Here is a 72,089-nt window from a genome sequence, read left to right on the forward strand (position 1 = left end):
GCTGGAACATTATCACCGCACAGCACGGAACTCAACTTCATGTGTCAGCAGAACAACTAGGAAGTGCTGTACGTACGAAAAGACTTCCAACAGAACACAGAGTTAGGACTTCGGTGTTTTAAGAGAAACATTTAATTTGGAAATGGAGTAAATTACAATGAAACATATGTGTGCGTGTGTGTATGCAGTATGTGTGAGGAGAAAAAGAGTGTATATCGGGGCCCCGAATGAACCAAGAATGAGTGAGAGAGAGATATTATGTTAACTTAATAGTAATTGATAACGTGAAATTTAACTGTAAAAGGGGAAAGTGTAGTACCCAAAATCTACTGTTGTACCAAGGGCTGAAAACTGTTACAGCGGACGCCATGCAACAAACCGAAACAAACCGAACCAACACGAAATTATAGATTGACTCAAAATTTAACACGGAAAATTCAAAACCAATTAGAATGCATAAACTAAGTTTTTTTTTTTTAGAGAGAGGACCGTATTAGTGATTCCGCTTTGCCTTGTAATTCAGTGATCACAAGATTCATAGTATAAATGGTGTGTCTTTGAAGGCCGATGGCGAGGGGTAAATATCCCGTAAGCCTGCCTGAGCAGAGAGAAAGACCCTGGCAAGAGATAACACCACAGTCTACTATATACAGTCGCGAAGCTCAATATGTAGTAAAAATGCAAACATGGGTAGTTGCCCACCACTAGGATCGCTACTATCGCCTCATCATCGCAGATCTCTCTCCTAGTAGATGACAAAATATGTTACACTTTCGTTGTGTTCTTTTGGAAAAATTAACACCTTCCTTCCATTATTGAAATATTAAATGCATAAAGTTAATTTATTATTTTAATGAGGTATATTAAATTCCACCATAAACTCGAAGATACCTGCAAGAAATAGGTTAATATTATTTTTGTTTGTGCAAAACGAACTGAAATTTACTATAATCGCTTCACTCATTCAAGATTATAGCAATAATTAACTATGAAACCAATAAATATTAATTTGCATTTCCCTTTACAACAATAATAATGGAAATATGAATTAATGGAGTAACTTACGTGTACCGGTACTTGTAGTGTAGGCTTACGTAGTTAACAGAATCACACCAGAATTGGAAATAAAACGTGATCAATAAATTGTATTGTAACAGACTTTTTCTACGTCTCTAGTAAAGCAACAAATAAAAATAACAACAAAATTAACAGCTATAATTAAAAACATATCCTTTGAAGAAAAAAGTAGGCCTAAGCAATAATAATCCCACCTGAATTGAAAATAAAACGTGATCAATAAATTTCATTAAAACAAACTTAATTTTTCTACGTCTTTAGTAAAATAACACATAAAAATAATAACAAAATTAATAGCTACAATTAAAAATATATCCTCTGAAAAAAAAGTAGTCCTAACCTTTATTTCTCTGGAAATTTAGCAGCCTAAGTGACAGAACTTTAACCGGTATCTAATGTCCTTTCGGTTAGACTGAAACATTTCATTGTGAAATTAAGGATATAATGTATTCTAACAGTCACAAAGAACTTCAAAATTAACAGTTTTGTTTCTGCACAGCATTATTGTGGAAACCCAGGAAACTTTCTGAATCTTTCGGAAATCGGACAAAGGATAACTCTGGCCTCTTTCTCTTACTGTTGCTACAATTTAGAGCACTACAAACGTCTCCTCCTTGTCCCATATTATTATTCCAATTATTATATTTTAGCCATTAACATTTTCGTTACAACCAATAACGAACATTTCACAAGCATCAATGTGAAATACGCAACGAGCTAGCACGCGATAGAAATACGACACAGTCCAAAGTCGACCATGGACAGTCTATTGTTTCTAGTTGCTAACCGCTTGGAGCGCTTTATCACGAGATTTGCAAAAAAAAAAAAAAACACCTCAAGCTTCGCGACTGTATATAGTAGACTGTGATAACATTCTGTAAACTTTCTCTGTTGCTTGTGTGTGTGAATGTGTTACAGAAACTAACCCACGATCACTAAGCCTTACGACAAGTTCCATGAAAAAGCACGTGCCATTGAGGCATCGTCTTTTTGAAAAGAAGGGTGCATTGTTATGCCCCAGGGCTAAAGAACGCCCTGTAGCATGATTTGCTGTGGAGTATTAAATTGGAACCAGGAACAGTGTCAGCGGAATACACGGTCTTGAGATGCTTAGCCAGCGGTATAGACAGTCTTGTCGGGCGTGTGATAGATAGATGGATGGATGGATGGATGGATGGATGGATGGATGGATGGATGGATGGATGGATGGATGGATGGGTGGGTGGATAAAACTTTATTGTCGATGGCATAATGTATGCATAGACATAGTCAAATATATACAATTTAATGTAAAATAAGTCAAATATAAAAAAAAAATTATTCATTTCAACGGTCCATGCGTGCATCCTCAAGACTGTAGGGACACGATTTTATTAATTTCGTTTTTATATAATTCTTAAATTTCAGAGAATTTTTTGTATATTTGATGTCATCAGGCAAACTGTTGTATATTTTAATACCAAAGACCATATATGTTCTACTAGTGTTTGTAAGGTGGTGAACTGGAATAGTTAAACTATTTTTGTTACGAGTGTCGTAGGTATGGAAATCACAATTTTGATGAAAATCAGACAGATTTTTATAAATTAGTAGTAAAACATTAAAAATGTATAAACCATAAACAGTAAGAATATTATATTGTAAAAAATGTTTCCTACAAGAGGTCCTACTGTCAACACCCGCTATGCATCTGACAATACGCTTTTGAGCAATAAATATATCATTCAGCATGGTTCCAGATCCCCAAAAACAAATACCATATGAAAGCCTAGACTCGACGTGTGCGAAATAATAAGACATTAATACATCGTGATTTATTATCGTCCTCAAAATTCTGATTTGATAACAAATGCTATTGAGCTTAGAAATTAAATTTGTGCAATGGGGTCTCTAAGACAAACAATCATCAAATGTAACGCCCAAGAATTTAGTAGTTTCCCATTTACATAAGTATTGATCTTGAATAGAAATATTGATGTCCTTCAAATTTCGCTTTTGAGAATTGTGAAAGTAAATATATCCGATCTTATTAACATTTAAGTGAAGCAGATTGCTATCAAACCATGTTTTGAGATCTTTTAACAGGTCACAACAGGTTGTCTCTAAATCCAGTTCCTCTCCATCTTTTACAATGACAGAAGTATCATCAGCATACATACACATAAAATGATTTCTTACATACATGGGTAAATCGTTTACATATAAAAGAAATAATACAGGGCCCAGAACAGAGCCCTGAGGAACACCCACATCAATATGTACATTCTTGGATCTATATTTATGTGTAAAATTATTTATTTTATGATCCTTGTGTAGTATTTCCACATATTGATATCTGTTTTGAAGATAAGAGGCAAACCATTTTAAAACTATCCCACGAATACCATATCTTTCAAGCTTAGCCAGAAGAAGGTTATGATTCACACAGTCGAAAGCTCTGCTAAGATCGCAAAAAATTCCAACAGGAGGCTTACCATTATCAAGAGCAGACGTAATTTCATTGAATACGCTATAGATTGCAGTATTGGTGGACTTTGAGGGTCTGAAACCATACTGATTGACTAAAATATTAAAACGATCCAGGTACTTGAGTAGTCTGTCTAGCATGCAATATTCAAAAACCTTAGAAATAGTATTACCAATTGCAATGGGTCTATAATTTTCCACTTTCAATTTATCAGATTTTTTAAAGACTGGAATAACTTTATTAAGTTTTAATTCATTTGGAAATATACCCGAACAGAAAGACATGTTAATAAGGTATGTAAGTGGTTTAATTATAAACTCACTACCTGTAATAATTAACATAGAAGGAAACTCATCAGGGCCGGATGAGAATTTACGTTTAAGTTTAGTTTTTATAATTTTATGAACTTCGGACTCTGAAAACTCACTCAAATACATGGATTTGTCAGTAGACTTAAAATTACTAGCATTGTGTTCAAAATTAGAACCATTTAAGTGAGAGATAACTTGTGCTGGTGCATCTTTAAAAAATTGGTTGAAATTATCAACTATATCTTGAGGATTTTTCGTGATAACATCATCAATTTTCAGAGAAATATTTTCATGTATATTTTGACGATTTGTTACCTTTCTGATTATTTTCCAAGCCATACTACCTTTATTCAGTGCATTATCCAACATATTACTGTAGTAATGTCGTTTGGTGTTATTAACCAATATTCTATGTTTACGCTTAGCATTTTTATAAACAATATCACATTCCGGATAAACTTTAGATAGAAAAAATAATTTCTTAAGATACATGCTTGAATATTTAACTTCGTTGTTAACCCAGTATCTAGAGGATTCAGAAGATTTACAGAATTTGACAGGAAAACATATGTTAAAGTAATGCATTAATACATTATAAAAATAACTAAATTTATCATAGAAATGTGATAGTTCAAAGACATCTATCCAATCCTCTCCAGCCACCATATTTAAAAATTTCTCACAATTGGTTAAATTAAAAATTCTTTTAGGATATACAGAATTATTTCTAAATACATCATTACAATTAAATTCATATAAAATAGTACGATGATCAGAAAACTTATTGTCGATGACACAGCAGGTGTCCCTAGCATCAACCTTGGTAAAAATGTTATCGATCGTAGTAGCGCTATTTTCGGAAACACGCGTAGGCCATTGAACTCTATGCGTAAGGCCAAAGACAGATAACAAGTTACTAAAATCAATAAAATCTTTTGAGGGCTGATAACAATTCAAGTTAAAATCTCCACATAAAATGATATTTACAGTTAGTGTATATAAACTATGTAAAACATTGTAAATACCATCAAAGAATATATTAAGTTTACCACTAGGTGATCTATAACAAACCAAAATAATATAAAAAACACCATTAATTAACCATTTTAGACCACAAATTTCAATATGTTTATCAATGCAAAAAGCATTTAAATCGATAACACATGTGTCCAGTCCCAACTTAGTCCAAATAGCAACACCACCATGTAAAAATTCATTCCGACAGTAAAAAGTAGACAAGGTAAAGTTATTAAAATTACATGATTGAATGGAATCTGAAGTGACCCAAACTTCAGTGAAACATAAGAATTTTAAATTGCTGGCATCAGATAAAAAATCAATCTCAATATCGTTAATCTTATTTGAAGAAATACCACGAATATTAAGTAACAATAAATCCGGGTCAAATATCACTCTTTTGGAGGCAACCTCTGACGAATGTGAAAAAACTTGCCGATACATGCGCCATACGGCCATATTGAAGGATTCATGGCATTTCTAAAATTACTCTCATAAATTGTGACCTTAAAGGAAGAATATTGTTTTGTATTTCTTCCGAACAATTGTTCACATATTACTTCTGGAAATTTTGAAATTAACATTCTCTTTATATCAGTTACGGTAATTTCAGGGTCTATTCTATATACATGTAGATCAACACATTTAGGTACTGTTTTTATGCCACTACACTTATTATTACCCACTATTTGAACACGAGAATTTGTACGTTTCTTCGGTTGAACAGTCTTCCACTCATTGCCCGAATTATTATAGTCATCTCTTACATGACTAAGAACAACTTTATCAGTATTATGTCGATCTAGAGCTCCTTTTACTATATCACTATACAAATTTGTATTGGTCCGAACAGATGTAGATTGTTCTGAACTATCTTGTATCTTACATTCGTCATTTCGTATAACCTTACATGTTTTTAACCTCGATTTATCAGTTAACTCATTTCCCGACTCGATAGATGTGCATACATTATTTAAGTTCACACTCGTAGAAGCAACACTTTCCAATTTATCAAGTTTAATACTATTAGTTTGTTCTTCATTTGCTGACGTGCACTGATCAAAGTCGTCGAATTCACTACTATTAGTAATTACGTCGACAATCTTTGATTTTGCAGGCATTTCCGCTTGTTTCACTAACAACTTGATTTTGTCTTGAAGCTCACTAATAATTATGTCCTTCTGCTTAATTATTTCGTCCTTTTGTTTAATCACGTAATTGAAAATGCGCACATCAATTTTATTATCAGAATCAGAAAGCTCTGATAGAGCATTCTGGAAATCTTCGTCAATATCCACTGAATTTTCTGAACTGTGTTCAAGTATACTTACAGTTTCACTAGATTCACTATTTTTGCAGCACTTAATGGTTTCTTCATCAATAAATTGAATAGAATTAATTGACTTTGCACAACTAGGATGGTAACTGTTTTCGCAATCAGAACATTTCAAACCATTCACCAGCTTAGCTTTACAGCGCTTGCAGCATACAGTGCTAGACGAGTTGTTCTGAGGACCCATGACTGCTTCAAAACCTGCTCGAAAGACGGTTTCCGGAAAATTACTGCCTACAACGAAAGTATTCTTACGCTTCGGATCGTTGCTGGCCCAATCCCATTGGTCCAGTAGGACAAAGCATGCATTTTAATTGGTCAAATTATATCACGCATTGTTCGGACTCTTTTCTTGCGCGTAATTTCATTATAATGACTTGTCACTATAATGCACTAAATCAAAATTAAATGTAAGAAATGGTTAAGACGATATTTGTAAGTACGTGAAATCAAAAGTATTTTAAGACCATCTCACTTGGTGGATGGCGTGGTCGGTACCCCGGGCGGGGAATGGATAACGAAACATAAAAAGTGTTGGAAAGGGACGCGTGAGGCAGTTGGGTAGTTGGTGAAGACTGGTAGAGAGTGTGAATTTGAGACTTAGAAGCGGCATGGCGTCATCTGATGAAATACCCAGTAAATAACCTTGTATATTTTTGTAAATATAGAATAAATCAAGTAGTGTTACAATAACGCAATCATTTCGGACTTAGTTTAGTAGTCATGTAGTTGCCTATAGTATCCTGAGAGCTCCAGTTATTCCTGAAACGTAGTTTTCCATTGTTGTGTACAATGGTGGTGTCAGAAATCCTGACGAGAAGGAGCAGAAGATGAACGCAGTAGCCATCCGGCTAGCGATCACTGCGACCTAAGTGACGGTCGCACAACATATGTAACAGATAACTCCTCGCTACGATCGAAGAGAACAAACCCCAACACTTTGAAGAGAACAACCGCCAGGATCACTCCGACAAATGAAGGGTACACGGGAAAAATGATCAAGGTCCACCAAAAATCGAAATTGAGTTAATAATACTATCTTATAGTGAAAAGGAAGTACTATCATGTGGTCTAGCTAGTAATAAGAAATAATCATTCTTGACATTCCACTACGTCAGTTTCTATTAAATGCACACATAACAAAGTATTAAGTGCTTAAACTTTAAAATTCGTTTTTCTCGAAACTTTCTAAAATGGAATTTGATCTTTATTCCCGTGTACCCTTCAAATCTCTTACATATGTGATCTAGGGTTGAACAGAGCTCGTCGAACTCTATTTTCAGTATAAATGACAACTTTCTATCCCCTCGCATATTTCATGGTACGAAATTTGCAAGGAAATGATCTGCTCTTATTAGTTCAGCCAGTGTTGAAAGCTGTAAAGACTGTGGATTTCATGTGCTTTGGCTTGTAACTGATAACCATAGAACTAATACTGCTATGTTTAAGGGTTTAGGTGGCGGAGATCTACAGCCTTGCGTAGTACACCCATGTAACTTGTAACGTATTTAAGTTTCGATTAGTGTCATATCATCAAAAACATCCGTTCACAGTTTCTAGACCATGATATGGCAGACAGAGAAGGAACGATCACTTCAAAATTCATCAAGGAAATATACAGGATACAAAAGGACTTAGCTGTGAAATCCATTCGATTTCTAACGAGGAAGCATGTCGAACCCAGTTCCTTTGAGAAAATGAACGCTCTTTATGCTGTACAGACATTTTCACCGGAAGTTACAAGCACTTTGGACTGTATGAAGGATAATCATTTACGTCTGACTTCTCGGATAAATTTTTCAGAAGCAGGACCAATATGTTTCATGAAAAATGTGTACAAGTTTTTCACTGTACACGACATAAGCGATAAAAACACAACATCTACGACGAAGCAATCCAGATAGTACGATGTTCTATTCTGCAGCTGACTACCGTCTCCGGTGGTTGAAAGATGATTTTTGTGACTATATTAATGAGCTACAAACTGAATCAAAAACCCGTAATTTGAAAGGGTTGACAAAAGAAACTCATGGCGCCCTAATTTTGACAGCTGAATCGACAGCTTCTTGCATCGTTCATCTTCTACAGAATGTTTTTTTTCTATGTATTGACACGGACTTTTTCTGGCGATCCAGTGGAAGAAATGTTCAGTGCTATAAGAATGGGTGGAGGATGTAATGGCATGACAGACTCAAGGACAGCTCAAAATGCAATAAAAAGAATTTTAAAATCTGGCCTTTTGATTTCGGCACCAGATGCTAATATCGCTCTTGAGGAGAGATCAGAGATGAATGGAAAGGGATTGTCTCGTGAAGAAAATAGCCATGATATATCTTCACAGACTACAGTTATTCTTCCCCAGCATATCTCTGTTTTACTCGAAAGCATTTCCGAGTCTTGTATGCCTATCTCCATCAATCTGGAAACAGCATCCCAAGCATTGGTCTGCGGATATCTTGTGCGTGTGATAGAAGAAAAAACATCGTGCAGTTCCTGCGTAAACAATGCATCGATCTCACAAACAGCAGCGCCTTTGATGGGACTTATTCATAAATTAGATAAAGGAGGTCTTCGATACCCAAAACCAGATTTTGTGAGCTTAATTATAACCTTGTAGAAGTTCGTTGAAGGTGAATTACCTTACTGCATGAAGTCTGCACACTTACTTCAGACAATAACAAATTACGTTCTTCCATCTCTGGAATAGTGTAGTAACTTTCGAGGAATATCACTTTTGTTGACATCGTATAAAATTTTGTCGAATATCCTTTTGAGAAGATTAACTCCGTATGTAGATGAAATTATTGGGGATCATCACTGTGGTTTTAGGCGTAATAGATCGACTATTGATCAGATTTTTTTTGTATTCGACAGATATTGGAGAAAAAATGGGAGTATAAGGGTACAGTGCATCAGTTATTCATAGATTTCAAAAAGACGTAGGACTCTGTTAAGAGAGAAGTTTTATATGATATTCTTATTGAATTTGGTATTCCCAAGAAACTAGTTCGATTAATTAAAATGTGTCTTAGTGAAACTTACAGCAGAGTCCGTATAGGTCAGTTTCTATCTGATGCGTTTCCAATTCACTGCGGGCTAAAGCAGGGAGATGCACTATCACCTTTACTTTTTAACTTTGCTCTAGAATATGCCATTAGGAAAGTTCAGGATAACAGGCTGGGTTTGGAATTGAACGGGTTACATCAGCTTCTTGTCTATGCGGATGACGTGAATATGTTAGGAGAAAATCCACAAACGATTAGGGAAAACACGAGAATTCTACTTGAAGCAAGTAAAGCAATAGGGTTGGAAGTAAATCCCGAAAAGACTAAGTATATGATTATGTCTCGTGACCCGAATATTGTACGAAATGGAAATATAAAAATTAGAGATTTTTCCTTCGAAGAGGTGGAAAAATTCAAATATCTTGGAGCAACAGTAAGAAATATAAATGACACTCAGGTGGAAATTAAACGCAGAATAAATATGGGAAATGCCTGTTATTATTCAGTTGAAAAGCTTTTGTCATCTAGTCTGCTGTCAAAAAATCTGAAAGTTAGAATTTATAAAACAGTTATATTACCGGTTGTTCTAATGGTTGTGAAGCTTGGACTCTCACTTTGAGAGAGGAACAGAGATTAAGGGTGTTTGAGAATAAGGTTCTTAGGAAAATATTTGGGGCTAAGAGGGATGAAGTTACAGGAGAATGGAGAAAGTTACACAACGCAGAGCTGCACGCATTGTATTCTTCACCTGACATAATTAGGAACATTAAACGCAGACGTTTGAGATGGGCAGGGCATGTAGCACGTATGGGCGAATCCAGAAATGCATATAGAGTGTTAGTTGGGAGGCCGGCGGGAAAAAGACCTTTGGGGAGGCCGAGACGTAGATGGGAAGATAATATTAAAATGGATTTGAGGGAGGTGGATATGATGGTAGAGACTGGATTAATCTTGCTCAGAATAGGGACCAGTGGCGGTCTTATGTGAGGCCGGCAATGAATTTCTGGGTTCCGTAAAAGCCAATAAGTACAGTAAGTAAGGCGTGCTGGCATTTCAGTTGTCTTGTGAACGACTTAGAGATCAGAGGAGTTACGATATTTAAAACGTCACGGAGAGCTAGTACACTTGCAAGTTGACGGCTTTCATGTGTCGTTCGAGGCATCAGTGGCGTATTAATAATCGAGGCGTTGTAGAGATCTCTGTAGGTAAACAACGTGAAAAAGTGAACTCTAAAGTTGTCAAGGTTACTCATTTAGTCAAATCAAGGCAAATTGTTGTGAATGTAACAGCCATTACTCAATGGTATTTTAACTGGCTTTTTAACAACGCTATATAATAATAATAATAATAATAATAATAATAATAATAATGACGATGATGATAATAATCATAATAATTTCATTTTAACTGGCAGAGTTAATGTCATTCGGCCTTCTCTTCCAATCAACCAGTATCAACTACCAAGTTATGTAGCATCGATGGAATTTAAGTGATGTGAAGCATAAGCCCCGTCATTAACCGATATTCACTTTGCGTAGAGGAAAACCTTGGAAAAAAAACCTGCTAATCAGTCCAAACGGAAATCAAAGCCATGACCGAATGCAGCCTACGATGAGCAGGCAAAAGTTCTAACGCCTGAGTTACGCCAGTGGCGGCGATTCAAATTAATGAGTGCTAAGAACAAGTGATTGAATTGTGTGCTATACTGGAAACCCAGTTCAGTGCTCATATTTTAGCGCCTTATGACAATCAGTGGTGACCTGAAGCAAAATTCTGTAAGCTACAGCTGTAAAAAGTTCCTTCGCTTAATGTAACGCTTACCAAGTTTCTCAAGTATCCAATCCAGAGTAAGTTTCCAGTATTGTACAGTTCTTTTCTGCAGCACCGGATAATTTCCCAATACAAATTCTAAATCTGCAAGACTGTCCCGTTTAGCCAAGGAAGGATGCAGACAGCTACCGTGCTAATTTCTGTGAACACATGAGCCTTGCATGAGCCTCGTTACACCCGCCCACCACGATGAGGCACGGGACAATGGGCGTGGGGCCGGAAACAAAAGAAAACAAAGTTACTAGCACGAAGAGAAAGCATAATATCACAGTCGACAGATCGGAAAAGAACTCACCTCATTTCTTGAATACACTTCGTGTTTCTTCTTTTTTTCACCAAGATAAACTTCAAAATTAAGAAAGAACACAAGTAAAAGTAAAAAAATACGTCAACATACAAATAAGCTAATTAAGAACTCTGCTTGGTTTGATGAATTCACGTGCGCACTGTAAGAATATCTTTGGCGCCCCTTTTTACAGTAAGAGACCTAGAAATAGAATGAATGGTATAGTATAGTAGTATAGTATAGTATAGTATTTATTAGCTGTCGTTATAGCAAAAGCTAATGACATTGTCAAATTACACGTGTGAAATTATAGTGCAAAAATGAAAATTATTATATTACAACACTAAACCTAAAACAAAATGATCACAAATACTCCTTAGAGTTTACAATTGAGAGTCAAGATTATCAAAAATAGGCTAATATCTAGATGAAAATTGTAACACACTGATCACATAGTATTTGATTTGATTAACAATTTATGAGAATTTCCTAATATATTACAAAATAATAATACAATTCAGAGAAAGAAACCTAAAAAATATCAACAGCTTGATTTTCTGATTCAAAATATTCTTGTACAGAATAGAATGGGTTTCTAAGAAGCCACGTTTTCACTTTGACTTTGAATATGTCAAGTGACACTTCCTGTGCTTAACTTTGGATAGTCTGCAAAAAGGTATGTCCAGTTTTTCTTTGTTCCGGGTATTATACTCATGTTTATCCATCCTACTGGTGAAGCCATGAAGATTTTTCTTGATGTAAAGAAGGAGTTCCAGAATATATTCATTAACAACTGTTAAGATTGACTCCTGTATGAGCAGTGGTTTACAATGTGCTTTGCTTGGTTCTTGTGTGATAATTCTTATTCCTTTCTTCTGAATCAGTAGGAATTCAATAAGTTTATTGCTGTTTCCCCACACCAGGATTCCATACTTCAATATGTTATGAAAAAAAGCAAAATAAACACTTCTTAGGTACTGCCCGGGTATTTTATCTCTAATTACTCTTAAGAGGTACAGGACTCTGGACAGTCTCCGAGAGATGTATTCAATGTGGCAATCCCAGGTTAGTTTTGTATCAAGATGGATACCAAGTAACTTTACTGCCTTTTCTTTAGACCCTTCTTCTTTTTTCAATGACAAAATTAATTTTTGAGTCTTCTCCTCGTTTAAAATTAACTTATTTGCTCTGGTTCAGTATATCAGTAATATTTCCACACTATAAACATGCACTCGTTAAAAAAACCGGAACAATTCAAATCGGAGAACAAGTAAACTCGCTTAAGCGACGTAATTTCCAAAGTTACACTCCAGCACTTCTCCAGCATTAATTCTACACTATAAAAATTCACCACATTAAAATATAAACATTTTAATGAAGAGAGGTACAATTCAAATCGAAGTTCAAGTAAACAAACTTGTTTGAATGACGTAACTCCATATTTTACACGGATTTACAAGATTGGAACGATTCAGCATTTCTGTAGTATAAGTTCTGCAATACTCTTATTATTTAATTGCATTTTTGGGGAAACCTCGGAAAAACCCAACCATTTAAGCTCCCGAAACTACAGAGTGATTTATATAGAACTGACACATTTCTTTCTTTAATTATTCCGTTGCAAATTCATTCAATGACCCAATTTTAGCACCAAATTAAGAAGAATGTTCTGGAGTTTCGATTCCTTGTCACTAGATGCGCAGATGTTTGTTTTATTCCTATTGTTGGCAGCACTAACCCAATTTTAGCACCAAATTAAGCAGAATGTTCTGGAGTTTCGATTCTTGTCACTAGATGCGCAGATGTTTATGTTTTATTCTTATTGTTGGCAGCACTAGATGCGCAGATGTTTATGTTTTATTCCTATTGTTGGCAGCACTAGATGCGCAGATGTTTATGTTTTATTCCTATTGTTGGCAGCTGTTTTCGACATTTTGTGTCAACGTGAAAATGCAGTACACATTAAATCAACGGCTCTTCTTGTGAAGCAATACATTTGCTATAGAGGTAAATAATCTCCCAAAATTCCTCTACATTTTAGGTATAATAAGTTGTCGCTAGCACAATTCGTTTTGAAACAATTAATGAAAGAAATGTGTCGGTTCTATATAAATCACTTTGTATAATCTAACAAGTCCAAACGAAGTTTCGAATCAGTAGGCTAGCGAGTCTGCTGCCTGAGCTACGTTGGTGGCTACACAGGGAATATACTGTACCCTTGTAACAAGCAGATGATTCCATTTATAACCTGAATAATAAATTATTCTTGAGTTGAGCTATAAAATATAATACATAGCAAGTAAATTAATTCAATATAAAAGCATAAACATTTCAATCGGTTGAGATATGCAAATATAGATAACATATCATGCAAATTACTTCACAATTTATAAACAAACAATTCATCAGTCGAGTTATGCTGATTACTATTCAATTTACAGCATATACAACTGATAGTCAAGACATAAAAAATAGGGCCTATACAATACATAGTAGATTAATTCAATTTAAAAGAATATTTCACTTGAGCCATACAAAATTGTACCATATATATCTGGTAGATTAATTCAATTTATAAAGATAAACATAGAATGTAACTAGATGAATGGATGAATTCAACAAAAAAATACACACAGATGAACTACACCATCAGAATTTGCTCTTAAATGCAATGAACGGGTCTTCTTGAACGTACGTGCTTATAAAACAAGTCTTACTTTGTAGATTTCGCCACCCTTGCCTATTATTAAATCCAACCACTCTCTGGCATTTCAGTATGCATAAATGCGACAGGCTCATGTCAGTAGATTTACTGGCATGTAAAAGAACTCCGTCGCGACAAAATTCCGGCACATCCGGCGACGCTGATATAACCTCTGCAGTTGCGAGCGTCGTTAAATAAAACATAACATTTCTCTGAAAATAAACTCAGATTAATATGAAAATGTTACGAGCAAAACACATTATGTATAAATATTTAGACGATTCGTTAAATATGTTTGAAAATATTTTCTTATGGTCCTTCAAACATTTAAGACAAGTAGTGCCCCGAAACACAAATAAATACATAGTGAACTCTTCAATAGCTTACACTAACAGAGGATATGGAGATCTGTTTGTATTATGTATAAATATGAAGATGTTTAGTTAAATTTGTTTGAAAATTACTTCATGGTTCTCAAAACATTTAAGACTAGTGCCCTGAAAAGACAAATACATACATAGTGACCTCTTTTCAACAGCTTACATTAACGAGGATATGGAGATCGATTTGTATTATGTATAAATTCATACAGTAGAAGTTTGGTTGAATTTTTTTGAAAATTTTCTCATGATTCTCAAAACACTCAAGGCAAGTAGTGCCATGAACACAAAAACACATACACAGTGAACTCTCTTCAACTGCATACACTAACAGAGGATATGGAGGTCCATTTGTATTATGTTGTTTGAAAATTGTTTCATGGTTCTTCAAACATTTAAGACTAGTGCCCTGAAAAGACAAATAAATACATAGTGAACTCTTTTCAACAGCTTACACTAACAGAGAATAAGGAGATCGATTTGCATTATGTATAAATATGTAGAAGTTTAGTTAAATTTGTTTGAAAATTTTATCATGGTCCTTCAAACATTTAAGACAAGTAGTAGGCCTACCCTGAAAACAAAAATACATACGCAGTGAACTCACTGCAACAGCTTACACTAACAGAGAATATGGAGATCGATTTGTATTATGTATAAATGTGTAGAAGTTTAGTTGAATTTTTTTTTTATTTTCTCATGGTTTTTCAAATATTTAAGACAAGTAGTGCCCTGAAAACACAAATATATACACAGTGTACTCTCTTCAACATGTAACACTAACTGTGGATATGGAGATCGATTTGTATTATGTATAAATATTTAGATGTTTAGTTGAATTTGTTTCAAAATTTTCTCATGGTTCTTCAAACATTTAAGACCAGTAGTGCCCTGAAAACACAAATACATACACAGTGAACTCTCTCCAACAGCTTCCACTAACAGAGGATATGGATATTCATTTGTATTATGTAGAAATATGTAAAAGATTAGTTGAATTTGTTTGAAAATTATCTGATTTTTCTTCAAACATTTAAGACAAATATTAGCCTGAAAACAAAAATACATAGACAATGAGCTCAACAGCTTACACTAACGGAATACGTGGAGATCGATTTTTATTATGTATAAATATGTAGAAGTTTAGTTGAATTTTTTTGAAAATTTTCTCATGGTTCTTCAAACATGGAAGACAAGTAGTGCCCTGAAAACACAAATACATAAAATGTGAACTCTCTTGAACAGCTTACACTAACAGAGGATATCGAGATCGACTTGTATTATGTATAAATATGAAGAAGTTAATTTAATTTTTTTGAAAATTAATTCAAATTTCTCCAAACATATAAGACTAGTGCCCTGAAAAGCCAAATACATACATAGTGACCACTTTTCAACAGCTTACACTAAAAGAGGAAATGGAGATCGATTTGTATTATGTATAAATTTGTAGAAGTTTCATTAATTTTTTTTTGAAAATTTTTCTTGGTTCTTCAAACATTTAAGACAAGTAGTGCTCTGAAGACAAAAATACATCCATAGTGATCTCTCTGTAACAGGTTACACTCACAAGGTATATGGAGATCGATTTGCATTATGTATAAATGTGTAGAAATTTAGTTAAAATTGTTTGAAAATTTTCTAATGGTTATTCAAACATTTAAGACAAGTAGTGTCCTGAAAAAAAAAAAGCACATACACAGTGAACTCTCTTCAACAGCTTAAATTAACAGAGGATATGGAGATCGATTAGCATTATGTATAAATGTATAGAAGTTTAGATCAATTTTTTTTTTATTTTCTCATGGTTCTTCAAACATTTAAGACAAGTATTGTCCTGAAAACACAAATACATACACAGTGAATACAGGAGAATAGAGAAAGTTACACAACACAGAGCTGCACGCATTGTATACTTCACCTGACATAATTAGGACCATAAAATCCAGATGTTTGAGATGGACAGGACATGTAGGACGTATGGGCGAATCCAGAAATGCATATAGAGTGTTAGTTGGGAGGCCGGAGGGCAAAAGACCTTTGGGGAGGCCGGACGTAGATGGGAAGATAATAGTAAAATGGATTTGAGGGAGGTAGGATATGATGGTAGAGACTGGATTAATCTTGCTCAGGATAGGGACCGATGGCTGGCTTATGTGAGGGCGGCAGTGAACCTCCGGGTTCCTTAAAAACCAGTAAGTAAGTAAGTGTAGGCAGAGTTAAGGCCATACGGCCTTCTCTACCACTCAACCAGACCAAACTAACATTTACTGGTTACAGAAAATACGTACAGAGTTCAAATATATATTCAGAAATAAACTGAATTTGCCATCGAAAAAATATATCTCAAACTACGATTCACTTGCAAGTAAGAAGCAGAAGGATTTAAGTTTATTCTCATTTTCTGGAACTTATAACTTTGTTTCTGATTAATTGGGTGAAAAAGTCTTTAGGGTTCTAAAATAGAATTAATAAGAACCATATACAGTTACTGTATGGGATAAAAGTATCAAGTATAATTTCTTTGCTCTGTTATGTATATTCTACAATATTTAACTTGCCTGCCATTGGAGCGCTACTGTCGCATCAGCAGTCACGAGTTGGCAAAAAAAAGTGTCCAAATTGCGCGACTACATGTGTTAGACTGGCATTGATGTGGATTAATGGCTGCACTGAATCGTGCCTTGCGCAGTCTCTCTCGGTTTATGGAGTGCAATTCCATTTCTCTCAGGAAACGTCATACAACGTCCCTACTGTAAATATGTAAGTTGTATTTACCTATTCAATTTCACATCACGTTCAAAACTAAAACTAAAATTTAATTTCGCTACAGATTTATTAAGGCTGCTTACTTCACCACATTATAGTGGAACACGTTTGAGGGCCTAAATTATGTAAAACAGTTTAGGCGGTCCGTCAAAATGAAATATTAAACTCAGGGTGTATGGGACACTCAAAAGGCTGCAGCCTCTGGTCTAGTAACAGAGATGAGATGGAGACAGGAATTCATAAGTTGAATGTGTGAGCTCATACCTTAATTTTGGTGGGGGGGGAGGAGGGGGCGAGGATGGCCGCTGCCCCTGTTGTTCGGGGTCTCCCCCCCCCCTAGCGCAGGGGTGTTGGGCACTTCGGCCGGCGGCAGCTCCTCGCACTCTGTGTAGTCAGTCACCTCCATTACCTCCTCTGATGGTGACCTGAGGTTCTCCTCCCTGGGGTGCATGAACTTTCTGCTTCTCTTGAGGAGCACTTCGGTGAGTGTCGCCGTCGGCTCTGCTCCCTCCAGGTCGCCGCTGTAGGTCTTGTAGCGGTAGGCGGCGTAGGCCAGGCCCGCCAAGCCCGCCACCCCAAACACCCGCATGCCGTTGGAGAGGAGCCTTCCTGGCCTCACAGACTCCCTCACCCTGGGGTGGTCGCTAATTCGATTCAATAACCCTCGCACTCTAGCAAACATTTTCTTGCTCCTACTTCAGAATTCACGTAACACAGCAACGCATTGCTATTGTTGGCATGTCTTTTCTCTCTCCATAGACATTTCGGTTGTCGTTTCCCTGGATACCATTCATGTAATGTAAACCCTTCCTCTTTTTATAACATCCATACTAGTGTTGATGCAGTCCTATGGTCGGCCTGGTATAGCGCTGGCCTTCTCTGCTCGAGGTTGCGGGTTCAATCCCGGCCCAGGTCGACGACATTAAAGTGTGTTTAAATGCGACAGGCTCCTGTCAGTAGATTTACTGGCATGTAAAAGAACTCCTCCGGCACAACGGCAACGCTGATATAACCTTTGCAGTTGCGAGTGTCGTTAAATAAACCATAATATTTTTATGGGCCTATGTTTTGCCTGTGCTGCAGGCATCACAGAACTTGAATGTTATGAATCCATCAATATATTGTAACGTGTGACGGCTTGGATTCCACAGCAGGCCGCACATTAATGAGCAGTTTGTTACTCCGCGAAGCTGACTTGTTCAATTTTGTGGATATCGATTTATTTTTTTTATTTACTCATCCACTACTTTATTTATTAATAAGTAATTCATTCAATCATTTCTTTTCTCATTTATATACACATTCATTTATATACGTATCCATATATATGTATGTATTCATTTGCTCATTTATGTATTTAGACATTTAAATATTTATTAAGAAATTTACATACTTACTTATAAATTTACATAATATTTCCTCATTCATTTATATATTTAATCATATTTTTATATTTACTCCTACATTTCGCCTATATACTCGAATTTATTCATCCATTTATGTATTTATTCATCCACTTATATATTTATCCATCTACTTATATATTTATTCATCCACTTTTATACATATTCATCCACTTATAGGCCTATTTTATTTCATCAAATTATAAATTTATTCTTCCATATATACATTTATATACTTATTTATTCATTCATTGTTATATTTTTCATTCATTTTCACATTCATACCTTCATTTTTAAATTATTCATTCATGTAGACATTGATTCATTTATGTATATAATGTATTTATTCACTCGGGGTTTTTCCGGGGTTTTCCCTGAACCAACTGAAACAGAATTGCTGGGTAACTTTTGGCGTTGGACTTCGGATTCATTTCGCCATCATTAATCCACATACAGTATAACAGCAACAACTATAATAATAATAATAATAATAATAATAATAATAATAATAATAATAATCATCATCATCATCATCATCGATACCACAGCCCGGGTTAAGTTCACGGTGCAGCGTGCTGTACTTGTACAAGAGCGCGGCCTATCTGCTACCCAACCAATCACAGAATAGGAGTGGTAAGCACAATAACACTCAGGCTGCAGTGTAAGCCTTCGGGTCCCTCCCCCGTACAAGAGGAAAAAAGAAGAATCGTTTAGAATTTCCAGTGAATTTAAATTAAATAGCTTACACATTCATCGTTGCTCCTATATGAAAACAAAGCAATTTTTTTACGTCTGTAAATTGAATTTCAACAAAACAAAAGTTGTGAAACTAGACCTCCTCAGTTTCACGTACTTTTTCAAGTAATAATGAATTGAAAGCAGGAGTCGTTACACACTGCCTGTTCACAAAGTTCTCTGCCCTTTATAGGGCTATACTACATCTGGATTTCACATGTTTCATTCGTGAGGAGAACTGTTCACAGATGCGGCACACGGCGCGATGCACGAGGACTTGCCGCCACTTGCAGTGCCTATTTCCGAAGACATTCTGAGCAAAAAATAGCATGTAAACATTTGCCCTAATCGCAATACTTTCAAAATTACACATATTTGAAGTTCTTTGTAAAATACCTTTTTTCTTTAGTTTTAAGGTTAACAGAATATTACAAATAGAGAATGAACTAGTCAGAAATATCATTATTTAATTGACTAGTGTTCTGAAGCAAAAATGTGTTCTCAGTTGCTTTGCACAAATTTTGTTTTTCAATTTTTAACTAAAAATGACATTATTCTTACGCACTTATCACAAAAACTGTTACAAATCATACGACTTTAGGAACTTAATTCTTTACAGTTTAATTATGGATCCTAATCTACAGTCTTGAAGAATTTACTAGAGTGGCGTGATATGTAACAATTCTTGTGAGAAATGCGTAAAAAAGTGTAATTTTATAGTTAAAAATCGAACAAAAAATTTGTACGATGCAACTATGGAATTCACAATACACTTTTAGCTTCAGAATATTAGCTACCGGTAATTAAAGAAATTATACTCCTGAATAGTTCATTGTTTATCTGTAATATTCCTTTACCCTTAAAACTCAAGAATAAGAATAATGGGATTTTGCAAACAACTTCAAACTTGTGTAACTCTGAAAATATTGAGATCAGGACAATTGTTTATATGACAATAAATCTTGTCATAAATTGTTATTTAGTAAAGTGTCCGAAGACAGGTTTGAACCTCATAAGTGACACCAATGAGGCATCACCATGAAGCAACTAAGCCAGGAGATAACTGGATACGGTTGCCATCTCATTTCCCCCTCCATTGCATTCATCGATGACTAGTAACATATTTCACTAATCAGATGTGTACAAACAATTGTTCTTCCTCTGACATATAAGGGATGTATTGCTGTTTATATATATATATATATATATATATATATATATATATATATATATATATATATATATATATATACGTATCAGCCAGAACCTCAATCAGAAATTCCTCACTATATTCTCATCACTTACCAGTTTATGAAATGAAAGTCGTAAGTCGTCTAACCTTTGATGGCTGTGTTAGTACAGACTCCAAAACAACGCCATTGTCAAGTACTTTTGCCGTGAGAGTACTGATTAAGAAATAAGCACTGGCAATATCATATTTTGAGAACTTTACTAATCTGATCTAAATTGCCACCTCACAACACTATTACCTCGACATAGGCTGATGAAAGCCTTTCATTTTAAAATAATTATTATTGTTGGCTGAGGAAAACATTATAACAATTATGTTATATGATTCGTAATTTCTCTTCTCCGTTATCTGTGAACTCCTCACTTTATTTATCATAACTCATTCACAGACACAGCCAAATCGGCACTCGTACTGAAACTGTGTTACTGAAACAAAAGCTGCTGCAGGTATTGTATAGCCCTGTCGCGTTCCCCTCCAAGGCGATTCACTCCCTCCAGGTAGGGGAATAGAGACTGCACATCGCACAGAGACAGTTGCACAATGTGCAGGGTTTTGACACGCCTGGCCTAGGGATTTAGTGGTATGGTTTCATTATTTCCTTATTTATTCTGACCCTATTTGGATTATTATTTGGTTAATTTAATTCTGTTTTATTATCTAAATTTATTACTCTTTCGTCTTCACTTTCATTCGTTAAATTGAGGTCAGAGTTTAGATTATATTGGCAGCCCCATTTGAACTTGTATGTATCTAAATGTGTGAGAGTTGGTTTGATAATTTATATTGGATATATTATTCGAATTGTAATTTCAAATTATTCTTATAACTTGAAAACTTTTAGGTCTAACGAGATCTTGAAATAGACTTCATCTTCCTATTCTCAAATTTCAATTATTAACCATATTTTCACATTCACTAAACTAGAATAAAAATTAATACTTAACGTTGCCTCTCTTTATGAACTCGCTAGCTTGGTTTGACAAGGTTCTAACTTCAAGAACCATTATGCTGAGAAAATTGAGTTTAAAGTTTCATTATACTATAACTTTTTTATTTATGAATATTTTTCTAAATAATTTTATATACCTTCTTAGATATCAATGGAAAGTAGTTTTAATGAGGAGTACTCTTTAAAAAAAATTCTTTTTAAATCGTAGAATATGAGGAGGCGAAAATGCAGTTAGAACCTTGCCACTTGAAATTTGACGCCTCAGGAAAGTTACAAAGGTGTAAGTGCACATAGAACCTTGTCAAACTAACTTTTTAATCACTATTCAAAAAATGTGTTAGTTACAACTCCAGATTATAGGGACAAAAAAAATTAAATACCGTAAATCTATGTTGAAAAAAGAACATTATGGTATCAACTATAAAATAATATTGGATTGTGACACTATTTCAAACAAAAATGTATTTAATCTATACTAAGTGGGTCGCTGAGTACTAACTTGTCTTGCAGAGCCATGAAAGCGATAGCGGCTTTGATGTCCTTTTTCAAATGTGAGAGTTCAATTTTATTATTATTATTTTGAACTTTTGGTTTGATATTCAAAATACGTATTGATGCTGTGGAACCGGGTTCGACACTCCTCTGTGTTCATTAAAATTGATATTAGCAACTTCTTTTGTTCATCTGTCTCATGGGTTAATTTGTATTTGATTTCATGGTAAGGCTTATGTGTTTTTGAACTTCACAGTATCTAGTTGGGAGAATAGAACAGTCTTGTAGGCCCTAATTTAATAGCTTTACAGTTGCTGAAAAATCCTTGATATCTTCTGCTATAATTTGTATTACCCGATAAGAGTTACGACAGTTCACCTGCTTTAACAGTCTTATTAGATCTATTGGAGAGTAGCAGACTGCAGAAAATAATAGGTTCTATGAAACTCTACTTATTCTTTGTGAGTATTTTTTGGCTACGTTTATGTTTGCATTTTTCCTGACATTTTTGGTATATTTACAGTTTCTTATGAAACAGATTTTCCTGTCCTCTACGATTCACACAGTCTACACCTTACCTTCCTGATGTGCTTTCTTCCGCATATTACATTTCCACGATACTGGTTTGGCCATAACATTCCGTACATTCTTCTTCTTTGGCGTATTTTGAAGTGGTTCACGATTTGTATTAGTTTCAATTCCAACCGTACTCCTTCTTTCTACTTCATTTTCATCAACATCCGTTTTAAAACTGTTTGTTGTAATGTTACTTTTATATTCTGCTGTTGCTGTCGCACAATAAATATTCACGTTCGACGGTTGAGGAATAGATCTTCACATAATGTAGGAAATTTTAGTTTTTCTACGTCATGATTTTATTTTTTTTATTGGGTTATTTTACGACGCTGTATCAACATCTTGGTTATTTAGCGTCTGAATGATATGAATGTGACAATGCCGGTGAAATGAGTCCGGGGTCCAGCACCGAAAGCCACCCAGCATTTGCTCGTAATGGGTTGAGGAAAAACCCCGGAAAACACCTCAACCAGGTAACTTGCCCCGACCGGGATTCGAACCTGGGCCATCTGGCTTCGCAGCCAGACGCGCTGACCATTACTCCACAGGTGTGGACTACGTCATGATGTCTTTTTTACTTTCTTCCTCTAATGTTTAAAACAACATTATAAGTTACTTACTTTATAGGCCCACAGTCTTTCTGAGTTTTATGTTCCTGTTAGTCAAGAAGTAACACATTCATAACAGTAACAGAAAATAGTAATAAAAATAATTTATTGAGCTCACTGTGTATACAAAATTTTAAATAACACAATTATAATATTATGTGATATGGCAAAAAGGGCTCATAATTAAGGTTACTCTAAAAGAAAACTAATTCCGGAATGTGGTATGTGACAACAATATCTAATGGATAGCTATGACACTCATACAAATTTAATTCTTGCGAATATTGTTAACTGGTTCGACTTTTTGGACACACTGTAGTTACAGAAAAAATTCAATTTATTACTTAGCAGTATTTTCATCACTACTGGTTAGTCTTGGTAGAAGTAGGTGGGACGAAATCATCTGAATCACTGTTCGAGAAAATATCTTGCTCGGATTTATTTTCACTCATGACTGTATTATAAGATTCAATCTAACAGATCATAAATAGAGTCACTTCAGGAAAAATTATTTATACGAGTATCCAACAATGAGTAGATAACAAAGAACGTTTAGTAACAGGAATGCGCTTTTAAACCGCCAACACAGCAGAACAAAAGCATGAGCTATGGTTTTGTAGTTACAACCTTGTCAAATTAAAAAAATAACCAATTTCATTGCAGATAGAACTATGGCACAGTATTAATTTCTTTGTTTGTCAACAGATAACGATAAAAGTCAGTTTCCTATAAAGATCTGATTGAATGAAAGGTTATGAGTACACAATCTCAATTTCACCGATTTTGTCAGTTAGAACCTTGTCAAACCAAGCTCGCGAACTCTGTTGTTGCTGTCTGAATTTTAATCTCAGTTTGTGTTATTTGACGATCCTGTCAGACCTCCAGTAAAAATTTCTTAATTCTTGTTCGCTGCCAGTTAGCCAAATGTTTCTCTTGCACCTGAAGCAACTTGTTACAAACTGCATCCCAGCAAACTTACTGCCAAAAATTAAGCTTATTGTTTGAGGATAATGTAAAATTATGCGGCGAAATTTTTTTTTTTTTTCAGATAAGTTAAGGTAAGTTAATTATAACTTCATTGTTTGATTGTTAATGTCCGCAGTAAGCCGCTGCAGTTACATGGGTGTGCTTGGCAGGCAGGTTAATTATTCCTGTGATAAGTAGGCACAAGTGATTGGCTAGACAACTCACTGTGATGCATTTTAAGTTTCCGGTAAGATAATTTTGCCAGTCAGTCAGAAGCCGGGTTGTTTATTTGTCAACCTGTTCCAGGCAGGTACCAGCTGGTAGTTACCACTCTACTACTTTATTCACTCTGATATCCGTACAGATGGAAAAACAACATTGACTTTATTGAGGTCAAATGATAGGCAATTCACATAAAATTTCCCTTGTTACTATTTTCAGTTTAATGTATTTTGAAACATCCTGTGAATTCGTATGTGTATTGGTAAACTGACATCAACGCCATCTGTACACCGAGACTTTCTAGCTTATAGTATTTCATCTGTCGCACAACTTCAGTGCTTTCCTGCGTTCGATTGAAGTATCTGCCGTAATATAAGCCTTATTTTCGTATATTATGCTAGGCCTACTGAGTTTATTTCAAGATTAGGAAGAGTTTTAAATTTCTTTAAGAAGTTACGCTGAAGCGCTGAAATCAAGACGATCTCTCTTCAAGATCGAGTTCCCCAGTATTATTGTGTAGTGCGTGGTTTTCCTTGACAGTGTTCGTTCGTTGGAATCTGTTTGTGTGCACGTAAATAGTTTCTGTGGACTGAGTTTAATTAAAGTTCGGTGTAAACCTGAAGATAAAGGAACAGATTGCGAAGGGAACGGTGCAACATAACGGTGAGTTACATGCTGATGATTTACAGCAGAAGCAGTTCAGATACTTAAAATAGTTATGCATATAAAAAAAGTTTTGTTTTTTATCACGTTTAACCTCCAAATTACAAAAAAATATATTTTTTTATTGTAGTATGTTTGTCATTATAATACTTCAAGCTACTAGCTGTGTATTATGTTCCTTTATGTTATTTTAAGAAGAGTGTCATACTCAGACCTCGGTCTATTTTTTATTTACGACAGGGGCAAAAATACTTACGCATTATGGAAGAAATATTTACTATATGTGTGCGATTCATGCGTTACAAATAACTGATTTAGTTCATATTTCTAACGTGAATTCGGACTATTCCAGAGAATTCTTCCTTAGAATTTGTGTCAAAGTAAATGTTGAGTGTTTGTTTTATATTTTTTAGTATAAGGTAGGGTTCTTGGTCCGGTATTACTCTTATTGTAGAACTGCATCGTTGTGATATTACAGCCATTCTTAAAGACTACTTTAACACTGCTTTAATCACGCGTTCCCTTCCCTACTGATGTGGATCTGTGTTTTCCATAACCGCTTCGGTTTGTTTTCTCAAGTTTTCCCGAACTGTAAGCAGAATGTCAGATAATCACATGGCGAATCTTCAAAATAAACGTGAAACGCACATTATACTTCACTTAGTATATACAAGGCATACAAAAGGCCTAACCTAACCCAACCTAACCTGTCACAGATTCATATACACAAGGCATAGGAAGAGCATAAACAAAGCTAATGTAACCTAACGTGTCACAGATTCCTGCACCGAAGAACTTACAAAATATTCGAGTAGGAAGTTTGAGTGTTGCGTGCTATAGAAAGCCTTCTTCGTGTCCACGGTGACGTCCGCTAGCTTTGTCGAAATTGCGGCCATGACTTATTAAGCAAAACGCACCAGCTTTGCGCAATACGTAATCGCATTGTGGAATATGCTTTTATACATTCACAGCTGTGGAAAGGCAGTCCAGTATGTGCGAATATTTATTTTATTACCGCGTAACAATCCCACTGCTGGTCTGTTCTTCATTTAATTATAAGGAAGGACAGAATTTGGTCGGAAAGGTGGACACAGGTCCCACAGCGCCTTTCACAGTTTGTTGGAGTGATCACGTGACATTTCCCGTGTGACGCGTTGGTGATTACAAGTATTCCTACTTATTGCAATTCCACTTTTATTATTTTTGAATAAATTCTCTCTTTTAAGAATTAAATTGCCGAGTCTTTCATTTATGTTTTCAGTAAACTGTTTAAATGATATAAACATAAAAATGAACACGAATGAAAGGTAATTTTAAAGATATGATGGAAACACCTTGCGTACACGAATCTGTAACAGGTTAGGTTTGTTTAGTTTAGGCTAATGTTATGCCTTGCACATATCAATTGCAATTCCACAAAAAAATACCTTATAAATTCAAGAATATTTATTTCCGAAACCACCGGAAGTACTTCAGTCTTAGTTTCACCACAATTTAGTATATACAGTTGCGAAGCTCAATACTTACTAAATATGCAAATATAGACAGTTGAAATATGCATCCATAGATAGTTGCTAGCCACCAGGATCGCTACTATCGCCTCGTCACAGACTCTTTCCCTAGCAGACGATAAAATGTATTGTACTTTTGATATCATGTTGTTTTGAAAAATTATCACCTTCCTTCCACTATTGAAATACGAAATACATAAGGTTTATATATTATTTTCATAAAGTATATATTATATTTTATAAACTCACCTTCCTGGATCTTTCGGAAGAAGGATAACTCTGACCTCTTTTTCTTACAATATTTATAGTACCACAAACGTCTCTTTGTCCCATATTATTATTCAAATTATTGTATTTTAGCCATTTACACATATTACAACCGATAACGAACATTTCACAGTTTACACAACTTTTCACAACAATGCGAAATACGGCACAGTCAATGCCTTTTCGATCTAGACCAGGCCGTAATATATGTTCGGCTTTCTATTTTACTGTATGGAGCTCAGTGAATTATTATATTATGACTTCATTGCGTATCATAGCTAAGTTTTATTTAGTGTAATGTGTCCATAAGTTCCCTTTACTTCTTGTTGCATAATATGTTGCAGAAATAATTACATAACTGTGTTATTTTAATGTGGAGAGAATTTTACATGTTAACATAATCTTTTCGCATCAACATTTTAAGTTTAGAATGCAAGCTATTTAGAAGTTTAATAAAAAAGAATTTATTTTGTGATTTTAATATAGCACATCTACCTTCCTTGATAAAGACAGAAAATTTATCATACCACACTTATGAAATTAATGTACGTACGATTGTTACTTCGTCTCTTAGGTAGTAGATAAATACAGTAATCCAATACTCAATTGTAGTATTAAAATACAGACAAATTGAATGTGCGGAGTATTATACATGACATTATGCTTAATTATAATGTATAATTGCGAATTTAGGAATATAAGCTATAGTAAACATAACCTATAATATTTCCATATGAATGGCAGAGCATTGGAGATCACTAAAATTAGACAGAAAGGGGCAACTGGGACAGTAAACATAACCTATAATTTCAATATATCTAAATATTCGTGTGGTGCAACTGAAAATTATTGCATCGTGCATAAATGTACAATAATTTCGCAATATTTAATCGAAATAAAGGCAGGTAGGTCTATTACACATACGAACAACGTAATTTTCACACCAAAAATAATATTACACCTTAACTCGCAAGGAATTATGTCTGAAGTGTCTCCTAATCATTGTTTTAAAGCCACCGGCGTGGTTCAGTCGGTTAAGGCGCTTGCCTGCCGGTCTGAAGTTACGTTCGGGCGCGGGTTCGATCCCCGCTTGGGCTGATTACCTGGTTGGGTTTTTTCCGAGGTTTTCCCCAACCGTAATGTGAATGCAAGGTAATCTATGGCGAATCCTCGGCCTCATCTCGCCAAATATCATTTCGCTATCACCAATCTCATCGACTCTAAATAACCTAGTAGTTGATACAGCGTCGTTAAATAACCAACTAAAATAAAAAAAAAATCATTGTTTTAAATTGTATTAATGCAATTACACTACATTTTAGAGAAATATATGTTACTTTTGATGCATTCCAATTAATTTATATGGTTGAAACGCCGCCCTTCGTGACCGGGTTAAGCGAGTCACATGGTCTGCCTTACGGCTTGTATTAGATCACGATGGCAGTGACACAGTCTATTGTTCCTAGTACACACAGCGCTCCAAGCGGCTAGCAACTATCGCAAGAAATGCAAAAAATCACCCCAAGCTTCTCGACTGTATATAGTAGACTGTGGTTTCACCAATCATACCATTCCATCATACATTTAAAATTGCCGAATACAATTTTAACATACTGTACTTCAGTGGATAATTATTACAAAACGAACACAGAGAAATTAATAAAATAGAGCGCGTCAACATTGATTCAACTTGTCATGAGAAACTTTCCATACCGCTTGCAGCAATGCATCAATGCCGATGGAGGTCATTTGCGTAATGTTATATGCAAGACATAAAATGGCAATTCATGTAGCTACATCTGACTGCCATAAATACAATTTCGTAGTTATGCATATGTTTAGATAATTGTATTTTTATTTTGTAGCCTACTATTTCCTAAGGCCGCCTTGTATTTAAAATAATAATAATAATAATAATAATAATAATAATAATCTATACTAACAATAAATCTGTAGCCGAAATTCTTCTGGTAATTTTCGATTTTTCAAAAATAATTGGTGTCAACATCATCCTGAAACCGGAAAATCGTTTTTTTTTTTTTGTTTGTATGTCTGGATGTTTGTTACCTTTTCACGCGATAATGGCTGAACCGATTTATATGAAAATTAGAATATAAATTAAGTTCGTTGTAACATATTATAGGCTATATAGCATTCAACATACTTTATTTAAAAGGGAGGTTATAAGGGGGCCTTAATTGAATAAATCGAAATATCTCGCTTATTATTGATTTTTATGAAAAATATTACATAACAAAAGTTTCTTAAAAAACGATTTGCCATAAGTTTTATTCTATGCAAAATATTGATAGGACTAATATTACTATGATGTACTGAAGTACATAATATTTCCGTGCAGGAATTCTGCATTACCATATGGCGAGATATATCCGTTTTGAAATAACAATGCTTTTTATATCATGGCCAGGTCAGATTAAAATACGGGTAATAAAGATGAAACAAATGAGTCTGCATTTATTTAAGGCGGCCTTGGAATTCTTGGACAACAATCGAATTATTATACGGATGATATGATATGTGTTTATAATATACTATAGTCCCGTCGCTCTAATTTCCGGCAGCCAATCACGTTGCAGGTCGGCTACATTTAAACGTGTGCGCCTTCTGATTCGCTGATGAAGTTGTTAAGCATTTCCTAAGGCTGGATAAATACTTAATATAATCGCCCGCCATTTTGGCTCTTTCGTTGGCGTCCGCAGAAAGCACACGAGAACGTTATTTGCCGCTCAATTATTTGCTGAATTACAGTGCGTTTGATTTATTATCATAGGAGCTACGACATGATGATGTTTAACTGTGTGGCAAATAGATCCCTCGTCTGGTAGCTCGGCAACGAAAGAACAAAAATGGCGAACATTACTACCTACCTAGACTTTATAGAGCCTTCACTTCCTAAGACGTAAGCAAAGAGGAGGAGTCACGCCGGGAATAACAGCGTCGCGACTATAAATGTTATTATATTATAAAGAGAGAGAAATTGTGTGTTTGTATGAGGCAATCTCAGGAAACCATTTAATAGATTTAAATAATTCTTTCATCATTGGAAAGTGTAGTTCCTTTAGATGGACGTAGGCTTTATGTCATTACAGAAGCTCATGTGTGAATCGATGACTGGGCACAAATGCATATAAGGTAGGACTAAACAGAACCTTAGGCACAGCAAATTTTGTATAGTGTCGAAATTAATAATTCATGAAGAGGTTCACTGCATTTCTGAAGACGACTCTCACAGAAGAGCGGATATAATAGCAATAAACAGGCAACAACAAAAGGCTATTATCATAGATCCAACTATACGCATGGAGAGAGATCTAAACCAAGCTCATCAGGTTGATCAGGAAAAGAGGGCCGTTTATGAGCCTTGTATTCCCTACCTTAGTGCCAAGTATAACATCCCTCTCTTCAATTGGTCAGTGACAGGTTTATTTTTTGGTGCTCGGAGTTCTTTACCAAAATTTACATATCAGTTTTTAAAACAATTATCAATATCATCTTTTGAAATTCAAAAAATCATCTCGCAAATTCTCAAAGATTCCCTGCAGATTATACAATTTCATTTATACCACTCAGAAGGCCTTAATTAAGGATATGCTCATTTTAAATAAAATCTTTTTTTATCAACAGTAATCTCGCTAGACGTTTTGATTTATCTAGAGACAATCAAAACTCGAGTGGGATTAATTGACTATTACACGATTAGAAGAAAGTATATAAAGATTAGAAGTAACGAAGTACTCCAATACAATAAAATATTAATTGACTTACGAAAATACAACGGTCTTCAAATGTATTATTGTACCATCTCAACATTACAAATATTACGCTAGATGCATGCTAGATGGCAGTAGTGTCTTTATACAGAGACTGTAATGATTACTATTCAATAAATCTTAATATTAAACAATCTCTGATACGTGACTATCCATAATATCATATAGCAGAAGTTCTTTTTATCCTCTCAGAGCAGAAGCTATAACATAACCTAACTAATATACACAAGTGTTAGAAAAGTTTTAATTAACGACGATGACATAAAAAATAAACATGAATAATTTTAAAAGGAATAATTGTTGAATGTACAATTTTCAAATTTGAATGTGGTTGGTGGTTCAATTGATGTTATATTGGACGTGTGCGTAATAGAAGTGGAACTCGTTGATTTAGGCCTACGTGGTGTATTCAACTTATTCAGGATTTCCGAATGGTGCTCTTCATTTATTTGTAAATCGGATTTCAGAAGATGCATAGGTATGATCAGTGATTTTTATTAATTCTTGTTCTTGAATGCCAATGCGAGTCATATTTGAAACTGCTGTGCATCGACTGGAGTGGTTTGTAATTTTATATATATTTTTGACGTCCAGACCAGCGCAGTTTCAAATGTTGGCAAACAAAGAAACAAATGCTAGGGACGCGATAAAATTAAACAAATGCTAGGGACGCGATAAAATTGTGCGATAAGCAGCCATGATTGGTTGAAATACGTCCTTTCGTACCGTTTTATTGGTCAAAAGTAGTATGACGTAGTAAGAGTGTAATAGTCAGTATAATTTAGTCATCTTCTAAGATTTTATTTTGCAATTGATAATCAATGGTGCTTAATTGTTACACTTTATTTTTATAACACTATTCATATTTAATTAATTGTATTTGTTCATTTCCGGATCCTCGTGGTCATCCTTAATTAAGGCCGGATGAGTTTCTCTCTCTCTCTCTCTCTCTCTCTCTCTCTCTATTGCAGTTAAAGTTAATGCTATTTGGAGGTACCGTACTGAAATTTGATGCCTGATTTGCGTTGCGTTTTTTATGAAAGAATGAAGGCCAGAGATGGAATAATTTTACAAATAAACACGTGGCACATATTAAGTATTAATTATTCAATAACATAACGTACATATTGCTTAATTACGTATTTGGGTGAGCTATGGCAATGTATACTTAATAGGTAACAGTTATATGTAGTGCACAATACTCCACATTGAATACCTAATTAACAAAGAAACATCTTTAGCATGACTTGTGGTTTGTAGGCCATCTCAGACCCCTCTGAGCGCGAGATCTTATATACTCGGTCAGTTACGGCCAAATGTTACAATAAAAATAATTAACAACATGATGTCCCTATAGTTCAAATCCATGTTTAACACTTTATTATTGGAAAACTAAACATCCAAGACACTAATTGTGGAATTACAAATAGAATTTAAAAATATATATATATTCATTAGCATTTGTTCATACATTGACTTATCATTCCAAGGTGAAGTCAAGGGGACCATCGATTCCATCAACATCACCCTCAATGTTAGGATCTGAAATCAGGTTTAAATAAAACTGTTTAGCATCACCTGGTATGAGATGCATTATTGACGTTATTTCTTGCAATTTTGGCAGTGACACAGGTTTACCATTTGGCCATAAAGGTACCAGGAGCGCTGCTAGGTCTGGAGAAGACTTTGGACGACGTTTGTTGATATTTACTTCAACAAAGATTACATCAAAGTCTATGTCCATAAATATTGAATAAGGCTTGTCCTCTATAATTCTTAATTGACGGAGTTGCAACCAGTTTATTTTGGTGTTGTCTGTGTCATGTTTTCTGTTGACTATGCCCTTTCCTATTTCTGAAGTGCCGAAGAAATGATCCTTTGTCATACTATGGACACGAAGCGGGTTTTTCTTCCTGCATTTTTGCATGACACTGACATAATCTTCTGGGGTATAGAGCCTTTGCTGCATTTTTAGCGCGGACTCTATGTCACTAAAGTCACTGTCATTTCGCAAAAACGAGTGGCCAGAAATCAGAAACTTCATGGCAATTGTATTCAGACTTCTATGTTCCTGTAAACCAGTCTTCAGCATCAAAACCAATTTTATATTTTGCCTTCGTAATGTTTGACAGAAAAGGTCACTACAAACTTCAACATCACCAAGCATGTAAACTCTTCTGTAACTCAGTTTGATATTGTCATTGCCTCTATGGCGTTTTATTTGATGTTGTTGAACCATAGTACATAACAATGATGATTGGATGTTGTAATCACCAGTGTTCCAGAACCTTTCATACAATTCTTTTCTATTATCTATAGCCATTTTTTCATTGCATTTTCTTCTGCAGTTACATATTTGATACCTAAACATCTCCGCTTCTATAACTTTCTTTGATACATTAACATAACTCTTGTTGCTGTAATATAATATAATATAATATAATATAATATAATATAATATAATATAATATAATATAATATAATATAATATAATATAATATAATATAATATAATATAATATAATATAATATCGTCGCCTGAATGCAAGAACTAGGTAACTCGAAATTTGCGTTTTTTAGTTACCTCTTTTATAGCATAGCAAAAATCGCACAAAACGTAATCCAGGATCTAGATAACTGATCGAACGATACCAGCGACATCTATTTTCCAATATAACAAATAGATAAAAGAAAACGAGACAATATATTCTTTAGTGCAATAAATAGATAAATAGGCAATGTTACAAAATATGGAAAATCTAGTTACCTAGTTCTTGCATTCAGGCGACGATATAATATAATATAATATAATATAATATAATATAATATAATATAATATAATATAATATAATATAATATAATATAATATAATATAATATAATACAATATCTTATATATAAATGTCAATGTGGCTATGTATGTATGTATGTATGTATGTATGTATGTATGTACTCGATACAAATTTACACTCTTTGACCGATATTTGCCAAAGTTTGTACATTTAATCTTCATAACCCAGAGAAGAACATAAGCTACATTAAAATGGGACAGATGGACGTTAAATTATTGAAAACAATACAAATTAGAACGTAAAAAGGCCTTTATGATATTAAAATGGCCTCTTCTACAATCAATTGTTTTTTTATTGACGTCATCCAGTCACGTCTTCTTCCGTTGTAAAAGCGGCCATATTGTTATTGGAATATAAAATAAAATAATATTAAATTAAAACTACGTAAATGAGGTACGATCTCTTGATTGAATGTATCATGGGGAATAATATACAATACAAAATGACATAAAACACATAGCTGTTTAGTTTTTATAAATTCAAAATCGAACATAATAGATAGCAAACGTAAAACATTCATAATACTTAAATTCAAGCACTTTAATACATAGTTTTCTGTAGCGTAGTGGTAAGATGAGTGATTATAGTGTAAAGAGGTCACAGGTTCGAACCTGAGCTGAACTCCTCTTTTTTTTTTTTTTGATAATTTATTTACATTATTTTAGAAACGTTATTTTATTTATGCTGTCTCAAACAAAGTTACCATACAATTATACTGATATCTTAATATATATGGTAAAAGTGAATGTGGGTATGTATGTTCCCTATACAAATCTACACGCTTTGACCGATATGTGACAAAGTTTACACATTTAATCTTCATAACCAGGAGAAAAACATAGGCTATATTAAAATTGTACAAATGGACCTGAAATTAATTAAAATATAAAAAATAAAAATAAATGCGACCAAACATGTAATATTAAAATGCTATCTTCCATAGTCAATTGTTTTTTCATTGTTGTTTTTGTATTCAACATCGACTTTCACGAGGCCATGGAAATTATAACACGAATAACATTGTTGGTAAACATCATGAAGGCTAAAACTGGATAATTCGTACAATAAATAATTATCTTTACGCAGTCCATGACCGTATTATGAATTTCTCGATGCAGTTGTAGATAGTCAGCAGGCTGTGTTTTATGCAACTGAATTCTAGAATTCTTTCAAACTACAAGGATTGCTACCACATAATTTACTTAATATTGAATAACCAGACGTACTACTGCGAAGTATTAACCCACCAAAATTATGCACCAACATGAATTGGTGTGAAGAACCCATGCGAAACGTAATAAAGTCGCAATATTAACTGGAAAAACGAAAGGATAAGATGTTTTTATCTCACGTATTGCTATGGTACCCATTCTATTTAATGCAATTGCAATTCAGTGCGACTAGCATTTGTAATGACCATAGTAAAATGAAGCTCAAGGACAGTACCTCAAAGTTGCAGACATTTACCTTAAAAATTGCGTGTTTTTCACATCCTCGACTATATTTTGTACAAAGGAGTGGGGGGGGGGGGGAAGATTTTACACATATCAAAAAGCAATTCAATGATATTTCTGTCGTGTTGCTAATGTAGTATGTGAATGTACATAAGCCAACTGACAATAGCATTGTATTAATTCTAAAATATACGTCTCCAAAATATTGTTGTTCACGTCCGCAAATATGTTACTGCGAATTTTTATCTGTATAATCACGTTGCAAATGTAGTATGTTATGGGTTGTGGAAATAACAATCTCTTAATTTCTAAAATACCGTTAAGCCTATAGGCCTACGTCTCTCAGAATATTAGTCTTTATGTAAAAAAATGACTTATTGCAAGTTTATATTGTATCAGTATTCTGTGTATAAAATAAGAATTAATATAATATGTTCTGAATTTGTGAGATATAATTTCCCAAGTCATATTAAAAAAGAACTGGGTATGATATAAGTGGGTGTACAGCGGTCCCGGGGGTAAAAAATCTTCCAATATAAATCAAATTATATATGTACATATTGATTCGATGCTGAAACTGATCAGAAAGAGGAAAAGGAATCATATTATTGTTGGCCTAATGACCTTAACTACATCAGAATAAATAAATAAAAACAAATATATAAATTAAAAAAAACCTTGAACTTCAGGCACATGATGACATGTTTTCTTTTCGGTGCCTGATTTACAACTGTTTTAAATTGAGTTAACGCTGGCAGGCATTTCGCTAAGGAGTTCATCAATTCATGTAAGTGACGTTAAGTAAAGAATAAATCTTAGCTTAGTAAAGGCAATTCGTTTTGGTAGTCTATAGTTAGGTTTCCGAGATTTCCGAAAATGTAATGAGCAGTTTAATTTAAAACAGAAGCAGAAAGGAAAACCCATGCAACGCCGGGTGGTTTTAGCTAGTAATATAATATAATAATATATAATATAATATAATATAATATAATATAATATAATATAATATAATATAATATAATATAATATAATATAATATAATATAATATATAATATAATATAATATAATATAATATAATATAATATAATATAATATAATATAATATAATATAATATAATATAATATATCACTCCTATTAGAAAAAATTGTATTCAAACTCCCATATTTACACAAAACAAACATGGGAACTGAGAGCTTGGAGTTGGTTCTAAATTGCAAAACACTGCACTATGGATTCTGTTTTTGGTGGTTGGTTCAGATCTCTCTATGGGGCAGCATGTTACAGATAGGAGTTGGTTCTATTTTGTATCAGATACTATAGACATTAAGACACATTTTGCAATAGAAATCCAGATATTCATAAAATGGTGATTGGTTCCATATTGCATAAGTGCATCACAATTATTGTGATCGATAATTTGTTGGTGTAAGTGTGTTTTCTTTAGTTATTATTCCTATGTATAGGCGGCAAAGGTAATAGTATTGTCAATTATAAGAATAATTTATGCTTAATCTACACAATCATTTTCCCTGATGGTTTTTAACAGTGTGGGGCTCTGAGTTATGAATTCATGACTGGCCTACGTCTGTGTTCATTACACAATAGAGTGGGCCATGAAAATTTTAGCTCTCCTTGACAACGCTTTGTTGTTAATTGATTTGAATCTTTCTTACTAGAAATAAAACTGTTCCTGAGTTTGATTTACTTATTATATTGTATTCACACTACTATATTGGTGAACCCGACGTGATGGAAACAGCGAACATTCATAAAGATACAGAGCAAAGTTCTGTATCAACTGGTAGTGGTTGTGTGTGCACAACGTGTTGAGAAGCCACCTCCATTCTACAAGGACGATCCAGATCTGTGGTTTGCAGAGGTGCAGCGGCGGATTTTCAGGGGAGGCAAGGGAGGCCGTGCCTCCCCTAATATTTTACCAGAACACAATATGACTGTAGTAATTTCACTGGATTAAGATCACAGACAAGTTATAGCAAATGACGAACATTTTTCCTTTTATATTTTACTGTTCACTACGACTAAGATGTAAGTTACGTAAAATCTACCACATCCAGTTTGTGATGCCCGCTCGCTATACTGTAGATAGTACAAATAATTCGTACTGAAAAATAACAGATAGCACTGTAACCTGTATAGTCGACATCTAGCAGCCTGCAGTGTCTATGCGAGAGCGGGAGAGAGGAGTCGGCTAGATGACGCTACTCCCCAGTAACCATGACAACATCAGTTCAACTAATAAGATAGCTGGTTAGAAGAGTGCTTAAACTTGATAGAACGCGCGAGGGGAGCCGATTTGGAGACGTCCTACCCACCGCTGACAACTGTACTGCTTATAGTCACGGCTGGTTTCGGCTGTATTGGGAAGCTCTCTCTCTTTCTCTCTTCGTGGTTTTAGAAAATTGAGTCACGTGTTGTTAGTTTTTCTCCCTGCGTAAAAGTTTTCATTTATGTTGTTAGATTTTCTCTTGTATGCGGGTGTTCTTGTTATTTTGTTCTTTTGTGTTACGAGATGTATTTACTTATACAGTATTTTAAATATATCGATAGTTAGAAACAAATGCAGATTTGTCTCTAGCTTCTTCTAATAGCAGTTATTCAGTATGTTGTGACCTATTTGATCGGTTTGAGAAGAAAGAGGAACATCGAGTTAATTTGCTGTAAAATTAGACTATGTAATAGTAATGAGCAAGCCCCGGATTCTTAGGTTCGAATCAATTTTGTTGCTATCTACTTACTCTCGAAATATTGCTTTTCTTATTCGTTTTGTGTAGCAAAGCGTAACATTCTTAAATTCAATATGACCTAAAAAGACCTAATTCGTAGGTTAGGACTTGGAGTATCCTAAAGAGAGGCAATCTTTACCAAGCCGTTGTATTAAATTAATAGCATGTTGTTTATTTTTATTTTTTTTTTTTTTCCCGTAAAATCATATAAATTCCTAAACATAAGATTCAAAATCCTAAAACATAAATTGGAAAACCTAATTTTAATTTCTTAAAACCTATAACTTCTGTGCTTGGTAATGAGGTACGTCACAGGCCTTATATTCTTATATTCTCAGCATTCACGTCTTGACCTCCCCAACTTTCAAACCCACCGTCCGCTACTGCAGAGGTGGAAAATGCTCTCAGTTTCGCAGGGATTACTCGCGATCAAGAAAAATTCCAAAATATAGTAAATAACGCTGATCATACGTTTATTCCAATTATAGCTGATTTAATTAAATCCCCACCAGCCACGGGCAGGTATGACGCTATTAAAACACCTATCATTGGCGCTTTTGCTGAACCAATCAACAAATGGCTCAATAGATTATTGAGTGGCATACCTATAGGAGAGAAACGACCGTCCCACTATCTACAAGAGCTCAGAAGTTTAGCTTCCCGTCATGTAGGTGAAGAAGTCCTCAAGTCACTCTTCTTAGCACAACTAGCACCCACTATTAGGATACGGTTACGAAACAACTCGCTTTTACTAGAGACTTGTCGTGCTAGTAGCTATTACAGGTCATTCCAGATGTCCTGGGAGAGAGAGTCACAGCATAGCCTTCTCTAGTCATGGCCCGGCCCTGGTAAATGTGGCAACGCCGCAGCACGTCCTATCAGCCCAGCAATGTGCCATGTGTTTCAGTGTAAGACTCTCTCCTCTCTTGTGGATTTGCGCCTATATTTCCATTGTTATGTCTCAGGTAACAAACTTTTCATAACCATGATATGAATGAATACGTGTAGTGCCGAGCTGCTTAAGGAACTACGATAAGACAATAAAGACAGAAGATTAATATTATAAGTTGTTTTCGGTTTCCTAAAGATCCCGAAATATGTAGTAAATGGATTCGTTGGGTTCCACGGGCAGATTGATCACCAACCAACAGATCTGTGGTATGGAAGGAACATTTTCAGGAAAAGTGACTTGAGCTTTGTAGGGAAATACATCGACAAGGACGGAATGATGAGTTTTCGAAAACGCGATCATCCAGTTTTATGTGAAGGTGCAATTCCGAATATGTTTCCAAATTCTCCTTCCTATCTAAGCAGAGTGAGTGGAACCAAATGGAAAAATCCGCAACAGAGGAGAGAAGAAATTGATAACCGCCTTACAAACCGAAAGGAGGGAGACAGACGAAAAAACCATGTGTGGCATTTTTCTAATTTTTTTTTTTTTTTTTGGAAAATGTGTCTCTAAAAAGAAGATGGGTCATTATTTAAAAACGATTCTTGTTGAATAGTGTATGAACTAGACGTAACGAATGCTCCTAAAATAACTGTTAGCATTGGAATAAACAGGGATTTTAGTGTGGAAACGCACATGAATGGTGGACGTCTACCGAATGAAGTTTTAATATGCACAGCCTCTAACTGTAGAAATTCTTTGCTCAGCTTCCGTCTCTAATAGATTTTTGTGATTGTTACGTTTCATCAGATACCAATAACAAAAACACTGTTGTATTCCAAATTACTGCCTCGCTACAAAGTTTGAAATTGTTGTTGAATACGATAGGAACTGTGTTGAAAGCAGCTTAAAAAAGTTTGATGTTTTATGTAATAAGTTTGATCTTATACTTACGGAAGAATCTAAGTACGATGTAAATTAAATTATGTTTTATTTAACGACGCTCGCAACTGCCGAGGTTATATCAGCGTCGCTGGATGTGCCGGAATTTTGTCCCACAGGAGATCTTTTACATGGCAGTAAATCTACTGGCATGTGCCTGTCGCATTTAAGCACGCTTAAATGCCATCGACCTGGGCCGGGATCGAACCCGCAACCTCGGGGACAGAAGGCCAGTACTATACCGATTGCACCACCCAGGGCGACAGTACGATCTATCCTCAATAACTGTAAACTCTTTTTTAATTAATATCCAGAATGCCAAGTGTTACGATGTGACTAGACTCAAGAACATCTTGTCATTACCGCACCCTCGATAGCCTAAGAAAACTTTCCTCGTTGTTTCAATATGTGAGAATAGACAGCTCTTGAAACATGTTAGGCAGTAATCAGAGAGCGAAAAAAATGTGAAAATTCAAGTAGATGAAATTCAAGTAAAAGGAACTTAGACTACAAAAATGGACGACTGTTTCAGGTTGCTGCAAATAAAACAGAATATGATCTCGCGTAAAGTGTTGTAGCGGTAACGTTTTTTAATCATAGCTGCATTTTGGTAATTTTAAAAAGGTGGTAAGACTTGTTGCGGTTAAACAACTTACAGGGCCAGGTGCAGAAGAAATATGTAAAGATAACTTACAACAAATACATATGTGTGGATTGCAAAACATTGTGTATAATAACTGACAATAATAGGGTGAATCACATAATGTTTAGTGAACTCCCTAAATATTCAGGAAGTCATTACTTTTCCTTTGAAATAGAAGAACGATGTAGCTTATGCTTTTCTCGAATTTAACAGCTATGCAACAGGATAGGACGGCATCTAACGTGCCATCCGACGTTGCCACTTAAAGTGGGCCGGGCCATGACTAGAGAGGGCTGTGGTCACAGATATTACGTGACCTTCAACTGAATGTCGCCACGCCATTGGCCGTCAAGCGAGAGATAAGAGTAGAGCATGATTCACTGTAACTCGCTTGTTTTTCCAGCAGTTGTGATTCGACGCTGTAATAGATTGAGTAAAATAAATGTTCACTGTTATTGTTATTTTAACAACAACGTGTAAAGGTGTCATTGATTTGCGTTAGACATTGAACTGCATTATTGTGAAGTACAGATTAGTTTTATATAGTGTGTTGTGCATAACTGAATGTAGAGTGCTGACATGAATGACGATTCTCAACCAGGATGTTCTGGACATTCGCCAGGCAAGCGGGGGGGGAGGGTTTCATACGAGAGAAAAAATACAGATTATAAATGTGTATAAGACTCTTGTGAAAGATAACCCTGAAGTATCTCTTACAGACGTAGTTTCAAAAGTGTGTTCAACTTTTGGAGTAGGGGAGAGCAGTGTGTATAGAATATTAAATGAATATCGATTTACGGGCCAAGTCCAAAAAAAAAAAAAAAAAAAAAAAAAAAAAACTAAAACTAAAACTATATTAAATACAATCGATGATTTTACAAAGGCTGCGATAAGGAGTACATTATTTTCCATTTATCTGATGGTGCTGCAGTTCAGTTTCGAACCTTGGTCCGTCTAATATATTATTTTACTCTATATTAATATTCCACACAATGTTCATTAATAATTTTGCAAAGTGAGTTTGGCAGCTTGTGAACCGCGCTTTTTGTCTCTGCCTCTATTTACTTGCATTCCCAACACATCTGGAATAGAGTATGGATGCTTTTGCGCTTGTTTTCGCTAGTAGACTGGATGTTTATCTGAGCGAGTTCTCGGCAGTTCAATTACGCATTACACAGATAACACAGACCTTCTGACCTCTTATCTCAACCAACACTTCATCGCACAAAAGACACCTGATGTCACTGAATAGTGTATGAACCACCCACGTATATATAATATAGCTACCGTACAAGCAATGGATTTCTCTATAAGTGAAGAGTTATTTTTATATGAAAGTAGTTTTCTGAAATCGAGATATTTACATAGACTAAGGTATTCCGTGCATTCAATTTATGAAAAGCGACGTGAACTAAGAGAATTTCATCATTTGCATAGAATTCTTAAAGACGACCAACAAAGATTTTTCGAATATTATAGAATGAAGCCAGTTACATTTTACTATATCTTAAATTAGATAAAAAAAACAATATTACAAGGAATAGAAAACGTCTCATTTCACCAGAAGAGAAACTTGCATTAACAATGAGGTACGGGGATTTTTTTAAATTAAACTATTTGATAATATAATGGAAGTATATTTTCTTGCACCTGATACAGTTTCCTTTAACTTCTAAAATAAAGTAGCATTAAATTAAATTAAAAAAAATGAAAATGTCTTTCATGTTATATAATACAAGATACTTTCATTTAAATTCTAAAATATAACCAAATGAAATAAATATTTCTTCCATATTGCATAGTACAAGGTATTTCGCTTTAAATTCTAATCAAACAGAATTTTCTTTAATATTATAGTAGGTGAATCGTAAATAATGTCTCTATGAAATTGACTGTGCATATTGGGAATTAAATCAATAGCTCTCCCAAAACACGCTATGAAATGTTTCATATAAAACAGTTTTTATCTCGAAAAGGAAGCAAAAACAAGTAAAATTTTATTAAACATTTTCGTTCGAAATACCTCAAAGAATAACCCTTTGAAATTAACGACATTACTTATGGTTCGCTATGTATAGTAGAAACCCAGAAATAAAATTCAGGTGGCCCAAATTTTGTTTCTGGGTCTGTACCGAGCCCCTACAGCCAAGGCTGCGCAGAAGTTTAGAGCACGGAAAAATTAAAGCTTGCGTCCGTTGCCATGTTTTGGGGAAAGCGCCGGCTAACAGAAGGCTGTGCTATGCAATGTTGAATGTTTAATTCATATATTTGTGTATCTTATAAATTAATCTGAATAGACAAATGAAAAAAAATCCTATTAACATTTAAAGCAACCATGTTATGAACATAATCAATCTTATAGTAGTTACGTTAGTTTAACAAGAAACAAAAGAAGACTGGAACAATTTGATACTGTAACCAAAGACGTTGTATAGTTATTTGAAAACATATATAGCAAATAGAAATACAAATGCATATTGTAGTAATAGTTCAGATTAAAAGAAAACTATCAGAATTAACTATTATTAACAAAACACTGCCAGCTATGTAAGGCCTAAGTTATATTGTAAACACAGCTTTGCTTTCATGCGAACGAGAAACGAACAATTATTATCTGCTTTCATTTCACATAATAGACACCTGTAAAATAAAAACAAGTACATAATATTTAGTTTGAAATATAAGTAGGCCTACCATACATTAGCTTATTATCAGAGCTATAGAAGGAAATAAACGTCACATGCATGAATCAGTCATATAGGCCTAATAAAACTACTCGAGTGTAGTTTACAGAACATCTTACCTATTGATTCATTATTATTATTATTATTATTATTATTATTATTATTATTATTATTATTATTATTATTATTATTATTAGGCCTATTATTATTGATTTCGTTAAATGTTGTCTTTGAACTTGTTTTTGTGTAAAATCGTGTTGTACTGGCAACTTTAAGGTATGTGGTGACACCTGCTCTTTATGTAGTATTTTCTTTTAGTTGGTTATTTAACGACGCTGTGTCAACTATTAGATTATTTAGAATTGATGGCATTGATGATTGTAAGATGGTATTTCGCGAGATGAGACCAAGGATTCGCCATAGATTACCTGACATTAGCCTTACGATTAAGGAAAAAAAACTGAACCAGGTAATCAACACCAGCGGGAATCGAACCCGCGCCCGAGTACAACTTCGGATCGGCAGGCCTTAGTCGACTGAGCTACGCTGGCAACTCTTCATGTAAGCCTACTACTATGGTCAGTTTAATAAGTTTAAAATGTGATTTTCGGGGGGAATCCGGGAATCCATTTTCTAAAATATGTTCCTATAGTTGTAGAAAGATTGTATAGGTGTTCTACTGTTATCACATTGATTTTCACACGATGTAAGAGAGACCCTTGTATGGTAATCTGCCATATTCTCTCTCAACATCTGTATAGTCGCTCTTTCACTTAAGAGGCATATTTCTAAAATCTCAAATGATGATATGATAAGACTCCGATTATTCTTTCATTAAAGAAAAAGAAAAGAGATTTTATACAAATCTAGTCTTTCAGGTAAAGCTCCCCGTAAAGCAGATTTGAATAATTTCAAGGGTACGTTCAACCAGAGGTCCCGGGATCGATACCAGGTCCCGGAACAATTTTTCCCTTGAAATTATTCAAATCTGCTTTACAGGGAGCTTTACCTGAAAGACTAGATTTGCATAATATATACGTCACTGTGTACGTTAACAGAAAACCACAATTCCAAGTCACACAGAGATTGTGTGCACTCGATGTGGGTCTCTGGCGTTTCGTCAGTCCACGCGAGTTGTGTGGATATAAAGGGAAAAGTTGAGACGGTGTCGGGTAGAGTTCCCGGATAGCTCAGTGGTAGAGCGCTGGTACGTTCAACCAGAGGTCCCAGGATCGATACCCTGCCCCGGAACAATTTTTCCCTTGAAATTATTCAAAATAGATTTTTTTACTGCTAATACGTATTATAAATTGAATCTCTAGATTTATTACACCATATTTTCTTAATGTTAACAAAGCCAGCAATGCAAACGATCACATTTTCACAATATTGTCATCGAGAATGATGTAAGAATGAGGGGACTGCAATGAATGTTTGCAGTTGAAAGTTCTAAAGAGTAATATCGCCTCTGATTCTCAAAACACTGAGGATTAATATTAAAATGCGTTATGTGTTTGGAAAATACCATTGAGTATATAGCCATCTCTTTAGCGGACATCCCCCTCTTTGTAATATAACTTAAATAAGTTATTTTCGTATTTTCTAACGTATATAAAATAACATAAGTAAAAACATCCCATGTTTTCGGTCATTGGAAATAGAAATAAACTAATAAGTCTATTTATGAGTAATATAAAGCTTTTATATTTAAAGCAATGCTTAGTTACAGAATTTATATTTACTTATTATACGTTAGAAAATACGTAAATAAGTTCAGTTACATTACAGTGCAGTTGGATGACCGCTGAGAAAACGCCTGTAAGTATACCCAATGGTATTTTCTGAACTCCGAATGATTTATAGAAACAATCATTTGTGCTCCCCAAACATGGCGTCGCGCGAACCTGCGCGAGAGGTTTCAAATTTGTACACGACACCAGCGCCAATTGTGTGTCTAGATATATAACTACAACGTCTTTGGTCTGTACAAGACAGTTTTCTGTCAATTCTAAAATATAAGCAACTCAAATAAAATTTTCTTTCCTGTTATAACCAACTCAAATCGTATATAAAATTTTCTTTCGTATTGTATAGTATAAGTTAGATTCCTTTAAATTCTAAAATTTAACCAAATAAAATGAAAATTTCTTCCATATTACATCGACGGTGATCAGGAAAAGGGCTTATCCCACAAAATAATTTTTTTTCAGAAACGGCTATAATTAAATTTTGACACACTATTATTAGTTATTTTATATGAAATAATGTAAGCATAATTGTCAAGGAACATATTTTCACGTTTTGTAATTAAATTTTAACTAATTACAGCAAAAAACGTTACATTTAAAGAAATGAGGGTTAAACACTTTTACGTAAACTCCGTTGATGTAGTACAAGGTAGTTTGCTTTAAATTCTAAAATATAATTAAATCAAATTTTGTTTCATGGTATACAGTCCATACTAGTTTCCTTCAAATTCTAAAATATACTCAAATCAAATTTTCTTTCATGTGATTTAGTCCAAAATAATTTCCTTTAAATTCTAAAATATAATCAAACTGAAATCAAATAAAATTTTCTTTCATAATATACAGTAGGGTAAACTAGGGTCTGTTGGACAGTCGGGCATGTTGGACACTCTGTACTTTAACGTGTTACCTCGCCACTTGTGGGCACCATATTCTGCTAGAAGTCAATGACGGAAGTAGCCCCACTCGTGGCTACTCCCGTCATTGACTTCTAGCAGAATGTGGTGGCCACAAGTGGCGAGGTAACACGTTAAAGTACAGAGTGTCCAACATGCCCGACTGTCCAACAGACCCTAGTTTACCCTAATATAGCACAAGGTAGTTTGCTTTAAATTATAAAATGTAATAAAATAAAATAAAATTTTCTCTCAGATAATGTAGTGAAGATAGTTTACTTTAAATTCCAAAATCTTGTCAAATTTTCACTATTATTATTACTTCCCTCTTGGTTGTTACTTTCTCAATTAGACACTCTTGCTGAATGAAATGCTTGTACGTTACTGCTTATTCCAGTGGCCGAGTAAACTAGCTGTGATCCATCATTACTTGCAAACCAAATGCACTCGTTTTCATCCTAAATTTAACTTTTGAATATCATTCATTTGCTTCATTATAGGCAGAAAGCTTATCAGGAAATTATAATCTTCAATTATGAAAGCAAGCATTTAACATTATCTTCTATGACCAAACATCGTCATGGAAGACAATGCCGTTTTCAAATTTTTTTCAACATCGTCATGGAAGACAATATTAAATGTTTTCATAATTTTTTCCAAGTGTAAACAAAAATGGTTTGAATGCTTCAAAGGACCGCACTGGAGCAATATACTACAGTAGCCTACGCGCAATATTTGAATGCGAAAAATGACAGTGTTTATAATTTAATTTAATATAATTAGCATAAATACTTGTACTGCCCAATTCTTTAGCTATTTCTTCCCACAGTTCTGCAGTTTTGTTTCTATTATTGAATTCCTTGTTCCTCATGTTCTACAAAGAGCGTCTTTCTGCACTTCGCTTACTAATTTTTCACAATCCATGATTACCTCTCCATTTACAGGCTTCAGCTGGCGCGACCAAACCCGTTCAGACCTAAAGATTCGTTCATAAGGTAAACAGCGAGCGCTAGGTAACGCCAGCTAGCGCGTTGAAAAATGAGAATTTAAAACACTTCCATTCAGAATAAAGCCTCGTACAGATATGCGACCCGCGCCTGGGCAATGCTACCCACGGTGGTTGCGCTATTACGTTGCGGGATGAACTTTTTAAACCCGCGCCGAAGTCCGCAACACGACGGCCCGGTTGCACCAACCCTGTTAAATATTTAACATTACGTTAAGGCAGTTTAACAGCAAACTTAACGGAAGTGATGTTTCATCAACTGTTGTTACTGCTATCATCATGTTAAATTCACTGTTAAATTAACATAGCATACTCCCTCAGTTAAATCCTTAACGTCCTGTTACAGCGTGAATAATGGCTGTCAGAGAACATATGTTACATGCCGCATTATTATATCGAGATATATTTGCAGTGAAAACAATTAGCTGCAATCACTACTTCAGCATTTTTAATTATTCAGAACAGATATGTTCATAAATACTAAAATGATTCATATTAATATTAGCATGCATCCACAGTAAAGAGAAGATATGTGTTTATTAACGTAAGCATTTCTGTGATTATTATTTCGTATTAATACTCAGATATAATTGCAGATTTTCAAAACGATATTTCTTTATTTCACTGATTTAAGAGTTCACATGTAATTATGACTAATATGTTTTTTTCCCAATTTTTTTTAAATTCTAACCGACAGAAATTGCGGGTTTCTTTTTTTTTTCTGGCACCATAAAGAGCTGGAACAGAAAATTGGCGTCCATTATTGAGAATATACACCTAAAAATATGCAATATTGTCAGAGGTATGTAAAGCACACGTTCATATGCGAATGCCTCGTCCTTGTGAAGTATTGTACAAGCAAAACAAAAGTGCACGGTACGGTATATACTATGTAAATAAACCAATTGCGAGAGAGAAAAAAAGGGAAGAGCAAAAATTCCTCTCTGAAAGATAGAAATTTACATCGGAGTTCACAGAGGCCGTGGTTATCGCTAGTCACTTATTTCCATAGCCGCCGTGTTTCTCCTAATAGATCAGTGGGGTTCTTCAATCTGTTAGATTTCAAAGTATTAATAATACAACTATCTAAAGTAACATTACTAATCAACTGACTGTTTTGTATTTTAGGTATAGTAATAATGTAGACATAGGAGCAACGGTGGTCTGATGGCTACAGACCTGAACTTATAACCCTGTGGACCCGGGTTCGATACCCGACATACCCCCGATTTATAACCTGTGATGGGCAAGCTTGTCTTTCAAGCAATGTGTTTTATTATTTTAATTGCAAAACGAGAACTTAGAATTTTTTATCGTTCATAGGCCACCTCATATCACAATGACTACAATATTTCTTTCTTTTAACCCTTAGATTCGTAAACTATCCTATAGGATGCAACAGGTTAATAGGATATATGCTATAATTTTATTAGAACAATAGAAAAAACTTGGTAGGAAAATTAAAATTTCACAATACTATAATATTGTACAACATATAAAATATTGACATTGGGATAGTTGTTTTTATTTATTTATCAGAGCTTCCTCAAATTAGAGACTGCCATTAGACAAAGCATACAAAACAATATAAGAACAAATAGATGATGAAAGATAACAGAGTAAGAAAAAAGCAAACAAGTACACAAACAAACAAACAATGGCAATTTGCAGAATAAAAAAGTCACAAGTAAAGAAGCAATGAAAGCTAATAAGAGGAAGAAAAATGATAATGGTGCGTCAGTTTTTTCAGTACACTGAATTAGAGTCCATATAGGTGGTTCCGTAAAAGTTTGACTGACTCTCTAATTATGAGGAGGGCCAGTTCATTCAGAAACGATTTGTGCAGTCCTAGGGTATTACAGAATTGAGGAGAGAAGTTGGGTGTCGTTCCTCTTGCTCCAAACATCAATCCCGTGACACTGATATCGTGAAGTTCGTATTTATCTTTATAATACGGGATGGTTGGAACGTAGATTGCTCGTTTCTCCTCATGTACGTCTTGAGGCTGTCTTTTATACGTTTCAAACCTGATGGTGGGGTCGATTATCATACCCTGAGACAGGGATTCGCTAATGGCGATTATGTCAATTCGTCTGTTACTGCCATTGTCGGCATTTCCGTGGACTTCTTCATAGACGGTCTATTTTAGTTTTCTAAGGCCATCGCCAGTTTAGTTCTAATTGCATGGTGCCTATGTATACGCAATGTTTCGCCATAAGGGCAGGCTCCCAGGACATGTCCAAGGGTTTCTATCTCACTGAGGCATCGCCTGCAGTGGTTGTCCTGAGACCTACCGGGTATGGCTCTTACAGCGCTTACGTTGGCAGTCATCTTGATAGCCTCCTTCCATTCACCGCTAGTCATTCCATCGGGCTTAGATATCAATTTGTTAGAGCGTGTGAATTCACTGTACAGAATAACGCCTTTTCCCTTTTGAGGTAAGTTGCACCATGCGTTGTACTCTCGCTGGCGTAATTCGGTCCTAATTTTTCTGGTGTTTATTACTCCACTCGTAAAAGTTAGGTGTTCAGTTTCATCGATTTCCTCCATTAGACATCTAGTGTTGTTTATGTACATATTATTACACATATTCAACTTCAGGTAATTTATTGGGAGGAGTTGTTTATGTCCCAACGTGCGCAGAAAATACCTAAGCCTTTAAATTTTTTGTCTGGAATATCTCCAGGAAGTTGTAGGATGTCCTTAATTGAGCTTTTAGTATGAAGATCTACATCTTTGAGGAACTTGACAGGTAATTTATTGGGAGGAGTTGTTTGAAAAGGGTATACAAGCTTCAGACAAATGAAGGAAGAAACCACGTTGTATTTTTGGTAAGGCTGGAGCAAGGGTGAGGTGGTTAGACATTCTAACTGAGATCGGAGGGCTTCCATAGTTCTCGCGGAGTCGAAAACGGTTCCGTCATTGTAAGTTACTCCAAGATATTTGACGGTTTCATTGATGTTTAATGCGGGCATTTCTGTAGTGTAATAGAGGTAAATAGAAGACGTATTAAGTTTGCATTTAGATTTTTTCGCGTTAATCTCCAATCCAATTTCATGAAGTCATCTAGTTGCTATTTCGGCAATATGTTTGGCAGCTTCCGAGTCTTTCCCAACAATTACCATATCATCAGCGAAGCTCAGAACGGTTACATTGGGAAGACCTGATACGAGTTTAAAACCATATTCTTCGGCTAGTTCTTCAGAAGTAAGCTCATGAAGGATGTGATCCGTCGCGATGTTGTATAATGAAGGCGATAAGGGTGAACCTTGCATCACACCTCTTGATATTACTATAGGTTCAGTTTTTCTGTGGTTAACCTCGATCTGAGTGGTATTAACTTCCTGTAATTTAGCGATAAGTTCGGCTAAGGGAGATGGCACATTGAGAGAGGATAAATTATTTCTCAGATGGAGGTGGCCAATATTGTCAAACGCCTTACGAATGTCCAGGAATACCAAGGTGGTGTTCGTTTTTCTGGATTTGGCCTCTTTCAAAATAGAATTAAGTAAGGAAGTGTTTATTAAAGTACCGGGGCTGTTGGTGAATCCACGTTGGACCTCGTGAAATGTAACAAATTTTCTAAGACGTTTGTCGAGTACACGCTCGATGATTCTTCTTAATATGGAACAAATGGTAATTGATCGCCAGTCGGTAACGTCGCCTCCTCTATAGATTAATATAGTCCGTGCTTTTGTGAGGCAGGAGGTATTTCACACAACGACAGCATACGTATTGCAATTAAAGAAATTATTTCATAGCGAACTACATTACGAATTGCTCTCATAAGCACTTAGTCGGGTCCAGGTGACGTATCACCAGCTATTTTGTTAGCAGTCGCTGCAATTTCTTCTTTGGCTATGGTAGTGCTAAACGTTTCTGTCAGGGTTAAATCATCTGTATGGGAGACATGTTCGTACGAAGTACGAATGCAATTATTAGGGACGGAAAAATTCTTCCAGAAGGAGTTGTGTACTTTGTTGCGTTAATAGTACAGCGCTGATTATTTTCTCAGTACCGAATGAACAGCTTTGTTTCTTTGATTAAAATATTGGAATTGTTTAAGTTGGTTCATGCATTTCGATCAATGTTTTTCCCCTATCTCTCTTTGTTTCGCGTTCAGGATTGCTAGACTGCTCGTAAGAGCGTTGATTGTTGAGTAAACGTTTATCCTGTCTTTCTTCGTAATATATACGAGCTGGGTGTTTCGGGCCAGGGAGTAATGTAATGGCGTTAACAAGAAATTGAGAAAAATTGTCAACTTTACTATAGAAATTCTCTTCAGTAGTAATATTTTCAAATTCAGCTTTCCAGTGAGACATTTCTTGATGATAATGATTTAACTGCCTAGAAGAGGAGTTATGTAGAGTTTGTCTGACAGGAACCTTCTCTGTGGTAATGGGATCCAAAATAACGTCAGGACTAACTAACGATATTAAAGTTGTATCATTGTGTTCATTGCTACTATGTTTTTTATTTTGCCAGTTGGGCTGTCTTTCGACTATAGCAATCTTATGTTTTTCTGGATGGGCACGTGCTATATGAATTTTAATACCATGTTGTCCACGATAAAATTTTCCACAGTGGGGGCAAGGCGTAGTAGAGGAAGGTATGCTCGTACATTGTGAATTGCATTGAGTGGGTCTATTATTCTGTGTGGAAGAATTTTGAGTGTAGTTAGGTTCGTTATACGTGGTGTGTCTAAAAAGTTCGGTGAATGATGTCATATCTGAACGGCAACTTGGCGCATGTGCTTGCGCATGCGCATGGTTCTTCAGAGTATTGGGGAGAATCGATACACAGCATGCAATGCATGTGACTGGCAGTGTAAACACACTGCGACCAGTTGAACGTAGTCAGTGTGAGAGGAAGTGTCACAGCGCAATGGAGCAACGTGTAAACATCAAGTTCTGCTACAAATTGGGGAAGACTGCAACGGAGACACATGGAATGTTGGAGCAGGTGTACGGAAGGGAAGCCGTGAGCAGAAAATGTGTTTACGAATGGTTTAAACACTTCCGTGAAGGGAAGGAAAGAATTGAGGATGAGCCACGTTCAGGTCGGCCATCGACAAGCAGAACCCCAGAAATGATCGAGAAAGTGCGACAAATGCTCGCACAAGATCGGCGACTGACTCTAAGATTGATTGCGGAGGAATTGGACATTAGCAAGGACACGGTGCACACCATCGTCCGCGATGATTTGGGTAAGCGGAAGATCTGCTCCCGATTTGTGCCACACAAGCTGACAGACGAGCAGAAAGCAAAACGGATGGAAACTTCCGGTGATTTCATTTCCATGTGTGACCAGGATCCATTGCTTCTGAAAACCATCGTCACGGGAGATGAGACCTGGTACTACCAGTTCGATCCGGAATAAAAACGGCAATCGATGTCATGGTGTTCACCGACTACCCCGGGACCAAAAAAAAAAGCCATCTGCAAAAATCCAAGGTGAAAACACTGTTGATAGCCTTCTTCGACAACAACGGCATCATCCACAAGGAATTTGTTCCTGCAGGTCAAACCATTAATGCTGCATTTTACCAGTCCGTTTTGAACCGATTGCTACAGCGTATCCGGCGGGTTTGGCCAGAGTTGCACAGGACTGGAAAATGGAATCCTCTCCTTTCTCCCACGCCCATCTCATTCCTATATGATGCAGGCCTCTCTGCAGTTTATAAATCCACCCCTTTTCCCAGCCCTCTCTTTGTTGAACTTTGTAGCAAATCGACCGTAGAAGCGACTGATCCCCAAATATAATTTTTAACCAGTACTTTATCACCCTAACTTTCATATGAATTACTTCGTTTAGAAGCCCAAACTCCTTCAGCACCCCGCAGTTAGCTGTGCTTCTGCCAATTCCAAGTATTCGTTTCAGGAAGTCCGTTTGTACCTTATTTAGTTTTCCCGCATTTTCCCAACCCCAAATTTCCGCCCCATACAACATAGATGACCTAACCACAGATCCATATACTAGCTCCAATGTTGCTGCAGGAATATCTGGCACTTTAGTGATCAATTTCAATACCTCCGCACTCGTTATGTCAACATGCTTAGTCCATCTCCCGTTCATTGATAAAGTAACCCCTAAATATGTGAAATGTTTCACATTTTCCAATATGTGCCCGTCGTATGTCCATGTCTCATTCCTACTATATACAGATCCATTTTTAAAAGTAATTGTCTTGGTCAAGTCTGTGTTAACAGTCATGCCCCACTGGCTACAATAATTCTCCAAGCAGTGAAGTTCCTATTGCAGTCCGTTTATTCATCGAGATATCAAAATCAGACCATCTGCATATGAGTGCAGGTATGGAGATCCCGTCTAAATTTGGAGCTTCAGATTCGATTTTATCGACCATCTCTGGTATGTCATCTACGAATTTATTAAAAAGAAAGGGTGAGAGTATGCACCCTTGTCTAACCCCTTTACGGGTAGCCACATTTTCCGAAACTTTGTCACATTCATACTTTACACAGAACTCCACCTTCTCATATATTGCTGATATAGGTTTAATCATTCTCGACGACATTCCTTTTTTCCACAGCTTGTACAACAATGCTTCACGTTCTACCGAATCAAATGCTTTTTTAAAATCTACAAATGCGCAATGCAGTTTTCCCCTCTTCTTCTGTATTTCTTTTAGCCTTAATGTGTGCAAAACAAATATATTATCAGTTGTACTGTAACCCTCTCTGAAACCAGCCTGAAACTTAGAGAGCCTATCATATTGAAGTATCCACTTCCTCAGTCTCTCAAATATAATTTTGCAATAAATTTTTCCCATTGTTGGTAAAAGCGCCACCCCCTATAATTATCAGGTACCGACACGTTTCCCTTTTTGTAGATTGGACATACAATTGCCAATGTCCATTGACTAGGATAACTTTCTCCCATAAAGATTTTGTTAAACATGTCCGTGATTTTACTTGTCGTTGCCTGTATATTAATACACTCTTTGAGAAATTCAGAAGGTATCCCGTCTATACCCGGAGCTTTGTTATTTTTTAAACTACTTATAGCTTTCGCCACCTCGTCAGTTGTAAATTCGCCATCTAACATATCGATTTCTGGTACTTGCAGCACTGAACGCAAATTGAAGTCTAGACCACGTAATTCCCCCCCCCTCCCTCGTATACCCCCTGGAAGTGGCTCTGCCATGCCTCTGGCGAGATGTTGTTTCCCACATATGGGCCCTTGCGCAATTTCTTCAGTGATCTCCATACCTCCGTCTCATTCCCTCGTCCTGCGACCTGTCTGATTTCTTCCGCTATGTTACATTCCCATTGTGTCTTTTTTCGAGTACAATGTCCTTATACAGCTTCCTACGTGCTACATATATTTCTCGCTCCTCATCGCCCCCTAACCGCCTAAAAGCCCGCAATGCTTGATCCATTTCCCTTTTAGCTTTCCTACAATCATTGTCATAGAAATTAGTAGTTCCTTGTGTCTTCTTTCGGTTTCCTTTTAACTTCATTACAGAACCCGCTTCTTGAATAATTAACATGATCTGATCTGCCGTGACTGAGTCAAGGTCCTTCAGTCTGTCCTCCAATCTCTGTACATACACGTCCTTATGTTCTTCCCTCCACCTATAGATTGGGACCGATCTTCCCTGCTCCTGTTTATTCCATCCATCCCCAGTTAGCCTAGTCTCGTCCATTATTTCTAGCTGCACACAAACAGGGAAATGATGCGACTCCGATCTTTCTCCTATCCAGAAATCCTTAATTAAAGGTATTACGTCTTTCCTGCATATAATAACATCTACAGCACTCCCCCCATTGGCATTAACAAACGTTAATTCCCCCTTTTGGTCTCTCCCATACTTTCCATTTAGAATCTCAAGGTTAAATGCGTTACACAATGCAAGTAGCTCCCTGCCTTCTGCATTAACCATCTTATCTTTACTGCATCTATTCGCTTTTCTCACTTCGTTTTCACCGTCCACCCAATCTCCGAAAGAAATATTTTCTATTCCGATCCTCGAGTTGTAATCCCCAATTAACAATAATGGCGCATCGGGATAGCTTACACGCAGATCTACCACTCTCTCTGCTAGGTCTTCGTAGAAGGATGGGTTGCAATACTTAGATGATGATGGCTGTTTGTATAAGCCAATAATCATCATTAGCATAGCGCAACTCCTTATACTAGCACATATTACACCTAAACTAATATCAATTTCTCTAACTTCCATACAATCATGCGTTTTATAGAATATACTAAAACCTCCCGGCCAACGCCCTCTCTTCCCCCTGTATCTACGACATGCATTGGAACTACAATGGTTCCTAAGCTGTATCTTATCATTAGCACTCATCCATGTTTCAGTCATACACAAAATGTCAAATTCGTCCATAAAGTCATAAAAGTCTGTGTTACCTATTTTACTCTTGAACCCTTCAATATTCCAGCACCCAACTGTGAGGAGAGTTTGACATGGCTATTGACATTCAGTGACCCTGTTTTCATTTTTCTCGTCTCCGCCACTCGTTGAGATCTCCTTCTATTCGGTAGTTCCATCCCCACTGTCTTCTGCCCTCTGTCCCTCGCAGTGTGACGTGACGAACCCGCATTCCCCACGCTGCTGGCCCGGCTTCTGTACTGGCAGCTGCAGGCCCATCTTGCCCGGTGGTCTGGAGCCTTTATCGGGGGACGCCATGGCGCGTGCCTCGTTCTCAGCAACCTCCGGCTCGACGCCAGACACTTCCTCCTTTTCCTGCGAATGGTTGTCCATGTCCTCCAGCTCTCCCCTGTGCCACACTCGGCCGTTGATGATTAATTTGTCGTACTGAAGCACAGCATGACATCCCTGCCGTCTCGCCTCAAACATATGTCGTTTAATGTACTACCTCTCGCGACGAACTCTCTCACTGAAATCTTCAGAGATAACGATTCCAGTTCCTTTCAAGTATTCACTGTCCCGAAGGATGCAGCACTTCATTTTGAACTGCGCCAGTCTACATACAATGGGGCGCTTGCCACCATTCTGCCCCCCTACTATGTGCGCCCTCTCAATGTCACTGTCTACGTGATTGATGCCGATTTGTGCCACGACACGCCGAACTAAATCTTCCGTTTCCTCCCACCTTTCTCTGTTCTCTTCATGCACACCGTATATTACGATATTGTTTCTACGAATCTGATTCTCCAAATAGCCCACCTTCCTCTCCAGACACTCCAGCCTATTAACCACATGGTGCATAGATGTCTCGAGGTCTTGAATTTTTCCGGTAGCACTAAACTTTTCAAACCCCTGTTTCACCTCTTCGCAAGATCTTCTATTAACTTCCTGAGCTCCTCCATTGCTGCGTATAACCCTAACCACTGCACTGAATACTGTCGTAGACACAGACTAAACACGTCCAAACTCCTCAAGATCCAGCAAGCAACTCCTGGTGCAAAGTATGTTGGATACATAGCATTCCCAGCAACACTTGCGCGGCTATTACAAATTTGATTGAAGCAAGGTTTGTTCGATATATTGAACCTCCCGATAGTAATCTGCATCGACAGCCTGAGCGTCATTCAAGCAATTCAAAAAACATACAATACCCACCAACAAATATATGAAATTCTTGTTAAAGTCATGTTAAGGCGTATATGGTCCACTAATAAGGCTATCTCCATTGTGTGGGTCCCAAGCCATATGGGGCTTATTGGCAATGAAAAAATTAATATCCTCGTTAAGCTTGCAGCAGATCAGGGCAACATCACCTCACGCCCCCAGAGGATATAATTCAACATGATCGTCTCGCCAACAGACTAGGCAACCCAAACAACGACACCTACAAACTAAATCGGATAAAGACATTTTTACGCCAGGCCAGTGGCGGTTTTTCGGGTGAAGCTCGTGAAGCGGCACTTCACCTGTTTACTAAGCGTAACTTCACTTATTTACAAGTATTTTAATAGTTCTGTTTTATTTCACATCCATTTTGTCTTTTACGTTCAGCGTCGTGATATGTTCTGCACTTAGGTATTCTGCATTATGGAACAGCAGTCCCATAGTCTTGCCGCAGAGTGGGGAAGGGTGACAATTGCAGCTATATCCCTCTTTCAGAGGTAGACCTTCTCAATTTGCGGATTTGTTTACGGGTAATCATGGCAACGAACCCTTGTAAGATTTCTATAGAACCTGTCTGCGAGGTACTTGAATCGCTGACAAAACATTTCTCTTGTAGCTGCAAACACCTTACAGCCTCCTGGCTTGGCTCTTTTGAAAGGAAACTAACGGCACGCGAATACAATGATATAAAATTCCTTGTCTTTCACAGTGTTCACACTTCTTTGTACCTGTTAATTTCAGTTTGTGAGACGTGTGAATAGAGTGACTGTGTTATGTCTTGTTGCTAAAACGATATATTAGAAGATTAAGTTAACTAAGCAGTTATTTATTTTTAGTGATAGTTTTATAATTATTTTTAAAAGTGATGACTCAAATAATTTTATTAACAACAAGGAATGTATCCTATAAAGGATATAAAGTGTAGCGTGTTACAGACACCATTTTCGCGATGGACTGAAGGTGATGAAAGAGATGTATTGTTAGCGGGGAAACCACCAGCGTGGCTCAGTCGATTAAGGCGCTTACTTGCCGGTCTGAAGTTTCGCTCGGGCACGGGTTCGATCCCCGCTTGGGCTGATTACCTGGTTAGGTTTTTTCGAGGTTTTCCCCAACTGTAAGGTGAAAGTCAGGTAATCTATGGCGAATCCTCGGCATCATCTCCGCCAAATACCACCTCGCTATCACCAATCTCATCGACGCTAAATAACCTCATAGTTGATACAGCGTCGTTAAATAACCGACTAAAATAAAAAAAATTGTTGGCGGGGAAACCAACACTTGTTATTAATATATCGGCAAAAAAGTTGAAAAGGAAAGATGCAAGATCTTACACCAAACATTTTAAAAGTGCGTGGTACAGTTTCAGTGGCTGTGCAGTAGTTCTTATTTGGAAAAATTGTTTTCTTGGCCCTGTTTGTTAGTTGGAATAAAAAATTTGGCATGGAACTCGGATGGATTTTGTGAAAACAGATTACGTTTTCGTCAGTTTTTTGAAGAGGATAAAGGAAGGAGTGAATTTTCTGGGCGGAAAAATGTTAAGCTATCAGAAGCTGAACTTTTTCAGAAGTACAAACAATTATTTTTGAAATACTTGACGTCATATTTATGCAAGTTAACACTAGATATCAAGATATTGAACAGCTTCAGTTTTGCTCTTTTACCAGTACTTTAAAATTTCTTCAGTATTTTAATATTTTTTCTTCTAATGCTCTTGCCGCTCTACAAAAGACTTTCCCAAATTTGTTCAAAGTAAGTTGTTTGAAAACAGAACTAGAGCTTCTCTATGCAGATCATGAGTACCAGCGCATTTCCCCTGATAAAAGCACTAAACCTTGTAAGAGAAAACAAATGCGTATTGAAGAAACCTATAGGCTCTTTTCCCTTATTGTGACATTTCAGTCAATAAGCGTTGCAGTGGAGCGAAGTTTTTGTGTTTTTTTTTTTTGTGCACTCAACCGCATAAAGACAAGACTTCGCAATTCAATGACACAAGCGAGATTAACATCATTGACATGCATCTCCATTCACAAGGACTTGCTACATGATCTGATTGAGAAGCAGCCATTTCATGACATCAGTGACAAATTCTCAATTCGTAGAGACAGACGAATCAACTTAATCTACAAAAAAAAAAAAAATAGCTAAGTCGTACATCATGTCCCTTAATAAAAGAGCTTCACCAACTTTTGAGGTTGCGAGCCGCCACTGCGCCAGGCTACAATATCCTCCAAGGAAGCTACTTCCAATTTTTTCAGAATGCTTTGTCATACTGCTCAGACACCCACCTATTTATTTAAAAACCTCGACGTGACAATACTCAGTACAATTGTAGTCAAGTAGGAACACTGAATCATTGCTTATTTGGATGTTCACTTACAGAATACCTCTTTTTAAATTTACCACAAAAACAAAGATGAAGATACAGGGACATCATTTTATTTTTAATTCAATTTTTATTGTACCTGAGTTTTGGAATGTACTTCACTCCCACCCCTTCTACTAGTAAACTTACAATCGTTCTCCACACAGAGCCAAGGCCGCGTATGCAGTACTGAGTGAGTAGGCTATAGTACGTTCCAGAAATATGTTCGCGTTTTCCAGTGACGAAAGAGCTTTCAATATTGAATCATATTGTCGCACAGGTACTGTCGTCCGTTTGCCTACGTCGCATCCCGGTTTCCCCCACCTGCTTCTGTTCGCCCCTCTGTAAAGTCTAGTAGCTGGGCTGTCTTAGCTCTTTTCTGAGAACATTAATTTCTGTTAGGAATTGGACTTCTACGTAATATTATACAACTGTTTAAAATAACTTAACTAAAGAGCCCTGTTAAGTAATTAACTGTCAATTGATCCCCCCACTTTCTATTTCCCTGCGGCATAACCACTTGGACGGACAGTAGATAGCATGTCTGAGTAATTTTATATTTTCGGATCGGGCAGAAGTGAAGATTGAATTTACAGTATGTAAGGTACTCTTTTATAGAGTAGGTACAGAATTATTTCAACATGAGTTACTAGTACGAAGGACGAAACAGGTAATTGGAATTAGGTACAATAATCTATATTGCGATAAATGCACAAAAGAACTGAAGCCTGTATCGAAATTAACGGCCACCATTTAAAAAAAATGTGTTTAAATATCCATATTATGATTATTTTTCACTTTAACTTCATTCTCTATATTGTACGCTAATGTGCTGTAGACATTATAATATACACTGCATAATGAATACGTCCGAATGGATAGGTCACTTCGTGAGTAAAAACACTAAGTGTTAATACAGTACTGTATTTTGATTAAACAAAAACCTAATGAAAATAATCAAACTCAAAATTGCGATATTTCCTGGTTTACATAAATGGATGAACTACTTTTCTCCCTCCTATACCTAGTAAAGTGATTTGTATTTTACGCCAGTATCATTGAACTCCAGTCATGGAAGGGGGAGAAGCCGTGTTTCCGGTTCTAGAACTTTAATCCAAAGATATAGCCAGGTTAATATTAAAAATGTTAGTAAAAATAAAATGATGTCCCTGTATAACAAAATCACAACACGTCTACAACGGATAGAGAAAATTACCAGTTATTATCAACAACATTGGACGCAGGAGCACAACTGCAAAGGTTGGCAGCAGCGTCATTAAATAACCGTGAACTGAAGTGAAGTGAAGTGAAGTGAAGTGAAGTGAAGTGAAGTGAAGTGAATTCGCAACAACACTTGCGCAGCGATATTTGACTGTTCCAATGTATGTTGACTACATTTTATTCCCAGCAACACTTGCGCGGCGATAACAAATTTGATTGGTGCAAGGTATGTTGATTACATTGTATTTCCAGCAACACCTGCGTGGCGATTACTTAATATGATTGGTGCAATGTTTTTTGGGTACATTGACTTCCCAGCAACACTTGCGCCGAGACTAAATATTTTATTGGCGCAATATGTGTTGGCTACATTTTATCCCCAGCAATACTTTCGCGGCGATTACAAATTTCATTGGTGCAAGGTTTGTTGGGTACATTTTATTCCCAGCAACACTTGCGTGGCTATTACAAATTTGATTGGTGCAAGGTGTATTGGAGTAATACCTTTTGAATCTATACATGGCCGTAATGTAAGTTGTGAGATTTCATGCTTAATTGCTTCATCAAACTTGCTCACATTGAAAGCACTTATTCGACATATTCGCAGATGTAAGATGAAGTTTTAAGATTTGCACCATTAATAATAAAATTTGTGTTATCGGCATCAGTAAGTTAGATCTATAGGTTAACAAGGACGTTGACATCGCGTCGTGAGGGGCGATAGGACGTCCGCTGTTTGTTTTTACGCCCAGAGGGTTTAGGTTTTCTTACTTAAGGAATAGGGCTGACAGTTTCCAGAGTTGAAATCTTTGACATTTACTTTACGGTTGGTGAAAACGTCGGAAAAAAAAACCCAATCAGGTAATCAGCCGAAGCGGGAACCGAACCCGTGCCCGAGCCCAATTCCTGATCGGCAGGCAGGCGCTTTAGCCGACTGAACTACGCCGATGGCTGAACTGTTATTCTAACCTGCTTCGTTACAATTAGCTTGACATCACTGCGAATGTCCTACCACTTGGCATTCTCGAGTTACACTGCCTCGGTAGCCGTGCGATCCGACAATTCTTGCCTCAATTTCGTTCCTTCCGTGTATTGCTAGATGACGTCACTCTCTCAAACTTAAGATCAAGTTGGATACATTGATTCTTCGGCTATCGATCGCCGTTTACCTCATTGGAATATATCTTGTAATTTACGAAATATAGACGCGACAAAGCTGACATGAAAATGTGTTAGTCGACATTCTGGAATGGCCTCCCACTACTGGACCGAAATTATAGACGTATTAACGTCGAAAGTTGTTCACTTTACCATGTTAAGTTCATTATAACTCTATTGCTTCATTGTTATTATGCGCACATACTGTCTAAGTCGACAGTGACATGAGTGTGCTGGCAGGCAGGCGAATTACTCCTGTGACGTAATAGAATTCCGTGATAAGCAGGTACAAGTGATTGGGCTAGACAACTCAGTATGATAAATTTTAAATTGCCGCTAAGATAATTCTGCCAGTCAGTAAGAAGTCGGGTTGTTAATTTTGTGCAATCTATACCAGGCATGTATCCGCTAGTACTTCGATATTTCTCTATTCACTCTGATATCCGTACACATACTAAAAGATATTGACGTTATTCTGATCAGTGGCGATCAAATGATAGACAATTGATGTAATGTAACATTTCAGTTGTTAATATTTAAGAGTTTAATGACTTTTGAAACAGCCTGTGAATTCGTATGTCTATTGGCAGAGCCTTCTTCTGGTAAACTGATGTCAACGCCATCTCTACACAGCGACTTCCTAGCTTACAGTATTTTGCCTGGTGCACAACCTGTTTGTGGTTTCTTTGCGTTCGATTGGAGTATGTGCCGTAACGTAAACATTATCTCCGTATATTATGGTGCTGAGTTTATTTCAAGACTAGGAAGAGTTGTAAATTTCTCTAAGTAGTTACGCTGATGCAATAAAATCAAGACCATCTCTTTTCAAGATTGCGTTTGCCATTATTATAGTGTGTGCGTAGTTTTCCTTGACTGTATTCGTTCGTTGGAATCTGTTTGTGTTCACGTAAATAGTTTCTGTGGGCTGAGTTAAATTAATGTTCAGTGTTAACCTGAAGATATGGGAACAGATTACGAAGGAATCGGTGCAACATAACGGTGAGTTACATACTGATGATTTGCAGCACAGGCAGTTTAGATGCTTAAAATAGTTATGTATATAAATAAGTTTTGTATTTTATCACGTTTAACCTCCAAATTAAAAGCAAATTGTGTTGCATATCATTGTAATACTTAGTACGTTCAAGCTGCTAGTTGAAGCTTGCTGTGTGTTATGTATATTTATTATTATTTTAAGAAAAGTGTTTTAGATAGACATGTGTATTTTTTTTATTTACGACAGGGGCAAAAATACTTGGGAATTGGGGAAGAAATATGTATTCAATATTGTATTATATACGTTTCATGCGTTACACATAACTGATTTAGTTCATATTTCCAACATGAATTCGGACTATTCTACAGAATTCTTCCTTAGAATTTATGTCGAAGTAAACGTTGGGTGTTTGTTTTATATTTATTAGCGTAAGTTAAATAACTATATTGCAACTGCACCTCTTATTGAACACGCTTGTTCCTGTAGGTCTAGGTATCTTTGATTTCATTAGGTAGAGATCTTGATCCGGTGGTTACACTCTTATTGTACATCAGTATCATTGTGATCTGGAGGAGTAGTACATATATTCTTAGAGACTACTGTAACACTGCTTCAATCACACGTTACCTTCCCTACTGATGTGGAGTTGCGCTTCAACGTGGTTTCGATTCCCGTTTCAGCTTAATAACTGGCTTTGTTTTCTCAAGTTTTCCCGAACTGTAAGCAGAATGTTAGATAGTCACATAGCAATTCATCGACCTCATATTCTTTAAAAGACATCTCATTATGCCTAATTCCATTGACGCTAAGTAATCTTGTAACTGATAAAACGCCGTTAATTAACCTTCTACAAACTTCTAATATCATCCAGGGAATGTAATATGTTACAAATACATTTTCTTAGAGACGAATCCTGTTGCTCCAAGACAAAATACGATGCTATTTTTGCAGCCTTTCAGGAGCGAGAATTTAAAGTTCGATCGACTGTATAAAATCATAGTATCATGTTTCATACCAATTAATTAGAAAGCAAATTATATAAATACCACATGCGTGTCATATTTTGCCACAATAGAGATAACATTAGAATGCAGAACATACAGAGAAATCTCATTTACACCAAACGTTGATCCATCTTATTCCCCTTGGAATCACAGAATCTCTATAGGGCCTATATATAGAGGCATTTCCTCTTAATAGAGTATTTTCCGAGGGTTTTCAATAGAACACTGAAAGTTTTATTGACGAAAAGAGTGAAAAAAAAAAAAAACTAATATTCCGTGGGAAGGTAGTTTGGAATGTGAAGAATTAGTGTAGGACGTCAGTTGTCTTGAAATCATTACAAAGTAGGTAAACAGTGGAAATAATTGATCGGTACCGTTAACCTAAAAGTGATTACTTAACACGTGAACTAAAGAGGTAGAAGACTTTAAACTAAACGTCTCTCTTAATACATGACCGAGTATTATCTTCCAACTCGATGGTCATCCAGCTCACGGAACAAGACCACCTGTTCAAACTTTTTAAATAGAAACTAACATTGTCTGTGGATTGGTCTTAACATTCCTTTACATGAGTTGCCACCAAGATCGCCGGATTTCACGCACATGAATTTCTTTTTGTGGGGCAAAATGAGTTATAATATTTACGGAACTCTACTCGAAAATAGGGATCATATTGTGTTAAGAATTAGGGAAGCAAGTGAAAATATCTCTCCCACATATTGCACATAGATGGCTGGACTGTGATCAGTTTTCAAATTGTACACCACTTCGGTGGGCCACGCTATGTATGATGTGTAACTGTAGACAATTTTGTTGTGTACTAGGGTATAATGTAAGTGTTCATGTCAGTGCAGTGTAGGGAATGAGTAATGATGGTGATGGGGATGAGGAAAAGAGAAGGGAAAACTGGTACCGGAACGTAGCCTACTCCTGTCGAATAGCATCAAGTCCGCCAGACTTAACGTCCCCATGCGACGGACGAATTACTGTCAACAGTAGTCTTCTCGTCGTATGCACTGCGGAGAGATTTGGGATTTAAGCCAGGCTTATTGGTGCACAGTCTAGTGCAGCGGTCGGCAAGCGGCAGTTTATGTCAGACTTTTGCAGGATAGACAAGTAGTTGTAACTGGCGATCAGCATGTCTGTTTTAAACGTAAAGAGTGCATCAAAACGAATAATTGTAGAAGAATGGGAAGAGAAATTATTTTGTTGTGCGCAGGAAGAAAATTTAATATGTTTATGTTCTATACTACTTAAAGTGTTTCATATTACCACCACTAAAGAGGCATTAAACAAAACTCCATTGTCACATGTACTTTTCATAATATTAATACTGATTAAGAAAAAGCGTTGCCGAATTATAACATTTTGAAACTTTGCAAAGAAGCCTAAATGAGGGGAAAATTGCTCAGATTTAAAATTTTCCAAAAATTCAATACAATTCAAAATATATACTCCTTAGGTCATTTTGTTCTAAGTTTAGTTCAATGTTCGGCTTAACATAAGTATATATGTCAGCAATTTTTTCAAGAATGAAACCCGTTAAATGTGAAGTGCGCTTCCGATTGACAATTATTTGAGCAATCAGAAATTGAAAATTATGATGGAGAACCAGATTTCACCGTAGTTCGGTTAGGCCTAATTATTTCCAGATTATACGGCCATGTTCAGTCCTCTCCTAACCCCAGCCTACTGCTTTCTACCACAGCTCTTCTTGCAAGACGGGCTGCGTTTCATATGACACGTTTTGCCGACGACTGGTCTAGTGGTAGAAAGTTGTACAACGGCATCTCCCCTAGTCTGGAGGTACAAATTTCAGAGGAAAATTTCTGACCCGCCGGAAATGGAACCCGCGCCGGCTAGTCTGGAGGCAAATGCGTTATCACAGAGCTAAGTCGGCGGAATCACAAAAATAAATAGCTTTGTTTATTCAGCTTACTTTTTTCCATATGCCGTGATTCGAAGCTTTCGTCTTTAGACTAGATCGTTCCGCTGCACACCAGAAGCAGTGAAGTTGCCGACTCATCAGGGGTTTAGACTGTAAATCTGCTTTCTCGAAGCATATACAGCATTACAGTACTTCAGGCAACACAACTAACAGGGCTGTATTTAGGGCCTATAGGTCATTCGGTATCTCCTGAAACCTCCTTGGGCGAGGGGAAGGAAAAAGTGGACTGAGAAGCAGAATGATAGATGATGCAAAACTCCCAGAGCTAACCAAAAGTACAGAATTAGGCCTACTTATAAAATCCTACTATCACTGTATTGCAAGAATCATTTGCACTCCACCACAACCGTTATGTTTTATGATAAGTGTGCTGAGTGTCCCGGAACATTAGATTTAGAAACACAATCACTGTCTGTTTTGATAAAGCTTTGATACACTCAGTTTTATGTAGACAGTGGGTAGCTACAGACAAAACATTAGAAAGCCTGGAAAAGCCTACAGATGAATTTATAAATGTGTTAATTGGAAAGTTAGGAAGTTAGAGGCACTCAAAGAACAGTCATTTATTGCGAGGCAACAAAGAATGTTTTGTAAAGAAACAAAAATTAATGTAAAGCATTGGGAATTTCTAGTGACACTAGACTTCTCTGAAAATTAAGCTTTCATTATTCAAGATTAAATACCTGGCTTCCATTGGAACAACAATCAGGCAACGGTACATCCGTTTGTTGTTTATCATATGAACATTGACACTGAGAAATGTGACTCTTTTGTAGTTATATCCGATTGCCTGAAACATAATACTGTTGCAGTCCACCTCTTTCGAAAGCAATTAATTTTTTGAAACAGAAGTAAGCTTATGACAAGGTGGAGAAAATATTCTATTTCAGTGACGGTGCTTCTTCTCAATATAAAAAACAGAACTTTATCAATCTGTGCTACCATGAAGAAGAGTTTGGCATAAAGGCAGAGTGGCACTTCTTTGCTACTTCTCATGGAAAGGGATCGTGTGACGGAATAGGAGGAACAATAAAACGATAGAGTCAGTCTTCAACGTCCAATTCGCAACTAAATCATCACTCCGTTTGAATTATTTCAGTGGGCAGCAGCGAATTTGACCATAATAACATTCTGCTACGTCAGCAAGGAGGATTATGCAAGGGAGGCTAAAGGGCTAGTACCGAGATTCGAACGCCCACGCACAGTACCAGGGACTTGCCGACACATGCCTGCATTCGTGTCTCGAAGTCAAAACTTTTGACAAAATATATTCTTCTGTAGAAGGAAATGTAAAAGTCCTCTGTAAAAAATAGCAACATTTGGTGAGTAAATGTTTTTGATGCAGTTTTCTTTCTTCTATCATTTAATTCCTGTCATAAAGCTAGCACAGCCATGCGCTGCTAGACGACAGTTCTCGTGTTTATCTCTCCTGGCCTTGCTTGCCTGGGCTAGCTCCCGCCTCACAGTCAGCTGGCTAGTTCACGCGCATACTATTTATTTTCTTTATTTGATATTTTCAGTACTTTCTTATCAACGCTCCACCAGTAAAAAAATGTGTTTATTTGTACTTTCAATGAGAAATCTAACCATATACTACTGAAATATTTTTTTCTGGGCAAAGGCGTCTTAATGAAGAAAAATCTAAATTTCTCCATTTCCATAAAAAAGTAAGAAAAACTTTTTATATGTCAATATAAACTTTAATTTCTCAGTATCAAAATAAACCATGATTTTGGTCATTGGGTGAAAGGGTTTCGGAGCTACAGCAGTGTAAATTTGCTAATTTTATGAAAATACGATAAAGTTAAATATTTTAAATTTAAACACTGAAGTTCTGATGCCTATAACTTTGCACAAAGCATTGTATCACAGTTGTCTACAGATAGAAAAAGTTTCATTGTATTTAACATTACAAGGTCAATTTTCTCTATATTTTGGTCGATTTGAGATGGAATATAGCTCCTATGCTCTGTTCTAATGCAGGAGCGACTATGACAATACTGTTGTTTACATAAAACGAGCAGCAAATACAAACTTTGAATCTCATTAATAGAAAATTGTGGTATATTTACATTTTGTGTAACAATATTGCTCCATTTTTTAATTGTACATCTAAAGAATAAACAATAATGGTTTTCTGCACAAACTCACACGAACTGTTTTCTAATGCAACATTTTAATCTCTCCCGCTTCCGTAAAGCAGTATCATTTTTAAATAAATTCTGGTTTGTGATTGTCGAAGAGACTTCTAGTTTCTAATAATCGTTGAGAAACTGCTACAAAAATTTCGCCAATTAGGTAACCTTCTTTGAGGAAAACGTTGACGGTACATGCTTCTTGCCTCACTTGAATTACGACGACTTTCTCCATAAATTAATAGGCCTAACATATGATATTCCTAAACTGTGAATGACATTGTAAGTTGTTTATTGAATAACCTGTACTGAACTGCCATCCGCTCTGCAGTATAGCTATGGAGAGGGAAATTGAACTCAGCTGACTCGTACTTACGTCTGTGTAGATTACTGCCTGCTGAACGTTGCTACGTCTCTCACGCCAGAACATTAACAATTTAAGCATGCATTTTTATTTAATTTTACGAAAACGTAATAGAACACCCAAATATTTATTTAAGCTAATATTAACTCTTTGCTAGATATACCGACTGATGTAATTCTTTCGTTATTTTACTAACGATATAAGCAGTATAACGCAAAAAATAACAAAATAAATATTTTTTTTTCTGGGAAATCTATCACGTTTTGACCCAATGTTACATGGACATTTTTTGATGCTGTAGACCGTCCCCGACGACTGTGAAAAGGACGGCACTCATACCCCTTACACCCTGTACATATGATCAGGGCTTTAACGTGGAAAAGTTGTCTTTCTTGCTTTTTACGCTACAAAGACTTTTAGAATTTTGTCTAAGTTTAACAAGTTCCAGGTAATTTAATATCCAATGGACAGAATGAAATTATTAAACTATTCAAACCTTCTTACTGCATTATTTATCTCAAATAATTTTATTCAAATCTCGTAACATTGGATTTTCTTCATTACTTTTCAAATATGTCAGTAGAAATCTCCGATTTTAATATCAACTTTTATTTTCTGAAATATTGAGAGTTGTGCAGTTTAGAATGTGCTGTAATGTAAGTTCATAGTTAAATCTTCTTCCCTACATAGAACACACTTTGGTGAAGTACAGCATAAGCCCCAATTCCGAAGAGATGCGCTGCCGAAGACTTACGTCCAGTTACTAGCCTGAAGATATGCGTTGCTCTTCTTGGATAACTACGTATCACGATTTGAATTTTTTAAATTTAGCACCAAAATATATTTTTACTAACTTTATTATTATTATTATTATTATTATTATTATTATTATTACTTAATATTGTATATTTATAACTTTTCTTTATTAATAATTTTGCTCAATAATACGATACATCAAAATGATACATTTGTTGGATTGTGGTTCTTTTCTTTGATGGCAAATAAGTTTTGATCTATTTAAGCTTGGAAAAACATCTCTTGTGACGCAAAAATCATTAGGATTGTCAGGAAGATCCGAAGGGGAGTGAAAACATTTTGGAAATTTCGTACCAAACCTGTTGCAAGCGAGAAACTCAAGTATTTTCATGCGGGCTTTAATTTCTGCTGGAAGAATTTTCTTCATTACCTCACTCCACAAGCCTGTAACCATTTAAATTAGCAACTTTATGATATTCACTTATTCTTGTTTCTGTTCTGCTCTTACATCTATCATTGCCACTTCTAGATCTGCTACGCATTTTCCTATAGTATCCATAGATCCGATTTCGGCTAGGGGAAACACGTTACTGACACATCGGGAAAGGCATGGAGGGCGTTACACTTTGTGATGAGGGTACTAAGAAAAGGCTCTGATAAATCCAAAGAGATTGCATATAAATCACTAGTTCATCCAGTAATGGAATATGGTACTGCATACTGGGATCCTTACAGATTAGAACATATTAAGACACTGGAAAGGATTAAAAAAACGGGCTCTCAAGTGTTGTCGTAATAATTCACCATTAAAATGGGACACACTCACGGACCAGAGAACGTGAATTCGATTATGCGCAATGTTCGAAACATACAGAGGTGAGCCTGCCTGGAGAGAAATAAGAAATTGGTTTCAGCCGTCAAATTACTCTTCAAGGAACAATCACTCATATAAATTGAGGGAAAGAAGACAGAGGACAGACTATCGTACTATCAGGGACTGGAATGGTTTACCTGCAGACTTACTAAAGGCTTTACCAATAACCAATAATGTACTTATTTATAAATAGGCTTAAGGACTATACTAATAGACGGTAGTATATTATACACACTATTTAAACGGTGTAATTGATATTTTGTTATTGAAGTGTTGTATCAGTGAGGAAGTGTGTTGTGTCAGTGAAGTGTATTGTGTAAGTCTTTGTGTCAGTGAAGTTCTATAGTTAATAGTGGCTGTGCAAAGTATTTGAACAGTGAAATGGTTTTGAAGTGCTAGTGAAATCAGGATAGAATCAGTGCAGTGAGTGAGTTGACAGTGAAATAAGTGTAGTGCCGAAAGGTACTTGTGCAGGTATGAACGTATCATACTCGTTGGTCTTAGTTCGAACTTAGGGTTAAGATACAAATTAGATTTACTTTAAACGTTATTTTAAGTGATCATGCTTCAGTTAATTTAGGATGATTATTATTATTATTATTATTATTATTATTATTATTTATCATTATTATTAATTATTAATGTTTTTATTATTTGTGTTATTATTAATTGTCATTATTGAGTGTAATTAGTTACCACTGCCACCGGGTATATTCCTATTTGCAGTGTTAATAAATACATACATAGATTGGATTGGCCCGGGTAGCGTAGCGGGATAGCGCTGGCTTCTGTGCTCGAGGTTGGGGGTTCGATCCCGGCCCAGGTCGATGGCGTTTAAGTGTGTTTAAATGCGACAGGCTCATGTCAGTAGATTTATTGGCATGTAAAAACTCCTGCGGGACAAAATTCCAGCACATCGGCGACGCTGATATAACCTCTGCAGTTGCGAGCGTCGTTAAATAGCAGAGTGCTGCATTGAAGTTAAATCGCTCGCTTGAGCTCGGTCGAGTGTCGCACCCTCGAGTGAGATACGATCGGTCGTGAAACGCTCGTAATAAATAGAAGCACAGTACAAGGTCATCTCACCGACATGTCTTATCTTATGGGTATATGGAAGGCGACAGATAAGATACACATATGTTTTGCTCACACGGTAAAAATAAGGCTTTATTTTCTGCGTTTATGACAAACGTTTAATGGAACGTACCAAAACAGGAACATGAACTTATAAATAAAATAGTATGAAAAACTTCGATATACAGTTATTATTGCTAATTATTGATTTACCACATATATAATATGATGTCGACCTGGTTGTCGAGTTGGTATAGCGCTGGCCTTCTATGCCCAAGGTTGCGGGTTGGATCCCGGGCCAGGTCGATGGCATTTAAGTGTGCTTAATTGCAGTCTAGCTTTGACAGCCGTAGCAGTAGGACGTGTCCAGCACCGCTTCGGGTCTGAGCAGGCAAGCAGTAGAGTCGGGCAGACTGCCTCATATTATCGCCCGTTCTCGGTTGCGTAATCCACTGCCATCGTGATCTAGACCAGGCCGTAATGCAGGTTGTGTGACGTCACTCGATGAGTCGGGCTTTTCTATTTGAGTATACGGAGCTGAGTGAAATATATTACTTTATAGCGTGTCGGCGCTCAATTTCATTTAGTGTAATGTGTGTATAAGACCCCTTCACACTTCTTATTGCATAATATGTTGCAGAAATAATTACAAAACTGTGTTATTTTAATATGAACGGAGTTCTACATGGTAACATAACCTGGTTGCAGCGACATTTTAAGTTTGGAATGGAAGCTATTTTGAGATTTAATAAAGAAGAATTATTTATATTGTGATTTTAATTTAGCACATCTACCTTCCTTACTTGTAGGTACAATATTTACCACAGTCCCTCCTATGAAATTAGTGTATGTACAGTTGTGTGTTAATCTGGTAGGTTAGATAAATACAATTCATTACAACCCAGTATAGTAGGGAAGAAATAAATAATACAATTAAATTTTTATTCAATATAATATGTGCATAAGTTCCATTTATGTGTTGCATAATGTGGCAGGAATAATAAATAAAAATTGTGTTATTTTTATGTGAAGAGAATTTACCATGTTAACATAACCTATCTGCGTCAACATTTTAGGCTTAAGTTGAGAACGAAAACGGTTTTGAGATTTAATAAAGAAGAATATATTTTTAGGATAAACTTCAGAACACGGTTACCGTCCTTACTTATAGGTAGAAAATTCACCACAGTCCCTCATATGAAATGTACATACGTTATATTACTTAGTAGCGCTGAGGTATAGTTCCGGTAATTTCTGAACTGAAAACAGTTGAATTTATTTTTTGTGGAGATGCATTTGATCCTATAAGCAAGGCATATTAAAATCCTGAACGAACCGAACTAATTTGTATATGCAAGATGTATGAATACGAAGGGAACTACCTCAGCGCTAGTTTAGCCCTAGTAACATATTAAACTAATCAGACTTCAGACTGGAGTACCGTCAGAAACGAATAAATACAATTGAAGTGTAGACAAATTGCATTTGTAAGTTATACGTAGCGTTATGCTTAATTATAATGCATAATTGCGAATATGGAAATAAGGAAAGTACTGATAGAATAAACATAACCTATAACTTCAACACATTAAAATATGCGTGCGATGCAACTAAAAATTGTTGAAACGTGCATAAATGAATGTGCAAGAATTTCGTAATGAAGCATGAGTGCTTTATTTCAACTAATTACAATTCTAGATACTGTAACAGTAATGAAAACTATAGGGTATAATTTTTCGTAATATACTATATGTATCTCGTTTTTAGTTCAAATTGTGTATATTATCAAACGTCGTATTATTTACTCGTATAATGTAGGTTATTCACAAATAAAAAGGGCGCAATAATTTAAATTTAATAAGACAAATACGGTAAACTAACAATAATGGATTAGACAAGAGTAACATCGGTAACGCTGCACTTAGGCCTAATCACAACTTACTTTACATGCCAGTCAATGTTTCACTTTCACGTATATATTATTACACATATTTAGCCTACTGTTTATAAGACCAAAATTTCACTTAACCACATAAGGGCGCAATATTTAATCGAAATAAAGGCAGGTATTACACATACGAACTTTGCCTGCAACAACGTAATTTTCACACCAAAAATAATATTATACCTTAAATTGCAAGTAAATTGTG

The sequence above is a fragment of the Periplaneta americana genome, unplaced genomic scaffold, assembly GCF_040183065.1.
Source record: "Periplaneta americana isolate PAMFEO1 unplaced genomic scaffold, P.americana_PAMFEO1_priV1 scaffold_23, whole genome shotgun sequence".
Classification (NCBI taxonomy): Eukaryota; Metazoa; Arthropoda; class Insecta; order Blattodea; family Blattidae; genus Periplaneta; species Periplaneta americana.